This window comes from Necator americanus, chromosome III (assembly GCF_031761385.1).
Source record: "Necator americanus strain Aroian chromosome III, whole genome shotgun sequence".
NCBI lineage: Eukaryota > Metazoa > Nematoda > Chromadorea > Rhabditida > Ancylostomatidae > Necator > Necator americanus.
The window spans coordinates 11,421,232-11,482,179 of NC_087373.1; the positions used below are offsets into that span (position 1 = coordinate 11,421,232).

Below are 60,948 nucleotides of genomic sequence, written 5' to 3' on the forward strand. Positions count from 1 at the left end.
TTTCCTAGATATAACACAAACTAAATTGTTTTCAGTTTCAAAATATAATCCTCTTCATTTTGTAAAATGCTCTTTCATTTTTTTAGTTACTCATTGCAAATGACTCTCAAAATTTACTTTCTCGTGCCTCTTTCAAAATTCACATGTCTATGTTGGAAAATTCATGGGGGAAACTAGAAAAATTATTTATGGAATGACCCAACAATTTTGCATTGAACCTTACAAAATCTTTGAACGACGTTGGTGACGTTTAACAGATCTTGGATTCATGCGGAATACCGCATTTGCTCCTGCCCATTTGCGCCGAAAACACATCAAACGCATAGAACCCCTAGCTCCGAAGGTATCACCACCTATACAACGATAATTGGATTGACGATAGTCATATTTACCGTGTACGTTCCTCCTCACTACGAATAATAAATCAAATATTCCAATTTGCAATTACTCTCAAGATAAGAAAGGTACAAATCAATTCATAAATGCTGTGGTCCCCAGGAATTTCTGTCCACATCTTACTGTAAGTCGTTGAAGCACTGTGTGTCCTGTTTCAAAACATCATTACAACTTGCGATGTTTAATTAAGGTCTATTGGATTACGAGATATTCCAGAAAACAGGTGTTCGGACGAAAAACTCTTGCGACAAGATTTTCCCAGCCATTAAGCACCTTAAATATGAAAGTGAATACATCTTTCAATCTCTGGATGTCTCGGGAAAATGAGTTCTGCCTTCCAAAAAAAAATTATATAGCAATCAAAATCCACCTCCTCTCTAACTTCTCACAAGCAATACACGAAAATTATACCACGAAGATCAGGAAAAGTTGAAACTCGAAATGTGTAACGAAAAAGCTACAAACACAGAAAATTTGAAAGGGAAGCTAATTGAGAATTGGATGAAATTGGAAATGCTCATATAACTTATTGGTCTTTCGTATTAGGGAGTTGGGAGCAACAAAAAATGTGATGGTTTCAAGACCAAAACTCCACTGGCACAAGAACATAACAATGATATTTTTATTTTTTTTCTTATTCTTGGATAGAAGAAATGCCAGTAAATGTTCTCCGACAATTCTCTTTTTATTTGTTTTCAGGAATTTCTCTGTGTTTCCTGTCAATTTCTGAAACAGGAATTCTCTCCGCCTTTGACGGTAAACAGGAATAAAGGGACAGCCCAAAATTAGCTCTCCAACTCGCTGCCGGATTAAAAGTGGCCGCACACGGCCAACATAGCAGCCAGCAGTCATGGAATGGAAGGGGCACTTAAGGAAAAAGTGATGTTTTCCTGAATCAAGCATTTTTAGCATTTTTCTTAGTGTGTTGCGACGCCGATTCCGTAAAATTCTCGGAGTTCACAGGTTTCGATCTCTGTGAACTATGAGGATCATGTAAATGTACAAGAATGAGTGTCTTCAACCTTTGCTCTTTTGCATTGAGGCGGACTAATTTGTACATATATGCACAGAAAGAAAAGAACTTCGTTCGTGAAAGACGGAATGTTCCCATGGCACACAGTTTTTTCTCACATCAGTTAGTCGCATTCGTCGGCCACGAACATTGTGCCCGTGGTGAGAGAGGTTAGAGATACGAGAGTGTCGTAAATCTTTGCAATCTAACTTCGAATTGCAAAAGTACTGCGAGAAACGGCGTTCGGACATTGCAAAGTAACGTATTTATTTGCCTAGAATTGCATATACACGGCTAATTGCACCACCACCACCACCACCACCACACCAGCAGCACCAATTGTGTGCTGTTATCGGGTGAGAGTCGAATTCGGTCAACAGGTTAAACATAGCAATATGGCGACGATTTGCGCTGCATTATTCGGCTTAGTTTAGCGAAAGTGTCAAAGAACGACAAAAAAGCTATACCTAGCTGATTTGTATAGTAAATCCTCAACGGTTTATTCCTAGATCACCATTTTTTTTTTCAAAACTTCAACACAGTTATTTCCCACAAAGATTCATGTGAGAGAAAGTGAAAGTTTTCGGAAACGAGTTCAAAACACATGATTTCACTTACTAAAAACCATTTTATGGATCTATAAAATTATCTTCGCTAAGTCTTGATTTTCAATCTTAGACCTAGTTTTGAAAAAAAAAAACGATTTTCAGAAAAAAAATCTAGAATTTATTGCTGGAAACTTCCAAGAAACTACAAAACAACACTTCATTTAGTGTCAAGTAAACTGCAAAACCACTGTTATTTCGAATTTTAATCTCTAAAGGTTCTATCGAACCATAGAACGTGGAATAGATACAATTATATTCCTTCAACAAGTCTTTAAAATTCCTTATGATCGTTTTTTCTTCTTTTATTGCTGTCGTCCGAATTCTCTCATAACCGTAACATCATCCTTTGAGAATTCTAATAAGAGAAACTTAATAGAAGAGCGCGATCCTAGCGCGGTTCGTTGCGCCTGCTATCTGAACGAGTCACTGCTGAAGTCATAACGTAACGAGTCATAAATTTCGAGCGCCGAACCAAATTCTTCGCATCCAATGTTCGCGTTATTTCCAGAAAATCCTACTTTCGTATACCCATGAATACACATATATGTACTACACATTTTTGCTACACCATGTGAATTCCGCCATACGAGCGATATTCGATAATTAGAGATTGGCGTTTAGCTCATTTTCCCCGTTGGCGGATATGCGATCACTTCTTGAAGGGTTTAGCTGGAGCCGGACTCGACGCGAGCGAACGGGGGGCCTCACATGCCTCGCAGCGCCATCGATATCAGGGTCGTCCTTGTGGAAACGACGACTAAACCCACGGTGTGGTCGCCCCCCATACACACAGACACACACACTCACATTCGCAATCGATTGGGTTTGAATAGCCCCACTTGCCTGCCCCTCTGCCACGCTCGCCACGTCATGTGCGAACACCGCCCTGACTGTTTTGGCATACGCGCTTCAACAGGGTTTCTAGTGAGGGTAGTTAGCCAACGTGTCCTCCCTCACCCTCCGAAAAAAGTTGTTTTTCCCTCGACACTGCGTCGTACCACTCTGATTGAGGGAGCGCCACAAAGTGCTAGGTTATCCAAGGTTGTCAGCGAACACCTCTTCCAACCTCACACTCGTTGCACTTTGAATGCAGGCGCACGCGCGAAAATTGACGATTCGATATCGATCCGTGTTTTATGGGGACCTTGTGACCCCTGTGGGTTAGCGTGCCCAATGGGTCTGTCCGTGACTCTCGTCGGCCGCCGCCACCGCCCTATCCGCACAACAATCGACTGCTGTCCGCGTGCGGTCTGCTAACCATGTCTCTTCTGCTCGAATTAACATGTTTTGACCCGTGTTCACTTGAAAGAACCCGCCAGAAAATAGCTCGTGTCCAGATGGACTATGGACCTAGAGTTTTTTTTTTTTATTTTTCATCCTTATACTTCCTCTTCATCAGTCATTCCATCATCATTGTGTTCTTTTTTCTTTTCCCTAAAATGCTTTATCCTGAATAAAGCCTCTTTTGTGAATTTTATGATCCGCAAACATTTTTTTACGTTACAATGTCAGACACGATGGAAGTTTAAACGAGTAATATTAACATTAGTTGAATGGTTTCGGACTAGACTGCAAAGAAAGGGATTTGTCTTGATCATGAAAAATTTTTGAATTTTTCGAAAGTACTGAATATTTATTGCTGGAAAAGCTGTTCAGGAATGAAGAAATTCTGAATAAGATCTATTTCAGCTCAAAAGTCCTCCGATTCTCGTACATTTACTATTGCTCGACAATTCTTGAGAAGTATATTTTCTTAAACATATCTTATTATTTATATGTGAATTTTTTCCTCTTTATTTTTTCAGAAATTTTCAAAAAAAAATTGCATAACGAGGAGATTTGACAAGGACTCAAATTTGTCCCTGACAATAATAATATCTAATATTTTTGGATCTTCTATAGTTGTCTTCAGTTCATTTGCATTGTAACAAAAGTTATCCTTAAACTTTTTGATCAATTCATGTTCTGCTTCAATCAAGTGCGGCTATAAGATTGACTCATAAGATTGTGCATTCCAGCATGTTGCATGCGTATAAATAGGATACGTTTGAGAACCTAAACACCCCTCTGGATAGTGAATAAAATAGAAAAAGTAAAATAGGATTCGCAACCAACGCCGAACTGAGCAACATGTAAGAATTGTATCAGTAATTACGCCATTTTTAAATTCGCTACAATTTTCAACTTTAATACGCTTCAATCTTCTCTTTTACGATAGTAGGCATCGTATTGAGTTAAAAAGTGTTGTTCTTGCAGCCAGATATAAATGAAGGACCGTAAAAAAGCTCCTCCATTTCATGAATGTGAGTTGAGACTTTTGATGAAACTATACTGTGATTCCTATGAAGAATATCACGGACGAGGGAAAAACGGTGAATGTAAGCCTAATTTGCATGTATAGGCTTTACTTGAACGTTGATTAGGCTTCAAAATCACTTCATCGCTCATTTTAGCCGGAAGATGCGGTCCAAATGACAAGAAAAGCTTGTTGAGACGATTTGCGAAGGAAGTGTCTAATTTGGGATTCTACCAACGCACCGAAAAGCAAATTGAGGAGCGACTTCGTGCCGATTGCAAACGAGTTCGAAAACATGAGGTCAGCAGCACCAAATGTCTTCCGCCATCTTTAGGGTAGGGTGGCCAATCAATGACTATCGCATGCGAATAATTTCAGAGAGCACGAATTCATGAAGGACAGGAGGCGGTCATCAACAGTTTGCCGTCATATTTACATCAATTGTACGAATGCCGTAAAACCAAATCCTTAAACGGTTCTACTGCAATGAATCGTAAGTAGAGCCGACTAGAACTCAGTGATGGATGGATGATAATAGTAGTTCCCAGATGATGAAGAATATGAGGATCAACATCATGATGTTACAGAAGAATCGAATTTCGACATTTCACAGGCGTCAACATGGAATAAGGTAAGTTGGAGCAAAACTAATTTCTGTTTTCAATACTTACATCCACCCAGTCATATAAGATCCAGGTCGAGGTTATAACACCGCGTGAGGGAAGTCCAGTTGGAGAACCACAGTCCAGTGAGACCTTTATGGAGAATGAAGATGGTGCCGATGAAGCTGCACCAACATCTACAACCCCTAGTCAGAGGAGAATCCCTCGAAAATATGCTAAAGCGGTGTAAGTTCCTACAGCTCATATATTCATCCACTGATTCGATCAACAACAAGAAATATCTAAAATATTATGGATCTATCGTTAGAAGATTGTTAGCAGTGTCCAGTGTAGGAAACAATGCTAATTAATCATCAATCGATAGAACTTCATTGCGTCACGCCTTAGCTTCGGGTAGCGAGACAAAATCGTTGACAAATTTCCTCACAAACACAGAAAAAACTGTTAACGTTTCGCCAAAAGTAGCTGTTCACTTTAAAGAACGATTACTTGTTGACTGACGCAATGGTCGCATAAGTGAATTGATCCTAGCGGCATAAGTTCACCCGTTTGTTATCAATGCATTGTTTCAAAGACAGCATCACGATATAGTGCAGCGAGAGGGAGAGGAGAGTGAAATACAGATACTGACACCAGAAAATTAGTTGAAAGTAGAATTGAAAAACCTTCTACAGCAGTTCCAGCAACATTTCTAAAGACTAATAGATAGATGATATGGTGTTAGCAAGTCCCCTTCGAAAATGTTGCGGAAAGTTTGCAGTTGTGCACGAAAAAAAAATTAAAATTTAAAAATTTTAATCTTTTTCGTGTACAACTGCAAAAAAAAATAGATTTTAAAAACTGTGCATGAAAATTAACTACTAAAAGAATCTCGTTGGAATTTTAGGAGAGATATTTTTGTAAGAATTTCGACCTACTACCTATATTTTAAAATGTTGTTTGAAATGTTGTAGAAATTTCTTCCACTTTCTTCCTACTCATTTTCTCTTTGTAATAATATAAATATTAGTTAGCATTGTTAATATATTTTCACTTGTGAGGATCTCTTCCTAGCGTGGAGCTGTAATCTCTCGCCTTTCTTTTGCTGCCTGCGCCCTCTTCCACACTTTCACTCTCTCGCTAGGTGTTCGCGCGGACAGACGTGAGAGAGGCGGTTAGGAGAGCAAACGGTTAGGGAAAAGAATAACTGTTTCTTCGAGAAAATTACTACAGATTATTTAATTGGCTTTTTATGAGTTGAAAACATAAAATGAAGCGCTTGAAAAACTTTTGTTTTCTGTTCCTTTGCATGGTTAACTAAACTTAGTTTTGTGGAAAATCACAAATTTGCTAGAGCTGGAATGGAAATACTTAAATACAGCATCTCTACTAGACATTATACATTCAATAAATTCAATAAACTACATTTAGGAGGGCAGAATCCCCAAGCCCATCAATGGACCGTCGAGCACAATTATATGAGGAGGAGATAAAACTCTCTATGCTTCGACAGCAATTAGCGATAGAAGAGCTGAAACTGATTGTGATCAAGAACGATCTAGCTCGAGCACAACTAGAAAGGGAAACAATAGCTACTGAACGTGAACGTTTCGAGTTGGAAAGGGCTAAACAAGTAAGTAAGAACAACCGGTAAATCAATGAATTGAAACAAACGTTGCATTAAAAAAATCCAGAAACAAACCTAAACCATTCAGCCATAACCAACGGATAACGGCGATAAAATACAGATCTCAATCTGTCTAGACGATCTTCCAAAGAAGAAGTTGCATTCCAGTTAGTAAACCTCGAAAGAAAAAAAAAACAATGCTTATATGCCCTATATAGATATATTTGAAATGTTGCTTACCATTGCGCGTCTGCTAAAGGATCACCTTTTTCTTCGAAAAGTGGCTGCAACACTCCACGATAAGGTGTTAAATTCGGTACCCATTCCACAATACCTCCAGCCTCCTGTAATTATGCAGTAAATTTTCAGGAACAATATTCCGAACAACTGAAGTTATATCACATTAAACAAGATCTCGCTCGTGCTCAGTTGGAGCGAGAAATGATAGCGTTAGAACGCGAACGATTAAAGCTGGAAAGGGAGAAACAGGTGGGCAGATCTTGTGCACTTTTCTTAATGTTGTGAGTACTAAAGAACGGTTCCTCCGGATCTTTCCTTTCGGTCTCTTTTCATTGTTTCATTGTTCTAGGATACACGTTCTCTGGTCATGTTATAGTTCTAAAAAACTTAAGTAAAAAGTTCGCAGCAGCGGAATACTACAAAATTCTGCCTCGTGAGATCCACTATTCTCTTTTCCAAGTCTTTCAGAGCTACAGTTAGATAAACATAGATGCTTTAATGGGAATTCTAATAATAAAGGAGAGAAAATTGAATGAACTGGATGCATTTTGCTCGTGTTGGTGGGCCTGTAGCTAAGCCTGCGGTTAAATAATTTTTCTTTTTTTGTGAAAAACTGACACTTAAAAAATCCTAACTCCTTTTTTATCGAAGAAGAGCCGATTACCTAAAATCATGGTGGTTGAGCTACTCTGAAAGCATAGTCATAATATGCAAAACTCCTTAATTAAGTTTAATCGAAAACGAGATACTCATCCGACTTTCAATTTTGGCTTGGGAAAGACTTTCATGTACGGACAAGAGGAGCGCCGTTCAAGGTTTCGCCCAGTTCTTTTTTCTTATCGTCGTCGCTTTCTCATTAATCATAGAAATCCATTTTAAGTGCCCAAAATATCCATGACGTCGTTCGTTCTTGAAATTTCGTGTCATATTTCAGTTCTCTTTGCCAGCATTACTCTTCTCCAATTAAAACGTGTAATATTTAGCCCATTTATGGGCACTGGGAGAAATTTCTAGTCCATGTTTTCTCATCTTATTCTATTATTCTATCATTTTTTTCATTCCTACGTCATTTACTATTTCTTTCAGCAAAACAATGATCCCAATTCCCGAGTGACATCGCAAAGCGTTGATAATTCTTAATTAATGTAATACAAAGTCAGCATTAAGATCTTTCGGTAAATCCCGTTATAAGACCTATAGTACGTGTACATAAAATACTCGTCTTTTGCATATGGTTGTCTCTGCTTTCTGCTCTATTTATCTTTTACAAGGTAAAACGGTCCCTTATTGTTATTATATTAATTGTATTTTAAACTGATTTCATATTTCTGAAGAGAATCTCTTCAATGCAATGAAATATTGTTATTAAATATGCTAGAGTCTAAAAAAAAACGTCTCATCCTTCATATCGTCATGTGATTGTTAGTGAACTATGCTGGTAGTGAATATATAAACTTGTTAATGTTGTGTATATATTGGCTTTCCTGATAAAAATGAAAGAGAATGAACAATATCTCGACTCATTTGAGTTTTTTTTCTTGTTTTTTTTTTCGAATTTCTCGATATTTGATAAGCAGAAGAATAAAAAAGAAAAGACTTTGAAAAGTAGAAGTGAAATCTGTTTAGTGACATCAAAAAAAAACCTCGTTTCTGACGTGAAATTGAAGGATTTTTGCTGATCTAAGAAAATGAGAAATGCACGGGAAATTGTGTTACTAATATCGCCGAGTAGAACGTTTTCAAACGCTTTCGTAGTTTTTTATTTACAAATAATTGTTTAAATGAAGGAATAGTTTCGAAGTTCGGGACTGGTGCGCCTATCCATAGTTTGTTGGACTTCCACACAGTTAGTGTTGAGGGTGTTGGCATAAAATATTATTTGCAAGAAAAATTAAGAAGTAGAAAGAATCAAGAAAAATGAAGTTGTGCACTGCTTACTGAATTAATGGCACCAAACGAAAACAAAGCTAGTGCATTCGAAAAAAAAAAACAGCTTTTGCACACTTTTTGATGTCAAACTCTTCTTTAATACTTGAACAAAAACAGATATTTTCACATTTGAGGTCGTTCAGACCCGTTTTGACTACGAGAGATTTTTGGAAAAATTGTAGAAATAATTAAGATACATCCTTGCTGTTCAAGCCGTCAACAATTACGACGGTTTTGCTACTAGACAGATGTTATATTAAATGTCAAGCCGAACCACTGCCATGCACTCTGACATCCATAACCTCTAAAGGATAAAGTCACTGGCGTATCAATCCACTTAGGATGCGCCAACGAGTCTTAATGCAGTTCTTAATCGTTGAAGTGTTGACCTATACAATGAATTACGGGACCAGCCGATGATCAAGTCAGGGTTTTTGTCCTCCGAGACAAGACTGGTACCAATTTATCGACGCCGGAGGGATGAAAGGCTTGGTTGGCACTGGGACGGTTTCGAACCATCGACCGATCGGCCACGGGAGCGGATGTAGTGCAGTCGGTGAGAGGTGAGACTGTATTTGCACGATCGATCCATGGTTCGAATCCGTCCTAGTGCTCGCCAAGCCTTTCATCCCTCCAGAATCGATGAATTGGAACCAGACATCCCTCAGAGGACAAAACCACTGACTTGACAGCCCCACAAGTCACTGTATAGGTCAGCTACACGTTCGCAAACGTCAAAGTATTCTGAATTGAAGTGAAGAGGTTGGGACATCCCACATGGATTCATTAACGCCAGACACTTCATCCTTTATCCATTACCTCTAATGCTACTTTTTCCACTGATCTGATGCTTCTCAAACCTCCAAATATCCAAGGAAAAAAGGTGAGGAACTAGAATTCCATCAACCACCTCTTCCTATACTTCAGACAGTCAATTCACTTATTCGATATAGTTCTGCTAAGGTTACCTTAACTGGAAATGTAGATTCATCTGTTTGGTTAACCTATGATAGACTTGATGGACAATGAAACTAGAAAAATTAGATGTAGTTTCCCCAATATTCTCAAGAGGGTGACAACGATACTCTTGCGATCTTAGAAGGGCAGAGAAAAGAGGGAGTGTGTCCCGAAAGCAGGAAGCGTGCAACGCATGCTTCGAAGGTGCCAGACGCGAAGTGGTCTCCTGGTTGAAGACATCTGGCACCGACTGTATCCAATAATCTACATATATTGATCAAAACAAAACTTTTACGTGCCTGCAATGGAATTACGCTGAATGTGCGAACCGAAAGTTGTCGTCGACGAGCATCAGCATTTTGCCTCATCAGGCTATTCATCATCTAAATTAATGAATCAACACATTTTGCCGAAGATTTTCATAAGCCTTCTGGCACGATGGTAATGGATTCAAGGAAATTGTTCCAGAAAAGTTCTGAGGTGTGAAACATAAAACGAAGGTTTGCCCCACGTCAATTCGACCAAAGCTAACATCACGCAAGGATGACGTGGAGAAATGTTATGGAAATCCCATTAATTCGATCAGCGTCATCTCACTACAAGATCGAAACACCCTATCCGCTTGAAAACAGCGGGGAACTAGGTGATGGATGATCAGTAGATGAAGGAAGAGCGCTTACCCTGTTAACGTCCATAAAACGAGCGTCCTTGCGTAATTCGTCATTTGGTTTGCACATTATTAAATATCTCCTGCCGTCACCACCACGGAGAGCTATGCGTTTCGGCCTCACCATCGATTTAAGAACCTACAATTATCCCTATTCTCCTTGCATATTTTTGCTTGGAAACAGTAACATCTTGAACGTGATGAAAGAAACCAACCAGGTAATCAGGATCTACACTGGAGATAAACACTTCAGGCAATTCTGTTGGCGATTGAGTGGGTGTGGCTGCGTCCATTACAAATTGAGAGAACTGGCAGACCTAACAAAATTAAAAAGCCTGTCACTAACAGCGTTTGCCTATTTCTGTGTTTTAAAACTTGTTCATCTTTCACGAGATCACTAGACTTTTCCCAAGAAGAAAAATGAATCAGAACTTTTCACGGGGCTTTAAAAAAAAGAAAGTGAATTTGGACATGATTCTATCAGGCTATCATAAGTGCCGACGTCATCCCATCGCAAAAAAAAGAAAACATGACCTATTTGGGAACTTAATTTCGGTTTCAACAATTTTACTTACTTTCATCCTGTGCGCAGGAACCAATCAAGAACCGACCAGCACAACGTTAAACATGAAGGCAGGGTTTGTGTAAGTTTGCAATGCTTAGTCCTCGGCACAAGTAAAAGAAAAAGTTGGAAACTCAACAAGTATGTATCAGAGTGAAAATAATAGATATCTTGGACGAATTCAGAAATCAGATAGATCAGAAACCAGTTTATTCCCCTCTGACCAGTTTACCCGATGAAGAAATTCTACACTTTTAAAAGTGACGGAATGAAAGTCTATAAAGTTGATTTCACCTTTCGATTGGATGTAAAGGATTTTCTAGCCATTTGAAGTAATCACACTGATGATCTGGAGGATTCTAATTGCCGTATTTAAAGTGAATGTGATAACTGCGAACTGTGTACCAATCTATAACTGTAGAGAACACAACATTTCTCCCAACGTCCCCGCACAATTTTTGAATGAATGAGAAATGAAGATGGATATGTCCGCGCTCGAAAATTGCGGACGCTTTCCAGCAATTTTCGAGCGCGGACGTAAAAAATTCACAGAATTAGATTTCTGCATTATGAACTGCAGCACCTATAAGCAATATCCGCATCGTTTCACTTTTTTTCTCTTTTTCTGTTCAATCTAATTCGTTCGCTTCATTATAGCAATCCGCTTTAGAAACCCGGTTATTCCAGAGAAGGTTAAAAAAAACACTATGACTTTCAAAAAAGGATCCTCAAATTTGGGACCATGATACTGCAATGAAAGAATTCTAGTGTGATCGAAATGATGAGAAGTGTAATGTTCTATCAACGCAGTCTGTACTGATAGTAAGTTTAAGTAATGAGAAATAGAAGAAACTAGAATATAGTTTATGGCACGACTGGACACTGGATCATCATAAAGTTCAGAAGAATAGCTGTAATCATGATCATGTCTTATATTTTAGGTATTGCTGCTTAGTTAGGATTTATTGACAGAACCTTCTGACGGCGAGCATAAAATCTAGCTTGTAGAATAAGTGAACAACACTAGAAAAGCTAACCACCTTTAAAAAAGCAATATTCTTGTTTTAACGTTCCAGACGCTCAGGAGTTCAAAGAACGTCGAAGATAACACTTCTTCACCACGCTAGATAGTAATTTAAAATGGGATCCAACCTTGTCAGAGAAGTCTTTGGGCAATGCATGCTCAAGCATTTCCGTCAATGGGATCATAACCGAAGGTGTAACGATTCGCATTCCAGACAAGCCTCGTTCTTTCGCTCCCACTGCAAAAATCAGTGTCCCTGCATGTAAAATTTCTTTGAAATAAAAGACTCTTACTTAGTAAATCGCTGCATAGCTCTCCTTTCGTGAAAAATTTATGCAAACGAGGAGACACTTTGGGCAAATCAGAAAATGAACCACACGTTCTTATTTTTTTCTCTGCTAGCCTGAACGTTTACAACTAAATAGTGGAAAAATGTGGTGAGTGAAAACGATTCCCAAAAACCAACTCAATCAGGATTGTTGCTACATAGTCGTACTGATCGATCAATTGATCCATGTTGTGTCGTTTATTCTTGACAACTGCAAACACCTGTGAACACCTAAATAAAAACAAGAACACCTACGAAACAATTCGCTTTGATTTTGATAAGTGAAGCCCATTTGCACCTTTCTTGTCGAATGTTCTTTTGCCAAGGACCAGTGCGATAGACCGCAATGGATTGCCATAGACATTGATGGGGATATTTACAGATTAGATCAGCTAGGATTGCCTGAAGGACACAGTTAATTCTGGCAGTTACATCCAATGTATCCATAAAAATCCATTTGAGGCTTTTTCCATGCCTCCGCCTCAATCAAACTATGAACAATTTCTTTTCCTTTCTAAACAAGAAAAAATGTTTTGTTCCTAGGACGAATTTTTTTTTTGCCGCTCAAAACTAATTTTTTCATACACCTAAAAGAAGGACAAAAAAGTCGCACAACAATCCAAATCCGGCACAAGTGATCAACACACGGCTCCCGATTTGTCCACAAAATTTTCTTCTGTTTTGCACTTCGAACACTTCAAAGCAAAGGTGTCATCAAATGACCAATATTTGTTTCAAAATATAGACAAAATTATTGATCAATCAAAATTAAGAAAAAGTCGTGGACCGAGATGAGCAATTTCTTTCTCAAGGAAACTCTTACAATTTCTCCTTGGCGAAGCCGTTCCTCCCGAATGACCCCTATTTTTTATATTGTCCTTTTTTTCATTGTTCCTTTCTCTATGACGTGCATCAATACACTTCTTATCCGTCACTAACTGTGCAAAGTGTTGAAAAAAATTGTTCAATAGTCGCTCTAAGAGAGCAAGGTCCTAATTTTCATATCTGCTAGGAAACTGTTAAGGAACTATTTTTCAGACAAAATGTAAACAGAATAAACATCACCAGCTTTAGTATTTCTCTACATTCATTAAAAATGGGTACTTCACAATTACATTGCGCACCAGCTGCGAATGAGGAAGTTTCAAGACCATTAAACCTCAGAAGCAACTCTTCATAGGGGAATTATAGTGAACATTATCAGAGAAACTATAGTCAGGAGACTGTTTCTCGAGTGTTACAAAATTTTAAACTTTTCTCTGTTGTTGACAACCTAAGATGTGTCCAGCTGCCTTGGCCATTCACTAAAATTAAATTATAGTTTTTTTTTTATAACTTTGGGCAAGATCTCCATAGTTCTAGCTTCTTTTTGACCCCTCACCCGTTACTTAACAAACTTAGGACATGATTCTGATGTTAAATCATTTGTTCTCCCTCTTTTTCTTGATTTCACACTAAATGACTCGCTGGAACTAATAAGGGCTATGTTAAAGTTGATGAGTAATAAATAATACATCAAATTATGTTTTTTTGTAACTTTCGATCAAAAAATCCTAATCACTACTCCTAGCCTTCATTAATCCAATCATTAAACCCCTGATTCACACCACTCATGAAATACATTCCTTTGCAATGTGGAAGTCTACCAACACCTGCGCTCCGTTGTGCCGCGTAGCCTAGTGGCTAGCGAATTAGATTACTATGCGAGCGCTCTATAGATCGAATCTCGAAAACACTGCCCTATGACGAGACTTACACGACGGTCTTCTGAAGTGAACCTGTAGACGTTATACGTGTGCTGAGGCAAGTGTTCCTATTTTATTGTTAGTGCTCCACCATTTTTCTGTACTACCAAGTACTAACGAATTGTTCACCTTCAAAGTTGTGAAAACTGAGACATTCGGATGGACTATTCGAGAAATTAGTTGCGGGAAAGCGGTATAAAACGCATATGAATCCAATTGACGAGACGCTCGAGAAATTTCTGTGTTCATCTGAAAATAGAATTTTGATGAAATCAGTGGCGGTGGCTGGAAAACAAAAAAGTACTTGTGTGATATCATTGTTATCGCGATGATTCATTTCAATAGCTCGAGCATCAGAACCTCGGGTGCGCATCATCTCTGTCTGAGAGTATTGTGGATATAGTGTTTAGTGAGACGAACCAATAATCAACCAGTTTTTTTTCACCTTCTTCTGACTAACGTCCAACCAAATGGTCAACATTCTTGGCATTGCGTGGAACAAATGATTGCGGCCGAATCGAAGAGCATTTGCATAGGATTTTAGAATATTAGCGACTAGATCACTTCGGACCTTAACAAATGATACTAAACTACACTACGTGCAGGACTATAGTCCAATTTCTTTGAAAAACAATACGCGGAAAAACAGCCACGAAGAGAACAAAAAAAAAAGAATTTTTGTAACAGAAAAGCCGAATCTCACTTCAGCAAGCACTTTCAGTGTATTTTTTTCCAGGAAACACTACAGCAAACCTTGAATGCAACTAATAAACGTACTTTCTCCGTGTCGATACTGTACATACCATCACAGAAGACAGCTACACGATAATGTAGATCTTCCGATGGTACATCAAACTTCTGCAATGACAAGTAGATCTGATACAAATCAGTGGCCGCTACTGCTCCAGACTTCAACATGTACTCCGCACGAAGTAGCTGCACCTAGAATCAGGGAAATAGGGTTTCCCTGCGTGTTTCACAAAAGTTTTCGCCACCCACTTCAGCAAACGCAGCCCTCGACTCTTTACCGGTGTTTTTCACAAGAATGTCCGGAGAATCTGGGCTACTTTTAGCGCCAGCCTCATGCCATTGTACAAAGTTTGTGAATAATTTATTCATGTCGGAGAATTCTGTTGTGAGCAGTTTTGTCAACAATCCTATCGCTTGCGATTGGTTGCCCTGCAATGGAAAATTGGCTGACTTAGATTTCTGGGATCTAATTAGCTCTAATGGTATATCAGCAGATACATAACCGCAAAAATAAGAAGCACCTTAAAAAGTACACGTGAATTAGAAGTACAACGCCAAACAGTACCATCACTATTCCCGCTCTCCCTTTTTTCAGCGCCAAAAAATGTTTACTGTATTATTTTGATTGTGTTGAATAACAATCAGGAATAATATGGAAAGCGTGTGTGGACCGTAGATAACCGAAAGCAAATTACCCACAATTGGAGGAATTCTCATTTCTTTCAAATCTTGGATCAAATCATTTCTTTTTGTGATGATAGGATCAAAACATACTACGACTCAGAACAATTTTTAACTTTAGTGGTTGTAACTTTTGAGTATCTTCATACCTTCTGGAACTCAAACCTCGCTTCTTCCATTCCAACATCTTTGAGGTTGACGCCTAATGCTTTCGCTTCCACTAAAAACGTCCACGCGATTTGTAGGTGGCCCGATTGACGTGCTAGGCGACAACTCTATAAAAATATCAAATTAATGTTAAATTAATATTAGAGCAACGATATGAAATTTTATTGCAACTTTTGAAGGTAAGAATTAGAAGCGATGCCTGTCCCAGATGAGTTTAGAAATTTTTTTTCATTTTTTGAAATTTTTCGAACTACTAATAATGGTAATATGTTCGCGATTTCAGAAAAATCTTTGAAAACAATTAAAAATCAACCACCAAAAAAACTTAATACTGTTCCTCACCTGTACGAGCAGTTGTGTGAGTGCGTTGTCAACATCATGGCGATTTACAGCTCCTGCATCGGCCGATGCTCGTAGAAGTTCGCGACGGACTAGGAGGATCGGCTCCAAGATGTTCGAACATTGCACAACACATTCTGACCTAGCCTGAATTGTCAATTCGTTGATCTCTCACTTTGCAAAGCAGTACATTCTTTGAAGTCACTGAAATAATGTTAAAGGAGCTCAGAAAGAGCTATATTACTTTCCATTCCACTACTACATTGTATTTTTGATAGTAGCTGGTTCGCAAAGGAGAAAAGAATAAGAATAATTGAGAACCTGCCACTTGTCCAATATCGCACTCAGATTTACTGCTCTACGTGAAGATAGAAGAGAAAGCGTATCCTTAGACTCATCAATCTCCTCTAGGATGTGTAAACTGAAGAAAAGCTTAAGTTATGAGATTTATGCAATCAAAAGTGACCGCAGTTAAACTCACTCGACAATGTATTTGTATGCTTGAGTATAGGTGTTCGAATCCTCTATAGTTTTTGCCGTGATTCGCTCTACAAGTCGTTGACGTGCTGCCAATAGTCGCTCTGTCAATTTCAGCGGTTCTCGTCGTTTGATTGCGCAGAGAATGGATGCACATGCTGCTCCCCAGGAGGAGTCGTTTCGGTCAAGCAGGGGATCAGATCTCTAAAGTTCTGACCGCTTACCAAAAACTCGAAGAGATTAAAACACTTCAGAGAGACCTCATCTACAGACAAAATACAAATCCTGACAACTTCATAAACTAGATTAGGAATTTTGTTTGCGCAAACCATTTTGATTTGGTGTGAATATTCAATGAAAGCAGAAAAGAAAGTTCAGCGAGATAAAGTTCGCAAAGTCGAAGCTATAGCTAAGAATAACCACTCATACCCACCAGCACCATCTTCTCTAGTCTGCTCCAATCTCTCAAATGCCAAGTTGCTTCAAGCTGACTTGACGCCAAAGAGCTCACAAGTTGTGGCGATTTGTCCTCACTTTCTTTTTCATAGAAAGAAATCGCTGTATTAAGTGCCAGTTGAGGTTGATTCAATCGTAGAAGACATTTGATCAATTGCAGCTTAATAGCGTTACATTAACCTTATCTTTGAGCAACGTAATTATTGTTAAGGAAATAGTAACAGTAACTCTGTTTACCTCCTTGTTGTTCACTGATTGTGCATACAATGGAAGTGCTTCATTGTAATCTCCGTTAGCTTCAAGCGCTAGAATTCTTTCATCGGCTGTTGGAGACGTACACGCAGAAATACATTCGTAAGACCCCAGGACACCATCAACGTTTTGGAGCTGAGTGTAGATGCGCTGAAACACCATCAACGTTTTAATTCTATTTTCTTATAATTATCACTTGTAAGTTGTAAAAAAACAGTAGAATTCTGCCAAAACTTTAACGACATCTTATTTCAATTGATCTAAGGAACAAAAAATTCGGCGCTCTGAAAGAAAACTGTGGCGTGTAGGCTTTCTGTCAACTATGTGAGTTCGTCACAAAAAGAGAGGATAAGAGAGCAAGAACGAGAGAAGAAAAAATTGGTTCCATATAAAATTGAAACTGTACAACTGCGGTGCCTGATAAAATTCGCTTACCTCAAGTGTATAGAAGTGATTACGATCAAATATATTGCAACCGAGGTCATCCTGTTTGATTTCATGTTGTTCACACCTAGAAGTTTTTCTGTAGTTTTCGATGGTTTTCCTCACAGGACTCAGGAAGGTGTGACAGTGTTAGATTTTTTGTGTTTCCTCTTATATAACAAAGGGCAATAAAACCTTTTTTGATCTTCTTCAAGATCCACAGAATTCTCTCAAGTCTCCTATCGATGGCTTCTGGATCTCTAACCAATGTCCCTTCCCTTCAATTCTGTAAAAAAACAAGTCTCCATAAACCACTTACCAACGAAGTGCTCTATGCATGCATTGACACCTTTCTGCAGCCTGTACGACTAATAAAGACCCGTCAGGAGTCTTTTCCGAGAACACCCGAGATAGGAATGTTTGAGTTCTCTCCAGTTCCTTCAACATTCCTATGAATGCAAAGGAAGTGCTTCAGATGATCACCACATACTCTATCATTGGGCCTTTTCTTCGCCATTCTTCTGATGGCGAATTGCTCTAGCGTATCCAGAACGAAGAAAACAACGTGAGCTGCTAGCCGCATCCAGCCTGCTGCGTTTGTGACAACTCTGCGTAACACACTGGCCATCTCATCGCAGTACTGAAGAAAATATTTGTAAATTACAACTTCCAGACATGCAATGAAGCATCCCAGAAATGATAGTGAGCTAAGCAAGGAAAACTAGGAAAACCAAAAAGAACCGGAATAAGACAGAAAAAATTCTCTAACCTCATTGATCATGCCTTCGTTGTTCTCAAGAATGAGTCGAATAATCAACTGTGGGAGGATATGCCGTGTAAACACAGCGTCTCTTGCAAATACTATCCATTTTAGCGCTTTGAATACTTCTTTTTCAGGATGTTGACGAACCTGAAGGTTAGGTAACACTTCAGTTTAAATTAAATATTCATTAGCTTACTTTTGGAACCCCAATTATGAAACACTGAAGCAGCCATTCTTCATATCCAGAAGTGTGGTCAACGATTGGCCTAAACAAAAAGCAATGTCGTTCATAACATGATCTATATGAAACATGTAAGGTTTCGAAATCGATGTTCGCCTAAAATGAAATTTCTTGTACCAGAAACAGTGAGGGGAAAAGTAGGAACTTCACGCCGATTTGATCTTTTAAAAGAAATCTACCTTTCTTTTATTGGCCCTCTCCTATCATGCGTCTGTACCAAGCTGCTGCTACGAAACGGTTCAATATCTCGCCGACATTCCTCACTCAACCTGTTAGAGTAGCAAACATTAACTTTCCAGCAAGAACGATCTAACGATTATAGTAAAAAAAAAAACTAGTGTATAGTTGGATCAAAGTGAGATGGAGCATGGACGGTTCTGCAAGCGGTTGCATTCGAAGCGGTGCGGTGGAGAGAACGGTCGGGAGGTAGCGAGAATCCTCACGCGATCGCAACCGCTACGATCTACCACATTACTTGCAGCCCAGGCGCTTACGCAGGAATCCGTGTTTCATGTTCCTTGACCCGTCTATACCTCATTTGTAGAACCTACTGACAGCAGAAAGAGAAAAATATATAAAACAAATTCTTCTAAATAAAACTAGAGAACCAATAAGGATAAAATAGGTTACAATGAGTTGTATTTTTAAAAAATCACGGAAAAAAAGCAAAAATCACAGAAGAACCAGAGCTGCGCATTTTGCATACTGTGAGACAGCGAAGTCTATGGAACTGCGAAACAAGATCTTACCTCTCCATTATCCCCAGCTCGTCAGTTTTTCCAACTAATTCGGATAGCAGAGACTGTAGGGCATACTCCACTTGGTCTAGAACATCTGCATCGAGGATGTTCGAATACACGCGCCATGCACGTTCCAGGATGTCAATGTAGAACTAGAACTGACATAATTTAATACTGTAGAGAAATTTCTAGAGAGAAGAATGTAAACAACACTGAACAAAACAAATAAAAGATTTTGTAACTGAAGCTACCAAAGAAGTCAAACTTTGACGCATTTGAACACTGAGAACTTCATTGTCAAACTATTCCACAACATCCATAATCTCTTAGCTTTTTATGATCCGAAAAAAATGTTCCACTAAAAAAGCACACTGTTGAAAAACTAGCAAGGAATAGTGCGGAGATGGTAATGATAATTTACATAACTCTCTCTAACCTAACTTTTCTCCCAAAATCTGACTGGGTCGATGAGTGCCAGCTCACCTATGTCTGAATCGCACACGAAACTGATCCCTGCTCGCTGGATTCCTTTCGTCTGTCTATTTCTGTCATTTTACGGAATTTCTACTATATTTATTTATGTCTGTCCTTGCTATATTTTCTCCGATTTTTTTATAGCTATTGCTTTTAGCACGCCGTCGAACAAATTAAGTGAATAAATAGATGGCAACGTAATTTCCCATTCCTACTTCTTTAGCATCATCCACAAAAACTATTTTCTTCTGATCGCCACCCGGAGTGATACTGGATGAGCCAATCCTACCAGGATCCACAGCTCCAAGTCGCCCAAGACACTGAGCGGACAATACTCGAAGAAAGCTGTCACCGGAGCTGCGCATAGTGTGCAATAATGCAGGAATCTAAACAGAGTACCGTTTATGGCAGATATGAAAAAAAAGAAAAAGAGGAAAATCTATTACAAGAGCAGCAGCCAACGCATCTGGCAAAGGACTTCCATTCAGGACAGAAAGAAGCTTCTGTAAAACCACTATGCCGACGGTGTCGCATTCTTCAAGCAGCATTCGAACGCATCCTAGAGGCTTTCCTTGAGCTGAATACTAGAGCAGAATATAGGTGGAGATTACCTGTTATCATGCGTTCGATAGAATCGTCAGTGCATGTTCTTCTGAGATGGAAGTTAATACGTGATGAATCGCCGGCCTCACTGTTCAACAAAACCATTGCGGTTCTTTCGAATGCTTCACTGAAATTTTGCATTTAATCGCAATTTTACAGTGTCGATAGAATTTCAAACAAATAAACATGTGAGATAAAATTGTTACGATACCTTTGCTCAATCTCTAGAGGTTTCCTCCTATCAAAAATATTGTCAAGCAGATCATTGGTAGCAGGGAATTTCAATAATGGTTGGATTGCTATCAATATTTTAGGCAATAAGGTGGCAAGCATTCTAGAATGAAATGAAGTGTTTCGACGAATGATATGCACGCTATCGTGTTCAACTAACAAAATTGAAGCGAAAAATTGAAATTATCGGTTAAACAATCTTTCTGATAATAGATGGCTGACCCGTCGCTAAGTCTCCGCACAAACTCCGTCCAAACGGCTACCGAGCCCTCTCCGACAGATGTTGCGGCACGAAGCACAACCATTACCTTATTGCAAGTCTAAACAGTCTGATATGATCTGAATTCCTGTTCATGTTTAAAGAAATGAAAGATAACACCGACTTCTTCGAGGAATTTTTCATCGATTAACCGAATGATCGTTGCAAGACTTGATAATAAGACGGGCCGTTGCTCATAATGATCGTCGTCGAGCAAACTGCGGCGAAATGAAAGAAGAAATCCAAGGTATTCACAACTAAAATGTGAATATTTTAGAGATAATACAAGAGGAGTAGGCAAAAAACTAACTTGAATTTCATAACAGCAGTTAGGGAAAACGGTTCTCTCGAATACACTTGACCAACACGCATGCTTTGTAAAACTTCAAGGTATCCGTTCGTGTCCAGGGATATGCTCCGCAACGCGTAAACTGTACAAAGGAATCGTTTTGTATGGAAAAGATACCTCTGAAATTATTGATGCTAGTAAGATGCAACAAAATGCTTGTGTTCTGTAAAGAAACATACCAATTCAACTCCACAGTATTCCTTGATGAACGTCTTCAAGGATTTTCTTTTTGAGGAATTTAAAGGTCTCTCCAGTACTGCAGGAAAACACTGAATGAAAAAAACCCAATATAACGAGAGAATTCTACTATGTAAAAAAAAAAGAAATTGAATTCCGGGAGTCCGAAAAGGAAAGAGAGATTTGTCATGATTGATACAACAAAAAAAGTAGAAAATGAAGAGAAAAGACACACTTCTGAAATCAAATCTTGCTTGTGTTTTGAAAGATGACTTCGAATCCTCTCTAGAAATTTTACAGCAATCGCTCTATTTTCTTCATCCGACAGCAGTATCAAGGGAACAATGTAGACGGACGAACGTATGAAACTAAACTTAAAGATCCTAGATACAGAAATGAACATTTGAAAACCATCTTTCCAAACCTAGAAATGCTCTCGAATCCAAATGCTTCCTGTGCTACTTGAAGAATGTCATCCATCTCCTCGTTTATAACTTCATCAGATTCATCGTTTTCAATACGTAAGGCAAACACTACTTCATCGACTATGTCGGTGCAGAAGGCCTACAACGAGTCGAAAGTTTTTTTTAAAAGTATCCTTTGCTTTACAAGAAAAAGGTATGTATATCACTGGAATAAGCGAATTTAGAAAAAAATATTGAGAGAATGAGTGAGTGAAGAAAAATTAGAGATATAATAATAAAAGCAAAGATAAATCTTATTCTTAACTTTCATTTTTGCTATGATTAGGAACAAGTCTTGAAATATTAAACAATCACCACTATTAGTTTTGTAACTAAATTTACCAGTGTATCGCTGACTTAAACAAATAATGTTTCCCTCTTCATGCGCAACATCATCATAGCCTTATCTCGGTTAGTTGTACAACATAGGGCTGATCAAAGCTGACCCTCTTTCTTCGAGCAAAAAATCTTCGTGTGTCTGCTCCATCCGGAAACTCTTGCGCGGTTAAGTCTTGAATGGTACGCTTGCAATCGTCAAAAATTGCCTGAAAACTGGCACTAAGAGGAGAGTACAATTACTTCCCGTAAATATCTCCCTGACAGTGGATCCAACGAAGCGCAAAGCACGGATGAGCAGTTGATGCAAAGATTTGTCGGCAAGATCCGGAGAACTTGAATGCCTAAAAGTCTTTTTTCTAGCTATGAAAACGTGTTGGAAACAATGGGGGAATATTATGATTACTAATAACATATTGTGAACAACGCACTTTGCCGCCAATACCAAGAAGGGATTGGACGCCTCCATCATCGTCTGCTCGCATTCCGCTGGATAGATTGCACAAAAATGTTCAGTGAAGATAGTGTCGATCAGCTCGGAAGACAGCGATTGAGAAACTATCACTTTGAATGCAGACCTGAACCACAACTAGAGAAAGTCCAACGGAAACCAAAGTTTGAGAATGATAGATATTTGTTCAGAGTGATTATTGATCCTGTCAGTGTGATCAAGACATAATTGAATTTTTTCAACTCCCTGGAACTTGATAAGCCGTCCAGTTTATTTTTACTTCGATTCCGACTGAATTTTTATTTCAGCAAATTCAACTATCTTTCATTGTATCGCCACGATTGTGTATCAAAAGCGAATCGAAATTTTCGACGTGGGCAGTCTGTCATGAAGCCGAATAAGTATGTCCTAGTATTTGTTGAGATTGCACGATTGGAGCGAGAGATGCTAATTTATCCCGTCGCTTAAACTGTTTCTCGTGTCAATTGGCTGATAGTTTTGCGAGAGCATACGAAACAGAGGAGAACTTCGTCGCTAAATCAGAAAATTGTGTGAAAATATTTCATAGTTCCACTTCTCAAAATGAATCTGGACAAAATCATTCCTATTCATTTTTGGTCTGCACTCGTCGGCACACTTTGATATTGTATTTAAAAATTTTTAGCGTAATTTTTTGGTGCATGGGCAGAAAATGCTTGAGTGTACAAAGCATACTGAGTTAGCATTTAATAGATTCAATGAGAATCTATAAACAATTAAACGTGTCGATCGCAACACAGTACAAAGATTTCTTTTAAAAAAAAAGTCATATTACGTACTGATAAACACTGCGGACGTCCTCGTCTTCATCGTTGATGAAACCGAGGCTCGCTTTGGCCACCCTCAGATACACATCCGGGGGACAGTTCATGTGACATAAGGCGGTAAAAGTCAAGCCAGCAGCATCTGAATGAATTAAACGAAATAATTCATTTTTTCAGCCAACCAAATGTTATGAATAAAAAACTAACCAAGTCTGATATGTTTCTCTTTTTTGTATTTTTCGTTAGTCAACACTTTCACAAGCAATTCAAACAAGCCAGGTAGTTGTTCCATTCTCTCTTGCTCTGGCACAGATATTCCCGCCGATAACTTTTCACATGCTGAACAGGACACTCCATCAGCACCTTGCACACGACTGGCTGGATGGCTGGCACAAAGTGAATGAGACAGAGCGTTCAGTATACAAGCCATATCCACATTCAAATTCTAAGAGAATAAATTTCAAATGAACTAGAAACACATAGTAGAAGCAGAAGAAGGATGTACCGGGAAGTTTGGATTCGATGCGAACTCGACTGCAGGAGTTAGAAGACGGTGTAGAGATGGTGTGTCCAGGGTGGAAACAAACATTGCCAAGTGCGACAAAGAAGCCTAAAATTTCCATCTCAAAGTATAAGTCTAATATATTTCTTAAATTTGGTCCTCAAAGACGGTGCTAGCATCTGTCTACTGACAGATGAAGGTAGAGGAGTTACCGATTTACTGAGCGTGATAGCACTCAAATTCTCTTAATAGTGCAGAAAAAAAATGTTGAAGTAGCCTCTATTGCAACAGTGTCCCCTAAGATGCAGCTTGTTACGCAGCCGAATGTGGGTAACTCTGTCGTCGTCCAACCTCCCAGTCCAGTAAATACAAGTAAAATAAACAAAAAAGCTGCTCCACCTGCATAATCACAGATACGCCGTGGATTTCCGTTGCTCTACTACCCGAAATAAGATGTATCGCTGGGGCGGGGGTGGTCGTTAGGTACGCACAGCCGATTCTGTGAAGCCGAATAACTGCCTGCAGAAAAGGCTGACGGTAAGAAAGAGCAGGCATGTCCTATATCCCCTGTGATCATTAAGCTCCGTCCATCCCAGTAACGTCTCCTTTGGTGTTTGTTGTAATGATGTGGCAAAACTTGCACCTAAGAAAATAGTGAAAACGTAGACCTGAGGTAATAAATGTTCAAAAGTGGGATTGAGGGAAATGAAGGAGAAATGTCGGAATATTTCTAGAAGTATTAATTTAGAAATCAAAACAAAATTGAAGTATCCACTCAAGAGAACGGAGAGTGCGACATTATTCTTTGCCTTCATAAACAGTACCATTCACCATCTACAGTGAGAGTTCACGCTATGGCTTTTGAATTTTGAGAGAGTGACACTAAAAGTTTCCAGATGATGTCAGTGAAAGTGAGTTTGAGACACAGAGAAGTTTCTAGGCAAGACATTTTTTTTTAAATTCGTTCTGTATGAATACAGGACTGAGTACCCAAAACTTAACATTCAATTTTCATAAAGTCTTATTCTTTCCGTTATCTTCTATTTGTCACTTAGCGAGCAAAAACTTGATACATCTCCTTATTGAACAAGTCAATACACCCAATAACAGCCAGACAGTATAGCAATTGCAATTCATTGGAATCATGTCCCCAAGATACGCCTCCGGAGATTCTTTGCTCCTGCGAGATATTTTTTGCGCTTTAGTAGTCGATCAGTAACAAAGAGTCAATTGAACGAAAACAATGATTCATTAGTCTTAATATAATAGAAGTAAAATAAGAATTCAGACTTGAAAATAAGAATCTGAATAAATTAAGGAACGAACAAATATATCCAAGTCCTGAACCTTCAACCGTTGTTGTCCATCTACAGCTTAACACTTCTTTTTCATTCTTGTGAATTTGAGTATAAAATAATTAATCATTGGTGGATGTTTAAACTTCTTCACTTATACTGCTTTAGCGAGCAGCATCGTGAGATGGGCGTGGCCTAAGTGAACACAGCAGATTTAAAGGTTGATAGTTATGTCCTCTGAGGATAAGTTGTCGCGGAAGCTGTGGGTACCAAACTATACACACCCTGTATCGCTCAGGACATTGGCGTAAGTACTGCTGTTTCACATGCCTTTTCTGAATTGCAAGGGTGAATTGAGCGTGATTACGCCCATGTTCATGAACAACATCCCTACCCTTATTCATTTAAAGGTCCCAATATCGTCAATTTCGTGATATGTTGTCTTTGAGGTATAGTTCAAAAGTTAGGAAATAAAACGAAATAAGCTCACTTCGTTTGCTGAAACCAATTTTAAAAGAGAATCCCGAGATAGTTTAAAACAGAAAATTCATGTCGTAGACAGAACTGCCTAAGAAATTTCTCACTTGCACAATAACGGAACGGGATGATGACATAGCCGCTAACAGGATAGTTCTTCGCCAGTCGCAGAATCCATGAACGAAAGACAAAGCAGACAACGTGTATTCCAGAATCTTGTCATCTGAAGTCGGTTTCAGATACCTTCTATACAAACTAACATTATTGTACACTCACTTGTGTTGTTGGCGTTCATCCTTGCAAGACGATTCATTTCTTTCAAAAGAGGGAGGGAGGTCATATGTCGGCGAGATTGCAGTTGCAGTCCAGGATCCTAGAGAAAGTCAAAAGAATAGAGTCAAAATCGTTCGGACGAAAAATTCTTCAAACTAAAAATTTACCACCAGCCATGGTAAAGAAAGAAAAGCCACTGAGGTAGTGGTGGGAAATTCTGTATGATGCGAAACTAAATCCCCAACGATTTCGAACACTGCCAGCAAGATCGAGGAGGCAGCTGGTCCTAGAGTAGATGCTGCCTCGATGACCTAAACACTTAACAAAATGCTAATCCAGATTTCGGTCCTGGAAGGGAGGGAAGCTACCTCTATAAGTTGGTTTTCTGTCGGAAGAACTTTTGTAAATACTACAGATGCATTTTCTCCTTCACATAATGCTAAAGCGGCCGTTGCAATCCTTCTAATTCTCATAGCATCTCCGTGTTTCCCTGTTCGCATTAAAGTTTGCCAACGAGATTCACAATAGGTTGCTATCCACTGACCGCGAACGCTAAGCAAACAATCCGTTTTCGTTAAAAAAAAAACGAATATCAAAACTACAGCGAGTAGCTGAATTTCAATGTCGGAAATCCCGAGGCATTTATCAGGTGTGTGAACAATAATAAATATATGATGGTAAAATCAGTATAAAGAGGTAGAAAAACTGCTTACGTCTGAAATAAAAGGGCATCGACGTTAAGCAAAAATGAACAATATGATCGAAGATGCTCTGCAATAGTTCCGCTGTTGCTAGGGTCCAGGTCAAGAAGGCGTTCTACCAGCTTCTAAATACAAGGGTTTGGGTAAACATGAAAGTGAAACCATGACCTTCAAAATCAACTTTGGAAGTTCTCCCTTTAAAAAGATGTGAAGGATACTGAAAACTACAATGAAATCATTATGAATTTTAGGCTTAAAATGGACATGTAGAGAAAAAACAGTTTGCGTTATCCACAACATATGTCAGTGAAAACATCCAAAACTTCGAAAAGAACTATTTCGATTTTCTCACCTGGGTGAGATCAGCCAACTTATTAATCAACTCCACATGTTTTGGTTGAAGGTCACCATGTAAACGGCTAAGCAAACGTGTAACGGTAGTAGTAACCAGTTCAAAACGGATCGCTAGAAATTTAGTAATTTTATGAGCACTGAAACTAAAAATAGTTGCATATCTTCACATATGAGTTCTACTCACGTATTACAGGGAAAACGAATGCTAGTTCTGCCGCACGAACTCCCCAAGACAGAATAACGGAAACATCAATATTATCGAATGATTTCTTATGTTGTATATCATCAAGGAGTTCCATTAGCACCTAAAAGCTGACCACTAATAAAAAAGAATGTCGATTATAAAGTTGCAACTTTCAGAAAACAAAGATGAAAAATAGCCCAGGAATCCTCCCAAAATACGTGGGCAATAACTCAGAAAAGTGTTATCTAAAATGATACTACTAGGATGGATTCACTAGGATGTCATTTTTATTTACGTGACAAATATATCCGCACCTTCAAGCAACTTTCGTGAGCCTGAACTAATGTCTCCAGACCTTCAGCTGAATTCTCCTCCCTCTGGATAAACTCCTCAGTAGCCATTATGACATCAAAAACTAGTCGGCAAACGATTTCGTTACCAAGATCCAATGAAAGGAGTCTTTGGAACAAAAGGACACATGTCTGCAATCAAAAAGTTTAGAAAACAACAAAATGTCGTCAGAACACATACCGCTTTTAAGCGAGGATGCCCCTCAGCGCAAATCTTCACTAGTGAAATCCACAGGATCTGCAGCGATCTGCATGAGAGTGACTCATAATTGAACTTCACATGTCTGATTACATCTCTGAATGTTATCAATGTATCCTAATATTTAATATGTATACAGGAAAAAGTATGGTTACAGTAGTGATAGATATATGGTGCTGCGGCCGTCAGGAATATCGAAGAGAACTATATGAGAGTCATATTTGCCAGTTGCTTCACCCAGAGAGAACGAATTACCGCCATTCACGAGATCTAAATCAAGAAAAGTTAAGTGCATGAAACCATTTTAAAATGCGTGATACAATTCAAATGTTAGCTATCCTTAGTGCTATTTTAAAATTCGGAGACATGGCGAGAAACTCGAAAATTTTGACACTTTCCAAACCTATGAGAATCTCCGTTTTTTCATCAAATAATAATAATAATAATAATAATAATAATAATAATAATAATAATAAATAATAATAATTAATAATAATAATAATAATAATAATAATAATAATGATAATGATAATAATAATAATAATAATAATAAAAAAAAAAAAAAAAAAAAAAAAAAAAAAAAAAAAAAAAAAAAAAAAAAAAAAAAAAAAAAAAAAAAAAAAAAAAAAAAAAAAAAAAAAAAAAAAAAAAAAAAAAAAAAAAAAAAAAAAAAAAAATAAAAAATAAAATAATAATAATAATAATAATAATTGCCAACTAAGGAGTTCTCGTTCCACTAAAATCACTAGACTAGTTATCGCCCATGCAGCGACATTCAAAATTAGACTTCCTCAGATGGAAGGATAAGATGACAAACCTGAAAATGTGGAAATGGTAACTTTATTTCGGGTTTTGTCCGCGTCGGTTCATTTCATTGGAATTAGGGAGTATGAAACGCTTATGAATGAAAAAGGCAGCTGATCAACTGTAAAACGAACGCCAGAATTGATATCATTTTAAAGTATGGTTTGAAGCGAATCCAAGCTAGAGTTAGGAGCCCACACTTGGTCAGTGAAAGTTGATACGGTCGAGATGAGAAAACTGACAAATTCTCGTTTCCGCCGAATTTGTACAGTTGGGTTGCTGTAAAGCGCGATTTTCATCTGCTAGATGCATACGCTTCTTTCTCTCGAACCCACCCCAATCGAAGGAGCTCCCACTAACCATACGTTCATCGCCGACTATAAATTGGTGAAGACGAAAGGTGTACGACCAGATGCAGACAGATAGTTTACGCCTTATAAAAACCGAGCACTCAATACACTACTAATTCATACACCGCTGCAGTTCCCTGAGGTGTTAACTGGTGCCCACCAAATTAAGAAAGCCATGATGACCAAAAACAAAATGATTACTATCCAACAGATTCAAAAAGGGAGGCTGTAATGATGTTACCAGAAAATAAAACAAAGCAATTCCTAAGACGGAAATGAAGAAAACTAGCACCACAAAAAGCTGTACAAGAATAGCGAAGCACGTTTAGCGCAGGACGGAGAAGGAGTGGACTTACTTGCTAGCTGTATGACTATGTGGTTAAGGAATTTGATTTTGTCCTTGATCAGGCCAGCAAGATGCAAAATTTTTTCTTGTAGAAAACCTCCGAATCTCGCATTAACAACTATGCTGGTACAAGATCGAATGAATCGACATATGATCCATTTTACAAAATCTGCAAAGAAAAAATGTTTCAGGGAAGAACAACTAGAACAAGAAACCAGGCCTGCATTACCCACCATCAGAGAGTTCTTCAAACTGATGACAATGATCCAAACATGTGAAAACAAACAACAACTGCTGCCTATGATCATCAAAGGTGGAAGAGCTTAGTAGTGCATCTGCACGGATCATCTTGTCATATTTGAGATCAATCATTTCATAGATGATGTCCAGTATTTGATGTAAAAGTCTGAACATAAAGTAACTATTTGAAGAGCAAACTTCAAGTTGATTCTCACCTGCGACGTAACTCCGGATCTTTTGTGTGATAGAAACGTTCTCCAGCTTTCAAAAGCCTCTCTGTACAAGCAATGTCTCTGTGCATATCTGCATCCAAGCCATTACAAGCGGAAATTCGCTGCTCTTCTAGCCCAACAGTCTAGCAAGACAAGTCTTAGCGGTCAGCTTCAAAAATAACCGAAATATTTGAAATTATGACATACCTTTAGCGACATTGTCCTTCCAGAAAAGCATCTAGCCCAAAAATGCGAAAGATGAATAATAGAATGATCACAACGGAAAAATTAAAGCTTCGTTACACGACAAAAAAATCTTAAGCAATATAAAATTAGGATGGTATAAAATTGAGCGCACATTATCATCGCGGAAATGAGCCAATATTATACTAGATATCGAATAGAAAAGAAATCAGTTAAAAAAAAAACCATTCCTTCCCATTATAGTCAAAGTATAATTCAATATGTATTTATTTTTACAGATAGATTTTAAAAAGATTAGATTACATTCATCGACTATCCAAGCTGACAACTGAGTTCTACTTCAACCCTTCACGTTCTACTGACTATCAAATGAGTTCCACTTCAACCGAGCAAAAAAATTTGAAATTTCAGAAAAATTCGAGTTTAAAATTTTGAGAACAGTGAATTTTTCAATTAGTGACAGTTAATTCTCATCATTACGGCGGTGTGCATTAAGTTTGTATGAACAGCCGCCACGCGTTCGTCCGGAACAAGATATAGAACAGATAGGAGAGTGTGTATGAAAAAAAAAAACGTGTATATTTAGGCGGAAGAGTTTTAGTCTTCAGTACAAGCGTAGACACAGTCGAGTAAAACTAAGCAAGCAAAGAAAGAAAATAATACTGCTATTAGGACAACGGTAAGAAACACAGAACAAGAGAAGTGAAAACAACAATTTTGTCGACGATGTTAACGGAAAAGGCTTTTGAGACGAATACGCCTATGAAATGGTGGTGACCACGCATAATTACAGGAAAGAAATATCAGGACTGTCCAAAAACAAGGAAAAGGAGAACTCCAAAGAGCTCGTCGGTGTGGTCCTATTGATCGCCGTTGAGTCAGCAAGAGAGGCGGAATAATGCTTGTCTCCTCCTCGAACGTAACCCGCCTTGCCGACACAACGAGTTCGACCGCGACTGTAATCGACGGTAACCGACTCAGGCAAAGAATCATATTAAATATTTATAAAATTACAAGAATTACAGTTGAGATATTTGGTATACGAGTGATCGTAGAAAGAATCGACTAGAAAGTGGTTGAACTTAGTTGTAGAACTCGATGTAAAATAGTAAGAATAAATAAAATCAATATGTACGAATATGCTGTATTTTCCGAAAAAGAAACATTTTTCTCAGGTACACTAGCAAATTGAGGAGCAACAGACGCAAAACAGCTCAGAAATGCCGTATTTTTCCACCAAGCTTACGGTACCTAGTTCTCGCCAGCAATTTTCGCAATTTCTTTGCTTTCCTCTAATAAATAAGTCATCCTCTCGGAAATAAGAGAATGGCCAAAATTATAATAAGTAATTTTTTATTATTGTCTTTTTTCTTGGAAAATGATCATTGAGAAATTTAACGAAGAAAGTTATTAGATGCTTACATCCTTACTAGACTGTACAAATTTAGGAGAAAATGAACTTGAGGTGAGGGTGGGGATAGGGGCTTGAAGTAAATAACAAATAATCAACACGAATTAGTCTATGGACTATGACATGAAAAGGAAAAAAATAAAAAAACAATTTTAAAATGTGTATAATAGGAGCAAAACGACATGAAGCACGGTGCAATTGCGCACGCGGCTTCTCTCGAGGCGGTGCGGTGGAGCGTAGCGGTTAGGGGCGTGCTGGAACCTTTGCTGTCACCATTCATCGCTGCAGTTTGCGACGGTCCCACCTCGGTCCCAACTGCCCAACGCTTGGAACGACGCGGTAAAACTACGTGAAAACGACGACGTCAAGCATGCTGCAATTGCGTAACGGAGTGTGCTCGACGCGATGCGGTGGACCGTAACGGTTAGGGCCAACGCATGGTCTTATCTCGATTCTAATAACTAAATTAATTGCGCCGCTACGAGCAACATGATGGAATTAGTTGGCTATGAGCAGCTTGTTGCTATACTAGTGTCATATTCGTAAGTCTACAGTCGTTACCATAGAGAAATAAACGACTAAGCCGCGCGGCTCTGAACTCTGCGGGCATCCTGACTGCGCCGAGCTTTATGTCGTTTTGTCCCTACTGTAACGATTGTAGACGCACAGAACTATGACACTCGTGTGGCAACAAGCTGCTCGAGTCAATACACGATAGCTATGGGAGTAGAGCGATTAAATCACTTTCTCGTTGGCAATCACATTAATCGCTCAACCAGTTTTCAAACGTCACATAAAGAAGAACAGTTTCTCTTCGTTTTAAGCAAGATATGGCAAGGAAACATCGACAATGTTCAAGGAAAAATGCGCTGTAAGCTGCACATGTCCAAAGTGAAGTCTGCGCAATGCACTACGTTTGCAAAGAAAGTGAGTAACGTTTGAAATGTGCTGAGTCTAATGGACATTTGAGTCCAAAAACATAGTTGAAAGCAGAATAAACGGCAAAAATAAGGATGGAAGACGAGCGAAATTCGCGCCAAACACTCGCAAATTATAATTAGGTCGAAGTTCTTGGATTGGGGCAGGGGAACCGTGTTACTTTGTTCTTTTCTGTTTTATTTATTTGATTGGTTGCTTGTGGGTTTTCTTTTGTGTTTCATATTTGTGAGGAGTATAACAGTACAGAACTTTCCCACTGAACTTATTTCTGTAGAAACCGTATTGAATTCGTCGAAATGACGATGTCTTTCATAAACGTACGGACACTCGCTCTACGCAGTCATTGCCTTCTAGATTCCTCTTGCATTGAAATTGAATGGATCACTTTTTAAGATGACCGTTGAAGATGTTGAAGAGATCGTAATAGATTCGGATGAAGAGTCAACAAGTAGATGTCAGTCAGAAAAAAGTTCTGAACGACTGAAAAACGGTGAAAACCGAAATAACTCTTCAAATTGTGATCAGAACAAAACAGCTTCTAAGAAGAAATGGGACTTCTTAATGGTGATGTAGAGATGACGTTTTTTAGTTGACCCTCCTTCTTTGTTTCTAAACTTGGTATTTGTTTAGAAGCCGTCCACGAGTAAATCACAGAACAATTCAACTAAGATTTCGTCAAAAGAAAGCAAAGAACAAATCTCTTCGGTGCTGATTTCGCCAAGCGAATCAGAGGACGGCAATGGTTCTAAGAAAAAAGCTTCAGGTTTGCTGCAATTGCTCATTTGCTTGTGTTTTGGCAGCGAAATACATGATTCTTCCTTTCAGTTGCACCAAATGATGGTGTGAAGATCATGAAGATAGCGGATTTGGAGAAAGAGCGTGATCGGGTTCTGAAGGAGATATTTGGACATTCCAAATTCAAAAGTTCTCTTCAAAAGAAAGCAACTAATTGTATTCTGCTGAGTGAGTTTTTGCCTCGATTTGTTCATCCTCGATTCATTCTTTGTAACTGGCATGAGTGGAGGCTTTATCGATATGCTAGAGAACTCTAGCAATTCAGGGAAATCCGATGTGTATGTCTCGTTACCTACTGGAGCTGGAAAATCTCTGTGCTATCAGGTATGTATGTCAGCTTTATTCACTTTCGTTCACCCTACTTTTCATCATTTCTTGTCTAAGCTCCCAGCAGTTGTCCATATGGGTGTCGCTGTTGTTGTTTCTCCACTCATAGCGCTAATAACAGACCAAATAGCAGCTCTGCGAGTAAGTGCTGTTTATTTCTTATTGAATGTTGTTCGAATATATAGCGAGATTTCTAGGCAAAAGGCATCCCTTGCGAATCGCTGAATTCTAAACTGAACACGTCGGAGAGAACTCGTATTATCGAGGTTTTTTAGTAGTAGGCGTGTTTTTAAGAGGTCTGAAAGTGTTACTTTATAGGATCTACGTAGTAAGGTGCCTACTATGAAATTGCTCTACATAACCCCTGAAGCCGCAGCAACGGACAACATGCGAAGGTACAACGTCAGATTTATACTCAAACTTCATTCACTTTCTTTTTTTCCCATACTTTGTCACTCTTAGACACTTTTCTTGTTTACTATACTGTGTTACACTCTGTATAGAGTACACTTTAATACAAAGTGAACTACTTGCACAGAATTCCTCTCATTTGGAACTAGACAACCAGAAAGAATGTTTGAGAAAAACCTAGCTGCTATTTTTCTGAGTCTGTATTACCGCGATGATCAAAACGTCGAATGTAATTAAGTTTCTTTCAGAATATTGGCATCTCTCAAGAAAAGAAACATATTGAGCTATTTCATTGTCGATGAGGCACATTGCGTCACACATTGGGGTCACGATTTTCGTCCTGATTATTTAAAGCTCAGTGCGTTGAGAGATGTCTGCCCAGACGTATGTAATTTGTGTACTCTTTTTTGGTTTCAATACTTCTATTAGTTATGTTAGAGAAAAAATTGCAGGTACCATGGGTTGCACTTACTGCTACAGCCAATGCAAAAGCTCAAGACGATATAATCGAACAGCTCAAACTGAAGCATGTTAGTTCAGTTTCCTTGCAAATAACCGTATAACAGTAGAGTATTCTCTTTAGTTTTCACTGGATAATCTGAAGTAGGCCAAAATTGTCAGTGGTCATCAGTTATAGTTAATATTCCATTTTCGCTTCCACTGGAGCATGAAAGTGGAAGACACCAAGGAAGTCTTTCAAGAAAAATCCGAAATCCTGAAGATATTTCTGTGTGCGAATGCGATGCCTTAGTGTTTAACCATATTAAAGAAGCACTAGGGACAGTTCTTGACATAGATTAGGTTCGCCAGGCTCTGAAGAGGCCAAAGGTGCCCAAAATTGAATACGACTAAAAACTAGCAGCACTACTGGATTACAACGCATTCATCTTTCCGAAGTCTACTATGTACATGCCTAGAATCAAGGACAATTGAGCATTTTCATTTTATTTTCACTTTCGGTTTTTGTTTCCTTTCTTTTTTTAAACATATGCATGCATAGTTGTAATGGTCGGAACTGGTTCTCCCACCCCTTCACTTTTGGACGGTTTTCGAGGGGATCCAGCCACTTTTCGACGGTTGGCAAAGGGGACCCCTCCACTTTGGACGGTTGGCGAGGGGATCCTCATCATGTGGGCTCTCATGCACTCCATGTGCTAGACCCCCTTCACTTGAGGAAGACCCGGCTTCTCCCTATCGCACCCATGTATGCATGTAACATGCTGTCTTCATTCGTTTATGTTGAAATATATCACAGAAAACAGGTAATCACAGTTTCTCTCAGTAGTGACTTAACCCCAACAATCCATAAAGTTTTTGATTACTACAACCATATTCTGGTTATCTACTTATCGAATTGCAGTTAGTCTTTACATGAATTATGTTCGGCCACATTTCTTCAGGTCGAAAGCTTCAAAGCCTCTACATTTCGCGGCAACTTGTACTACGATGTGTATATGAAGGACCATCTGAACGTCCCACCGGAGGTTGTTTTCAAAGAACATACTAGCATTTCCTTTTTGGTTTCGATTGTTATTTTACAGAATATTTTTGTATTTTGGTTTATTAATCATTTGTTTAAGCCTTTTTTCAGCGTCATTTGGCTGAGTTCATTCAACGTTGTCTAAAAGTACCTAAGGAAAAGGTAGGAAAGTTGATGAAACCCGAAAAATCTACCCAAGAAAGAGTGAGTTTCTCCTTCAGATTTGAGCATTAAAATGTTTTATTTGTCCTCATTTTCGGGTTTACCAAGGAAGTGGCATAATCTATTGTCGGACGAGAGATGAATGCGACCAAGTTGCCCAAATGTTGAGTGTTGCGCACATTCGATGCCTTTCCTATCACGCTGGTTTGTCGAATAAGGTCGCTTATTGCTATTTCTTGCTGAGTTTTGGTTGGATCTTTTCTTGAGTTCCTCTCAAGTTTTTTTTTCTTTTACGGAACTTTAATTTTTTCGATATTTTAGCAGCCTTCACGTGATTTCAGTTGCGTGATAGCGTCCAGAATCAGTGGATGAAAAATGAGGTCCCGGTTATTGCAGCTACAATTGCTTTTGGGATGGGTATAGATAAGCCGGACGTTAGGTGAACATATCCTTGTTTATATAATAGTTGTATCAAATTTAAATCCCATCCTCTTTTGCTTGCTACCTCTTTTTTCTTCACAGGTATCATTTATTTGTTTCATGCTTAGTTACCGTTAAAGGCAGTATACCACGAACCTGGGGTAGTACGGATTTCAGGTGGAGTATCCGTATACGGGGTCGTAGATTATGGAGACCGGGGTGGTTCCGCGCATCTCTCCCTGAATCACTGCAAGCAGCCGGCCCCTGAATACTGTTTTTTACGATACCTTCTATTACAGCGCTCCACGCTTGCACGCGCAGTGTCGTGTCGGGACAGTCGGAATTGATTTTCGACGAATCGCAGGTCGGAGGCGGCGCAAGGGGTGGAGCGTTGCAATAGATGGCGTCGTACAAAACAACATTCTGGAGGCGGTTGTTTCCAGTGATGCAGGGAGAGATGAGCGGAACTACCCCCGTCTCCATAATCTACGACCCTGTATACGGATGCTCCACCTGAAATCCGCACCACCTCAGATTCGTGGTATGCTGCCTTTAAACTGCTAGGTTCTTCATCCTGAATACAATCGTCTATTTAATTCACTAAGTGTCTGTTTAGATTTGTTGTACACTGGACATGTCCACAGAACCTTGCCGCTTACTATCAAGAATCCGGTAGAGCTGGTCGTGATGGTCAGCGCAGTTACTGCAGAATATACTATAGTCAGTCGGACAAGGAATTTCTGCATTTTTTGGTCAGAAGAGATTTGGCACTATTAAAGGTATTTGTGTTTTTGCTGTATATGTTACGGAACTGTTCTGGTTATGGTATTTGCAGCACAATCCTTGAGTAACAAGTAAAACAAGTTGGAGTTTAAGTTTGGGATTTAGAAATGGTGAAATAGCGGTGAAACTGGGTTCCATTCAATCAAGACACATTTGTTCCTTAATTTAGATACTGAGGATCCTAGTGCAGCTGAGCGCTTCGGTTTTTCTTTCAGATTGATACATGCTTTTGGTACATTTCAGCTTACTTTTCCTTCATTTTCCGTTAATGGTTCAAATAAGTCTTATTCGAAGGTCTTTTTTTTGGAAAAGGAAACGGTAACATTTAAGGGAAAAAAGATCAGCGAAGCGTCGAAGAAGCTACAAGCAACCGCTATGCAACACGGGCTAGAAAAAATGGTTGATTATGCCGAAGTGGCCCAGTTAGTTCTTTCTTTTTTTTCGCTTTGATAGCAACAATAACTGTGATATTTAGTTGCCGCCATGTGTGCTTCGCGAAATATTTCGGGGAAAATGATCTCCCACCATGTCGGCAGCACTGCGATTTCTGTAAAGATCCTACTGGTACCATGAGACGAGCGTCGCAATTCCAGGTAGTATGATTGCGTTTTTGATACTGTCAAGTGGAAGTGGAGAAATCGCTTTATATTCAGGTAGCCTGTTCATCCACGAAAATAGCAAAAGCGTCGAAAGCAACTCCAAATGACGGTGAGCTGTATGGAGGAGGAAAACGGTGGGCTGTTACCTCCAAAAGTCTGATTTAGTAAAAAGGCGACTCTTTTTTGCAGCTCTCGAGCAGAAGAAGAAGATTATTTCTGTAGTGGTACAGATGCCAGAGAAAGAATGGAAAGAGAAGAAGCCGTGAGGTTACGAGAAGTCGTGGCGGATGAATTTGCAAAACGTAGGAAGGTAATGTGGGAAAGTTATACAAAAGATGCTATACATAATATAATTCTTGATTTATAGCTGGAACCAAAAGAACCGGTATTTAATGATGTGTACATTCCCAGCAGTGAATATCCCATCAAAGAACCAAAAGCGAAATTGATACCTAATCTAAAACCACAGGTATTCGTGAAAACTTCTCTCTTAAAGTCATTGAATATGATGATATCTGGACAGACTGAATTGTATTGCTTAATGGAATACATGTTAGAAGTGGAGAAAGTTGTGCATTGAGTGTACATTTATGCGTTAATTGTGCTAGTACGAAAAAACAGGGAAAAAGTGTTTCGAAAAAGGCAAAAGAGGAACTTCTATGGTTGCGTTGTGTAACTCAGATCGTCCTAGCCGCTCAACCAAAAGGCACTATTAGTTTGAATTCAAAATTTTATTTGTTGTGATTCCTGCTCCTCTTCTAATTTTTGCACTCATCGTTGTAAGATGATATCTTCAGCGTCGTGAAGCAGTTGTACGACTTATAAGCTTAGCGCTGGATACAAACTGGCTACACTTTGAGCGACCATGCTCCACAGTTGAGGCCGGAACAGCGTTAGAATGGTCCACATATCGAAACTCGAAATCGGTGACCGTGTATGAGCACAAGAGTGCTGCGAAGGTGCTGATTCATTTCTTCCTCTCTACTTCAACAACGAAGTTTCTGTCGAACAATTTCAGGTAACGGAGATTAAGAAATTGACAAAAGAAGGGAATCAGTTCGAGTTCGTTCCCGAAACGAGTGGGAACACTGGATTTGTGTCAGCTGTCAGCATGATAGATTTGTGATGTATTCAACACTTGTACATTGTTATTTATGGATACAAAAGTTACCGTTCTGATTGTTCGTCCTTTAAATATTCATCGAGACAGGTACTGTTATGTAGGCTTTAAAATGAATATAGTAACACTGTTAATGTAACATTGTTAATATATATGTGGCGGGGAGGGAAGCTATGTTTGACAATTGTTTTTGGTCATTGGTAGACAAGCACAAAGTTGATGATGTATTCAGATCAGAGATCAGAATCAGAATCAGTCGGATTAAAGTTAGTTGGATGGGTGTAGCGCAGTCGGTAAGAGTTCCCGCTGGGTGCACGATCGGAGGTTCGAATCCGCCCTAGTGCTGACCAAGCCTTTCATCTTTCTGGGGTCGATAAATTGGTGCCAAACTTGTCTGGGAGGATAAAAACACTGACGTGACCCATTAGCTAGCCTCCGCAAGTCATTGCATGGGCCAGTTACACGTTCGTTAACCTCAAACGACTCTTAATCGAAGTGAAGATGGTGGCGCATACCAAGCGGATTGATTAACACCAGACAATTCATCTTTTAACGTCGGATTAGTTTACTGCGGAGGTGAGAATATGAGGGTAAGAGTTGCTGATAAAGATAAGGATGAAGGATAAAGTTTCGAAGCTCCGATCTATCGTGCAGGAAGCGGAACCTCTAACCGCTTCACTACACTCGCCCCCTTGGTGATAGTATCCGAGAAAAAACCTTGTTAAAATTTGTACAACACTGAAAAAAGACACATAGCAAGGTTTTGTGTTGAACACAACATTCATGGCATGGCATTGGTGAGACCATGGAAATATTTCTTCAGTACTTCTGCTCCTTTGCTCTATATACATGGGTGGACCTAGGACTTATCAAGTGCAATGAGGATACTGTAAAGACGCCCCTGCAATAATAAGTTTGCAGAGTTGCCGTGGGCTTTTTCCCTATTTCTTCCGTTATGCAACCATGCAGACCGACCAATGCTGTGAAACGGATATGGCCAAACGCCATTTGGATCGTGTCCAACATCGTCCATCGTGTAGAGTATTCGCGCTCTAGACGATAATGATGGGAGTGGTTTTTTTTTCGAGAACTACATCTAAGCTGTTTCTTGGATAACTGTCAAAAGACTAATCTGTAGCTGCCTCTACTGATGCAGAATATGCGAGAAACAAAAATCGAGTTCGTCAGAAGACGAACTTACTTTTAGAAATTTTAGAAAATACTGGTTTTTAGAAATAGCAGTGAACGGAGAACAAAAATAACCAGAGACAATATCGAGGAATATTTATTGCGTGGGAGAGACTAGCCTAGAACTATCGGCGAATCCCGTTTAAGTGAACATGTCCAGCAATTCTTCTGGACAAAACCCGTTAAAAGCGTGAAAAATATACAAGACGTGGAAGAAAACACAGTATGATTGTGATTAAATTGATGGGAATTCTGTCATGAGAATGACTAGTTAGAAATGCAGTCGTCGACTCCACGGGTGGATTGCATGCACGTTCAACTGCTGTGCTTTCGTTCCACATTTGATCGTAATTACGAATTGACGAGTCTCGACACGATCGAGGAGGCTGTAAAGGACCGATTACGGTGCCGTTACGTATTGCTGTTTTCACGGACATTTGGCACTAAGAAGACAAGAGTGAGAACGAGGGACATTCGTAAGAATGCCAGCTAGGTATCGATAGATCAGATCAAAGTTACAAGAAATCCAGAATCATGAGGAAGAGAGGGAGGGGGGTTTTTTAAAAAAAAAAAAAAAAAAAAAAATTAAATTTTTATTTTTTTTTTTTTAAAAAGTGTCTACTTCCTCCCCCCAAAAAAAAAACAAAAAATCGCATGCCTACGTTGTCACGGCAGGGAAATTCACGAATTAAATGTTTCCCAACATTTAAACAACCATACGCTTTGCGAACCATTAATAACTTAAAGCTCCTTCCTTTTTTTTTTTCTATTTTTGTAATTTTTCAGACCAAGATCCTGGGATTTGCTACGCTTTCGATTTAGAACACTTGAAAAAGAGGACAACTCACTAATATTGTATACACAAATTGAACAGTAACAGGGAAAACATATTTTACTGGTGCATAAATCTACTTAGCTTTCTTCTAGAAAGTTTGTTGCGATTGATTTTGTAGCTGAGATGTTTTTTAGAAAAGTAAGTTAGTAGAAGGAATTGTAGCACTCTGCGTAAAACGTCACAGTCACTCGGTCGAAGAATTCGGACGCTGACTGCAGGCAGTGCTTTTTTTGCCGTTTCTCGCAATTCAAAGGAATAAAGCTGCAGAATCTCTATTATCTTCGCTTTTCGTTCGAGAAACTTTCGTGCGGCAAATATCCTATGAACATATTGTTCGTCAAGGCTATGCTTACGGTATACTCTCGGCAGTTGTCGTCACAAACGTGACATAATGTGATGTGACAGGAGACGAGCAGCTCGTCGACACCTGCCTGCCGGATTGACAGCCATCCTATCGAAGCAGCGCGGAGGAAAGAAGCATACGAAGGCGAGTGGAGTAGAGCGGATTCTGCTGTACATCTGAACACAGAGACAACGTTTTCCTGATTCGTACATGACAACTGACACAAGGGTGAAATAACGCCTATTTATTTGTGAAGATATAGTCGGGTCAAAACGAGGTGAAGCCTGACTCAATTGCTAGGTGGCTTCGTTCGAAGTGCCGCAATCAGGTGGCTAGCGGTCGCCATCGAGGCGGGACCCTCCATTGCGGCAGACGAACCGCAAAGATGAGTTAGCGTCCCATCTTGATTGCACCCACTCACGCAATTGCACCAAGCTTCAGATCGCTTTGAGTCGACTATAACTCGGTTTTCAACCTCTGCAATACTGTAGAGGGAATATTTTCAAGAAGGATAGCAGCTTTTTTAAAATGTGTACGTAGAAAATAATCCAACAATTCAAATTGAAAAGAAAAACAAAGAAAAATGAGAGGTCTTACCCATTGGACTTCACCAAATAAACAGGACTTTTTCTGGTGCCAACCCAGCAATTCTCAACTCGCATCGCGTGAAGTGCTATAAAGAAATGATAGTCACTTTTAGTTCAGCGAGTTAGTTTAGTGTTCAGTTTCTTTTATGCCCCGTCAGCTAATCAGTGCAAATATCCTGGTTTTTTCATCCAGCGGTCACTAGTAGTTACCGGAATTTCTTTTCATGCACGCTTGCTACATGTAACATGGAGGTGTTTTTCAATCCTACATACATATAACAAGTGGTTCAAAAACCGGGAAAACCCAAGGATATCGATCACAAAATACCTACGGTCAGGTCAGAACGACGTGACTTATGGTGCAATTGCGTAAGTGGTTGAACTCACGGTGGGACCCTCACTAGCTCAAATCGACTGCATCGCCAAGGCAGGGTGCCACGAGTACAATCGCCTACGCAATTGCACCACAATTCAAGTCGTTTTGACCCCAAATTGAGTTGTGAAACAAGAGTTGTAAAAAAATTCAAAAAATACTTGAATTATGAGTCAGTATTTCAAATTCCCAACAGAGTTGGGAAAAGCATATTGGGAGTAGAAGTCACCGAAAATTAATGAAATTTTACTGAACCATTCGGTGAGAACAAAGAAATTTTTTCTCTCTCAGCCTCGAAAAATGTTTGAAGGATTCTTAAGAAAGATCGAACAATTCATGAAATCAGACAAATTCACTAATCATAATATTCTTTCGAACCTACGAAGCTCTACATCCAGTTCCACTTTCCGGAGTTTCCGAGAAAAACTGTAGTAGGATTTCATAGTTTAAATGATTGCATAAATCACAGCATCACGAGTAATTTCACGAAATGATGTGATCAAGACACAGGATATAACAATTTCCAAGGATTTTTGGTTGTGTTTTCATTTTTTCTCATGAATATTCATTTCTCGCCGCGTCATCTCCATCTTTCCTTCTCTTTCTACCTCTATCTACGATAAATATCAAATACGGACGTAAAGGCGACCCACACCACCCAGTTCGTGAGGTGATTAGAATTTCAAAGCTATAAATATGTGCTTACGAGCATTGCATTTCCAGTTAAAACAGATCCTCGTATGCCAAGAGATCGTTTCGTTCGTAGTCAACGGTGGATTTTTGCAGGATGTCCTGAAAAGATGTATTCAGTCATATGCTTCATGTTTTAAATGCGAAAAAGAAGGAAATGTGGAGTTTCTTGGTTGGAAGTTTTGGACCTATAATAGGTTTCGGATGTGTTCACCAAGATTACTGTAATGCACATTCGATTAGGGCAGTGCAGAGGGAAGAGAGTGTACGTTAAAAGCAGCGTATCACGATTTTGCATAGTGCCAAACCGGCAGCGAAGACTTAGAGTTTGAGCAGCAGGTAGCGGAACTCAGCATGGTTCTGCTCATCGTTTCCTAATCGTCGTAAAAAAAACAGCGTGATAACCGCCTTAGTTCCGGTAAGGCACATTAGAACACGTTTATAGGCATCACTCCACGAATCTGAGGTGGTACGGATTTCAGGTGGAGTATTCGTATACGGGATCGTAGCTTATGGAGAGGGGGAAGATTCCGTCCATTTCTTCCTTATTGCCGCAAAAAACGGTCCGGAAGATGCGGCGCGGGCGCAAGCCTGGCGCGCTCCAATCGAACTCGTTGCAGAAAGTAGCGAGCCGGAACGCTCGAAGCCGTATCTTCCGGACCGTTTTTGGCGGCAATAAGGAAGAAATGGACGGAATCACCCCCTTCTCCATAATCTACGATCCCGTATACGAATACTCCATCTGAAATCCGTACCACCTCAGATTTGTGGGGTGATGCCTTTATATGCACACAGGGACGCTGTGCCGCAGTCCGATAGAGGGCCGTTTTAGCAACACGATCGATGGTTCGGAACCGCCTAGTGCAAACCAAACCTTCCATCCTTCCGGGGTCGATAAATCCGTACCAGAGCTGTCTGTGCGAATAAAAACATTGACTTGATGATCGACTAGCCCCCGCAAGTAGGCCAACACGCGTTCCAAAATCTCAACGATTACGAATTGTAGCAAATGCGTCGGCGGATCCCAAGTGGATTGATACACCAGTGACTTTATCCTTTTTATACGCACCCTTTCCGGTCCCATCAGCAGCCCATTCATTGGTTTCATTTGAATTCTCTGGTGAAGAGACATCATTGACTTTTGACCGCTCGCACCTGGATGCGGTGCGTGCGCAAGCGTTGCGATCTGCAGCAGAAATCAGAAAAAGATGAACAGAAGCAAGCTGGGCTCCGCAATCTACTACCCGAACTCTACGTTTTCGCTATGGGTTCCACATCACGTCAAAATCAGAACGCTCCCTCTAAGTAGAGGGTGAAGGAAGCAAGGCAGCACAGTTTCTGCTGGACTCGTTCCGTTCTTTTAGTTGAATAAATTTAGCATCAACTACACGAACCTTCTAGTATCGTTTTTTATTCACATTTCTTAAATTCAATAGGATGGAGTACAACATATTCGAATTGTTTTACTTTTTTACATGGAATTACTTTATAAGTTTCTATGTCTCAAATTATTGCGCCACCCTATAAATAATGTGATATTTCATTATAATAAGTTGAAGTCTGGTTTCGAATGAGGGAAGAGAACATCTACCCCAATTATGGGAGAGGATTGTGAAAAAAAAGAAGGAGTATATTTTAAACTTTAGGAATCTTGTTTGTTTTAGTTCTTAAAAGGGAAATATAGAATAATGATATAAAACTTCTGCTCATCATCTAAAGTTATCTACCATCAGCATCAATACATAGGACTATTACTGAAGCGGACATAAAAACACTGACCCGAGGGAAATCCAGCGTGTAATGGAGTAATGACAAGAGAGTAGAAATTGATGAAAAAGAAAACGAGCATCAGGTACAAATGCAAGTTTTGATGAGATAAAAAATAACATCTGTTCTATCTGGTTGGTAGTCTGTTCAGTATGCGTTACATGGTCCGCCATCAATTTGTATACAGTTTGTATTTGGCTACTATTCACTGGTCGTACACGGGGTGACTATACGGATACAAAGTTTTCCTTCAGTGGTAAGAATTATAATTTTGCAAAACTAGATCTGTTGCCTTAAAGGCATCACTCACATCATAAATCCGAGATGGTACGCATTTCAGATGGAGTATTCGGGGGACAGGATCGTAGATTATGGAGAGAAGGGTGATCCCGTCCATTTCTTCTCAACTGCCGTAAAAAAGGGTCCGAAAGATACGGCTTCGAGCGTTCCGGCGCGCTACTTTCTACGGCGAGTTCGATTGGAGCGCGCCAGCCTTGTGCACGCGCCGCATCTTCCGGGCCGTTTTTTACGGCAATTAGGAAGAAATGGACGGAATCACCCCCTCTACATAATCTACGATCCCGTATACGAATACTCCATCTGAAATCCGTACCACCTCAAATTCGTGGGCTGATGTCTTTAACTGGAAAAGGGCTTCTTTTTGCCTTGAAGTAGATGGATAGGAAGTTATGGTTATGGTACACTGTTCCCATACAGATTCCTAGCTTCTTTTCTCTCCTTTCTCTTCTCAAGCTTGAACAGTTCAGTATAAGTCAGGTCAGATTCACATACCTTCCTTTACAAAATAGGGAAGTGCACCTGAACTAATCGCCATGTTTATGAACAAAAAAACTGATCTTGGAATGAAATAAATCCGATCCGAAGGGTCTCGCAGAATTCCTATCTTATCTAATAATCTTATCTACTAACAAAATACACACGTCTAAGAAAAAACAGACTTAAGAAATAAACAAATAGAAAAATTGCAAACAGAAAACAAAAAAACCGAGATAAGAACAATATGGAAAGGAGGACCATGGAAATGAATATTTAACAATTTCGGCAAAATCGGTAAAAATTTTGCCGAATTTATTGACTTCAACTTTTCCGAAGCTTTTTTTCCTTGAATAAAAACGAAAAAATGAATCTCTAAAGAAGAGCGAACGTCGAATGCGCGATTTTGAGATAAGGACTTTGCTCGTGTGTACCCGACGAGAAAAATTCCACGATTTCTTTACCAGTTTCATATCAGAAACTACGAAGCACGGAGAAACCTGAGACTCGTATTCGTTCCTCCTTCATATTTCTTCCCTGGAACACGGAAGTTCTGAGAAAAAAGTGCTTTCTCTCATTTGTGCTACAAGCCGAGTGCTAATAAATGAGGGAGGCTTCTATAGCGGGAAACACTACCATTTCTCTTTTTGGATTCGCTCCAAAGCCGCTTAATTTGTCAACGCGAAGCCGGGTGGTGGAGCTATACGGGAGAGAGGGTCGAGAGGAAAACAACACTAAACATAGCATGTGAGTTATACGGCAAGTGAAAACAAAATCAGAGTGCCAGAATTGTTATCATCATCATAAATTGTTGTATGGCAGAGTCGTGTCGAAAATCTCAGAATTATAGTGCAACAGGGGCGGGTGTGGGGTAGCGGTAAGAGGTTCCGCTTCCTGCAAGATCGATTGGAGGTTCGAATCCGCCCTAGTGCTCACCAAGCCTTTCATCCCTCCGGGGTCGATAAATTGGTACCAGACTTGTCTGGGAGGATAAAAGCACTGACTTGACACACCGGCTAGCCAGCCACCACAAGTCATTGTATAGGCCAGATACACGTTCGTAAACCTCAAACGATTCTGAATTGAAGTGAACGTGGGGGCGCAGCCCAAGCGGATTGATTAACGCCAGAAACTTTATCTAACTTTAACTTTATAGTGCAACTGCAATACCACTTCCAGCGCATGCGGTCCTACCATTGAAATCCATCGGAATCGATTGGAAACAACCACACCTTGGGCATTAGATAGTCTTGCTACCATAAAGTGGTCTTTTATTTATGTTTTCTCATGGTTATTCAGTCATATTAATTTTATTTATTTATTTTATTCATATTCATACATATTTATTTATTCATTTATTTATTATTTATTTAGTTTTATTCATATTTTCACTGAAATCTGCAGTATCTGTGAACTATTATAAAGAGCACTCACCGATGTAATGTAAAAGTGCAGGAAGCGTCAATTAGCTCCGTTGAATTCACTGTAATATTCAGCGGAAGTACTCGTGCGGTGACGTCACTACGCATGAGGTCCGCATACTCGTCGGCAACAGAAGATGAGAGCTGAAAAAGGTAGCTGGAAAATGGGAGCGAGAGACATCTACACCTACGAAGCTGAACAGTATGATGGTGTCTTCTTCGCACTCTCCTGGCGTACAGAAGTATAGTTGGGTCAAAACGACATGAATTACGAGTGTAGTTGCGGTGCATTTGCGTACGCGCTCGAAATGGTGCGGTGGAGACAGCAGTTGGAACCGAGGTGGGACCGTCGCACACTGCGGCGATGGATGGTGCCAGCAAGGGTTTCGCCACGCTCCTAGCCGCTACGCTTCACCGAAGCGCCTCGAGAGAAGCCGTGTACGCAGTTGCGTACGTGCTTCATGTCGTTTTGATACTACTGTAACCCTTTAAATGTTCATCGGTAAGAACGCGGTGGTTCAGGCCCGCTAGTCGGTGAGACTGATCAATTTGTTTTCTTCTTAGGAGTTTTTATGTAGTGTACTTAGAACGATGTCGAGGAGAGAGGAGAAGTTTGATGGGATATGCATAGCATCGAAGACCTCGAACCATTTTCAAGCTTTTGATAGGGACGAAGTTGTCCAAACGTCAGGCCAATAATAAAATTTCACCAAAACATCGTTGGCATAACAAGGTAACATAAGTACAGTTCCCAATGCCGAGGTTTCAAGAAGAAAGGACTTGAAGATTGTTAACCGCTTTATATTTACTGGTACCCATAGGAACGTTGGCCCCGCTTATATTCAACGAACTCTTTGCCACACTTTCCCGGATCTTGTGAAACTATTTCGGATATGGAGGGTGAGATTCAGAAATGATCTACTGGTTCATCTTATAAATACATCGGTACTCTATACTTCCTTTATTTTTCAAAACTGACGGTAAGGGATTGTATTTTAAGGATGAAATATTTTCAGTATTTTTGGGATGATTCAACAGCTGTTTAATGGAATTGCAATAGGAAGCTATACAATAGGGCGGGTGTAGCGCAGTCGGCAGGAGGTTCCACTATGATTGCACGATCGACGGTTCAAAATTGCGCCAGTGCCTGAACCTCAAATGATTCTGAACTGAAGTCGAACGCGTTGGGCGAAAGCAGATAGCAAATTGCAAAGTAGAAACCGCGTATTTTTCGCCTGCTTAGGTCGAGGTTGAGTGAAATGGACAATCCTCCTATTCTCAAATTCACTCGACTTATAAAACCGCACTAAAAAAAATAGATAGAGGATAAAATTGAAAGGATGGATCTTTTCGCCTCCACCTAGGCGATCCACTTTAGATTAGCCTCCTTTGAACTGCAGAATGGTGTGAATGAACACCGTCTTGCTGGTAAGAATAAGTGTCTCAAGTGAGGACAAGTATGAACGTTCAGATACGATATAAACAGTTCTACAAAGGAATTTGACCGTGTTGAACAAAAGACAGCGTATGAGAGCAGAGCATGGGAGAAAAAATGATGTTCCTCATACGTAGGTGTATATAATAGAACAGTACCTCCTACGCCAAACCGACTAGGGAATCTAGAATCTTGGACTTGTCACATGAAATAGATTTTTTAGATTTTTCAGCCTCATTGTGGGGAATCTGTGCATCTACAGTCGACGCTAAATAAGGTTGCAACACGACAACGCGACACGTGCTCGGTGAAAGGGTGCTCTGAGCTCTGTCTATAGTAGGGTTATGAAGCACGGTGCAGTTGCGCAAGCGGCTGCGGTCGAAGAGGTGCGGTGGAGAGAGCGGTTGGAATTGAGGTGAGACCATCGCGAACTGCATCAGTATACAGTAGCAGCAAGGGTCCTCGCTCGATCGCAACCGTTACGCTCCACCGCGTCGTTTTAAGCGCAGCCGCCTGCGCAACTGCAACGTGTTTCATGCCGTTTTGACCTTACTATACGCCCTGAGTTCTGTGTACGCTCTGAGCTACGGTATACAAAAAACTTCAAGGACCTCTTCTTTTTTTTTCTTTTTCAAGTTTTTCAATTACTCCGTGTTGATAGTGCAGCATTAAGATAGTCTTAGTGAAGCCTCTTTTTTTCATTTACATACATACATACATAGTTTATTTGTAAGGCCCCAATTTGTAAGGATCTAATTTCTGTAACATTTTTTGCTCAATTCCTTACGTTGTGGTCACACAAAAAGAACCGAGGTCTTCAAGAGTTTTGTAGTTTATCCTGATTCAGAGAATCTCTTCAAAAACTTCACTTTGCAGGGATTGAATTTCCGTCTCACTTTTTGTGTAACTACGCACAGTCAGCCTTCTTTCATGACGTTATTTTTGGAATTTCGCTATAATTCGTAACATAAGAAATCAAAAAAAGCACAATCCGAGAAAAAAAAAACTATATTGAATCGCTATGAAGTGGATCATCCTTGGAGCAAAGCAAACGGTACAACTAATTGAAAAAGATAATGTTGGTAAAACGTAAATCGATTCTGTTGTATTATATGAAAAATAGTGAAGAACTGTAGGCAGCAAAAAGAAGGGGTCCGGAGAGTTTCCGGCATACTGTAGCGAGAACTCCGTGTATGTGTTCACCGAGGACGCGTCACATCATCATGTAACGATATGTTTTACGCCGATGCAAAAGTTGGTGCCACACCAACAATCAAACGCTCTAGGTAGTATGTTCGCGAATTTTTGCTTCAATTACTTCAGTTACATTCGATCTCCGGGCGCCTCTGAAAGTTGTGGTGATCCGTTCAATCCCAGCCAAATTCTAGCCCAATTCCAGCGTATTTGCGCAGTTAGAACCAGGGACCAAATTATTCTACGCTCAGACAGGTCAGAAACGTTTTGTTTGAGTACGTGAGGTCTGTATACTAATCAGGTAGGGGCCATGGCTCTGGCGCACTACGCTTCTGATCCAAGCTTCTGATCCTAACCGTCCAATCCTAACCTTTAGAAGAAGATGTAGGAATGAGGTGTTTCATAATACAGTGGAAAATCTTTTTATAATTTTTCTAAAACTCACCAAAGTTAAAAATGCAATTAGCATTTCTAGATCAGGACATGGAAATGGAATCTGGAATATAACCTGATCGTAACAAAAAGTTAAAAAAACAGCGATTCTCTAGAGATGGTTTTGTAGATGAAAAGGTGCTAGAGGTTGGGAATTTGAGAGAAATTTCAAAGATGTTGCTGATGTCTTGGGGCAAAATAGCAGAACAACAAGAATGACGACCGAAATCGATGTAGCGCAGCTGAAGGATCGTTCCGCAGTCATACATATATCAAACGGACAGCCTGAAATCTCTGGAGGAATGGCACTCGCATCAAGTCAAACAGCCGCTGCCGAGCGACGAGCGTGGTTTCACCGCATCAGCACGAACACCGTTTCGTCGTGGTTTTTGCTAAAGGATTGAGAGAGTTTGTTGGTCTTCGGGAAGAAAAATTACGAACAACGCGGACGAATGCTGGGGATTAGTGAACGACCCGTTAGGGTGATAATAATGACCGTTTCTAATTATGGAGAGTTGCGCCTGAGGCTATAAAATTTAGAAGCATCGCCTAGTCACCGCGCATACGTGCATCAAGAAAATTACTCCTACGCTATGGAAACCTCAAGAGGGATAAACGGGAAGAAACGATGAGTTGGCAGGAAAAAAAATGAAAATGTGCATGTAACTTTTTAAGCAAAAATTATGCAAGGAATTAGACGTTTTACATAGTTTACATGGTTTTTTTTCTAATTATATAATTCATGCACAGTGATAGTGAAACGATAATCCACCTAAGAAAAATTGAAATTTTGGAAATTACGGTGCGTATAAATGCAAATAATTGCAAGAAAATTTGTCTTCAATGGGTGTCTAACTTTAAGTATTGCTGAGGATTAAAAGAAATTAATTAAGTAGGTTTAAGTATTATTGAAAACTAAAAGAAAATTATTTAAGTTCATTGAAGAGTCAATGAACTTAAATAATATTCTTTTAATTCACAAAAGATGCAGCTATTTGCCTGGGACCACTCAAAAACTGACAGTTTTCACAGGTGAAGGAGAAGGGTGGAGGGAGCTGATGGAGGGAAAAACTTTCTAAAAGTAATAAAAATAAGTTGAAATCTTGTGTTGCCAATTACTTTCTATCCATTACTTCTTATTTTCATAAAATATAACAAAATAGAGCAGAAATACAGAAATCAAAATCTATCTCTCAGAAATGGAACAAGTTGATAACGAAGAACAAAATTTCTGGGTTCATTAGAGATTTCCTTATCTCATCTGCCAAGAAATGTTCATCTTTGAATTAACAACACCTCTTCCAAAAGTATTTTACATTACAAAGATTTTAATATTTGTTTGTAATATTTTATTTTTACTCTTGATATTTCACACTTATTTACAAGTCTCCAACTAGATCCCTCTCTCCCTCTGAGGTCCACTGCAAAAAGGGCACTTCATTTGACAAACTGATCCCATGAGAGTCATATAACTCGTTAGATAACTGGCACAGGGCCAACTCCATAAAATGAATGACATGAATGCTTGGCTGCTCAGCTTTATTCCAACGTATACCGCATAACATGGATTTTGACCTAGAATTTTATAATTCTCAGCCATCAATGATTTTTTGATTCTAAATGCTTGCGGCAATGGAAGTTAGGGTAACGTAAAATAATAATTTCACCAAAGAAAAAGTCTGGCTCTTGGTAAAATGATTGAAATTTCACATAGTCGCTTCCTTACGATGATAACATTTCAACGCTGGGTCGAATAAACGAAAAAAAAAACCAACATGTACCGTAGGTGAACTAATATACTGGTATTTTTCCCCAGTAATTCGTAAAAAAAAAGAAAAAAAAAGTGGAAGTACTTAAAGTACTATAGTAATTTAGAAGTTTTTTTCTTAATTTGCTGTTTATTTTTCGGCGAATGTACTAGCTGCATATTTATGGAAACTATTTATAACGAATTAAATGTTTTTTATTTGCATGATGGCTTGAAAATTTGACATAAAATAAAAACCAAAGTGGGAAATTCAGTTCGATTCAGCATTTTAATTCTTTTCCGTTCTTGTATTATTTCACCATGTTTGCTACAGACGCTGATAAGCAGATGTGATCAATTAATTTCAAGCAATTGTTTTCAAAGCGAAAAAAAAGAATAACTATCGGTTTCATGATTAGTTGAAATAAGGCTCGTAGGGACGTGTCCTTACTGCATATACAGGAAGGTACTAGAAGTACAGTCAGGTCAGAACGAACGAACGACACGCGACTGTGCAGTTGCGTAAGCGGCTGCGCTCGAAGCGGTGCGGTGGAGCGGTAGCGGTAAGGATCGGCCTGGGACCCTTGCTGCCACCGTTTATTGCTACTGCAGTTCGCGATGGTCCCACGACGATGCCAACCGTTAGCACCACCGCTTCGCTGTGCCCTGTTTCATGTCGTGTTGTTCCAGCTATACGTAGGATAAAGTATATAGTGTAACTGAAACCGAATGGCACAATTATTCGGTCCGGCAGCAAAATCGTTCGATAGTAAAACCATCGAAATTCTTGGGATTCAAAAATGCTGCTTTTCCAGTACACTTGAAAAGTCTGGAATTGGGAATGTGGGATATATAACTTTGAATATTTTATTTGGATGAGAACATTCAAGGAAAGTTTTAACAGTAGTATTAATTGTATTGATAAAATAGTATTGATAAATCTGAGTATTGGCAACCATAAACATTCACTTCTGAATTCGAAGAGAAATCTTAGTATGGCTCGATTTTTAACCTCATTGGCAGCGTGTCAAGAAACCGAAGACGTTGGGATCCGTCCACGAATTGATAGGGGGGTAGGTTATGACTGTCAGCGTGATCGCCTACAATTTTCCCAATTATACAGAAAAAGAGTGTAAAACGGCCTTGTGTGACCCGTCTCAACAACGATGCAACTTATTACGGGTAGTAGAACCAAAGCAGTTTGTACAGGTTATTTGAGGTACGTTAGTTGAATTGCGGACGTTGAACGACGACGATGCCGCTTGTGTTCTGTCGTATAAAAAGTTGCAACGTAGGGGAGACGTGATCAAACAGGGTTCTTTCACACGCCTTTTTCCTGATTACTGGGTAGAATTGGGCTTGTCACAGTTACAGTAAGCTACGCCCCGACCACGTTGATAAAGAGTTCGTTTTGAACTTCTACCCATTTGTGGAGAAATCCGAACACCGCCAGTTCCGCGAAAACCTTTAACTGATTGGGCCTGAACGACTGACGACAAAGGATAGAGGATGAAGTGTCTTGCGTTATTCAACTCGTGTGGGATGCGCCCCCACGTTCACTTCAATTCAGAATCGTTTGAGGTTTACGGACGTGTAACTGACCTATACAATGACTTTCGGGGGCTAGCCGATGTGTCAAGTCAGTGTTTTTTATCCTCCCAGACAAGTCTGGTCTGGTTATCGACCCCGAAGGGATGAAAGGCTTGGTGAGCACTGGGGCGGATTCGAGCCATTTGATCGATCGTGCGGTCACAGCGGAACCTCTTACCGACTGCACTACACCTTGCCATTGGGTGTTAAGCTCTCATAGCAAATCCACCCTTCCAGCACCACAACATAGTTCCACTATCAGCGGCCAATCTGGATAAAATATCTGCTCATCTAAATTGAAAGGAAAAAAACTTGAAGATTAGAATGTGTTTAGCACTACTATCCAGTTCACAACCAATCTTTTCTCGGGAAAACCACTGTGATTATTCCCGGTTAGCAGCAAAAAAGAAGTTACGGAAGTGATCGGCTATAGAAGAGTTCCGTTTAGAAAAAAAGACGGAACTAACGTGTAGAAAGTGGAAATAGCTCCTTTTCCACAAACTACTTCAACGTTTCAGTAGTTTCTTTGACAGCTAGAGCCCGTTCCCTTTGGTTCTAGGTTTTCTTAAACATTCGATTCTTCTTTTTTCTTGGCTCTTAATGATGAAGTACAAATTCTTCAACATCCTTGTAATGAAAAGCTTCGCTATAGCTATCGAGTAGCCATAAACTGCCCAGAAGCTGCGTCTTAAGTAGGTAGGATCGATCCGTTCACTTACTATTTTCGGGAGGCATAGCGGTGAGACAAGAGCTAGTCAATTTAGACTAGTGATATGTTTTACATGAGAAGTGAATAATGATGGTTATTATCTTGTTGGTGTGGCGCAGTCGGTTAGAGGTCCGTTGTAGCCACACGTCAGCCACGGTCGAGGGTTCGGAATCGCCCCAGTGCTCACCAAGCCTTTCATCCCTCTTTCATTGGTACCAGACTTGTCAGGGAGGATAAAAACACTGACTTGATAATCGGCTGTCCCCCGCAAGTCATTGTATAGGCCAACGCGCGTTCCAAAACCTCAACGATTACGAATTCCAGTAAAACACGTTGACACATCCCAAGTGGATTGATACGCCAGTGACTTTATCTTTTATCTTTTTCTAATTGTAGTAGTTTATTTATTTATTGAACGATATCACAAAGTGGTTACAAAGTGTCGTTGCATGCTTCGTCTCCATCTGGTCACATCACTTGTAACATTGTGATATCGTTCAATAAATAAATAAATAAATTGTAGTAGTAGCAATTGTTTGAGAAAAGTGTGAAATTTGGCGCAAGACTCTCGGATCAATCTAATATGTTGATATTTGAGAGAAACGGAACTAGTTGAGTAGGTAGGCAGTCGGTTAATTTCGAATCCAGCTACGATTCTTCCTCCTGACTAACGTAATGGCGTCGTTCCATGCGCAATCCATGAGCTAATTCATTTTTTTGTCACCTCTTTTTGTTTGAAATGTATTGTCGTTCGTTCGGGTTTTGTAGCCGTACAAGCTCGTTCAGTCCGACATTCAAGCACATATTCTCACCTTAGGCTAATACGCATGCACCTAATGGCGCCGCTAATGAGATATTACCTGCACAACGTGTCTATGCTGGTTTTTCACTGAAGCTGAACATAAAATCAAATGCTGGATGGTACTTTGCCAGTAAATTTGTAGTGCTGATCAAATGCGCCTCGAAAAGAATTAGATGTATCGATGAAAACCAGAGATTTCTCTGTTGAGAACTCATCTAAAAGGTGATCCTCTACGCCATTTACCGACCAGTTCACTTCAACCAATGGTGGTCAGCAATAAAAGTTTATTGGCGAAATGTAGATGAGTGAGGAGGGTTTGTGGCTGGTTTAAACCACTTCAGTGGTAGTGCTGGACATGTCTAGCACTCAGCTGATCGTCGCCGATGTCGCTCTTCCGATCGTTCCTACTTGGCTTGGATTCATCTGTTTGCCTTTTTTTTTAAATCCACCTCTAAGGACTCTCACTCCAGGGGCTTCTATCTCTTGTTGTCGTTGCTCTCAGTCACGATAAGCTTTGTGGATACTATCGTTCCATGTAGAATTCTCGACCTATCCTAGCTCAAAAACGTCATGGAAATTGCCTGCTTCGTCTTGGATGTCTCACCAAATTTCCACTTTTCCTACTATTTAAGCATTATCAGAAGAAAATTACCAATCTAGAAACAAGCTCGTTTCTCATTTCAGCTGGAAGCTGAAATTCGAACTAAAATTTCGAAAATTTGTTGTATCCAGTACTTAGGAAATTTCACCACAATTTCACTATAATATTCTTCTTTTGGCTAGCACTACGCTAGCACAATGTTTGAAAGCAATGAATAATAAATGAATAAAAAAAGATAAATAATAACGCTGTAAACTTTTAAACTGATGTTTACCACTTCTTAATTGAGTTTTTTTCAGTTTCTTTCTTGTACTGTTCAATTTTAAAAATTAAAACTAATAGCACTTATAAAACAAGATGTATATTTGGAAATTTTTCGAGATCTTCTTAGAAGTTGATGTTTTCACTGAACGCTAGAAAATTGTCCTTTCAGAAAATTTTACAGTAGTATGGTGGAAAATTAAACTGTACTCGCACGTCCACAGCAACTCACGGGGTTTTCTCTGTCTTCTTTGCTCTCTTGCTGTAATTACATACGCGCAGCGGTCAATGGCGCAAACATAAGGAGCGGGACTTTTAGGTTGGCGACTGAAATAAAGCAATTTGAACTTATAACTATTTGCCCACCCCGATAAATGATGCTTTTTTTCAATAGCCTCCGTAGGAGCATGTTATCATCATAGATAAGTGAATTTTAGAAGGGAGTCATTGAAGGTCTACCAGAAATATGGAAGACGATTGTAGAAAATGAAGGAGAGTATTTTTTCTTTCAGATTGAGATGATGATAGTCTTAATTTTCAAAAAGTAGAAAAATATATAGGAAATACCACCTACACACGAGATGACCTAGTCTATACGAAATTTTTGTTACTAGAAAAAAAGGAAACACAAGGGAGTTGTGTGCTTCAACGACAGTCAACAAATAATTCCCGTTCTCAACAAAATTTAATGTAACGAAATCTCTAATTCCTTTAGTACAGAGCACATGAGGTTACCGTAACTTAAAATATTTGTTATCATTGAAACTCCCAATGCAGAGTTAATTTTCTTCGTATCAGACAGAAATGCATAGAATGTCGGTACTTTCCATGTCGTTAAAACGTCCCTATTTCCATAGTTTTTCAGGAAAAAAACTCTGATTAACAGTAATCTCTTCAACTCTACAATAAAGATATTTCTAGTTAATAAATAAAGAATAATTAATTTTATAAATAAATAGCAACAGCAACATGTTTCTGTTCAATAAATATTTAATAAATAGTCCAGGAAAGACGAACAATGGCAGTGCGTGAAATAGAATAACATCGAGAATTATCAGCAGTTGCAAGTTTTCCCCTCACATTCTCATGTTTAGTTGTAAACAGATTCCGTCAATCTTTCATCGGGGATAATAGCGACAATGTAGAATTAGTTTATCAGTTTTAAGGTGGCGACCGTATCCATTCCTATAGAAAAAAAGCGGAAAAAAGAGACGGAGAGAGAGGAAAAATGTTTTTGAGCAGTGGACAAAATAGCAGCAATTTTATGCAAAAACATTCACTTATCTTATTACCGACTTTCAGGAAGTAAAAAGTAATCATCGAGAGCGAAATCCATTACGATCCCCAAAAAAATTCACTTCTACAATCCTTTTCTTCAGAAATTTATTTATTTATTTTTTAGTGTTTTCATTGTTTACTCCCTTTTTTGTTATTAGTTTCCCACGCAAACATACTATTCTCAAGAAATCCGCTGTTCCTATACAAAATTATGCCATTTCCAGGCACTTCCATTCGTTCCTTCCAGCTCGTGTTTTTGATTGGTTCGCTATTGGGTCTCACAAGGAAAATGCGTGACACCACTTCCAGTGCGGCAGAAGTGAAAAGTGACAATCATGTCACTTTTCACTTCTGCTGCACTGGAAGTGGTTTTCTTGAGAAACCATGACGGTGAATAGGAAAACATATCAATTCTCTTCTTTGGAAAGGAGTTCTTTTTTGTAGAACTGTCAGAAGGTTGATGGCTAGCGATGTCATGACAGAGAAGCTAGCAATCAATTTCCTGATGCCCTTTTTTAAACGCGTTTTCTTTGCGATTGTTTAGAATGTTTCCACGTTCGGAACCTCAAAGATGTCTCCTTTTTTGCTTACAGATTTGTATTCTTATATTACAACAATGTTTTTCGTCTATGTGTACAGTAACAATACCAGATTGATGGTGTTCTTCATCCCAGACGAACTACGCTATTGAACAAGTTTTTCATTGGTCCAAATCCATGAAATGGAAACTAGAGAGTAACTTTCTTGAATATCTCTTATTTCGACTCCTATCTATTTTCATTTTCTGCAACGGATATAAAATTTTGTTTTTAAAAAATTAGTTTTTGAGTATTTTTTTATTTAGTATTTTTTGAAGTATCCACAATAAGACTTTGAGTATATACAGTTAAATTCAAATCCCTACAATATAGTTAATTAAGTGATAAACCGCCATAAACTTTCAAAGTTTGAAGGCACTTAATTATAGCGCCAAATTAAATAAACAAGTACAAAATTCAAGGATTTTGTGTGACCTTCCACAGCATGTCCTTGAAATAAAACTCGTCATTGAATATTTTGTAGCCTCGATAGCCTCAGTATACGGCTGTTTTCTTCCGAAAACAGGAAGCTACTAAGGCTGTAACATGTCCTAAAGGTCGTTCAGCCCGCTAAGGTCCATTAATCTCGTATTTGACGATGGCAGCCGAATTCGAAAGGAAACTAGCTGTGTGGTTCATTCGTAAGCAATATGTTCGATGCAACCATCGGATCCGAGAGCGACTATACCAGACTATACTTATATTTCTGCTCTGCACTCTCCCAGATCCTTAAACTCTCTATGCCGGTCCCAGCCACCAACACACTCACACACACACACAGCCGCTCTGTTCAGCTTCTCGTTTCTTCGCGCAGCACATCTGATCCGGATCGCCACGAAAAAACCACATCATCGATCGCTTTTTCCAATTAGGATATGTTCCGCCCATCTGACCTTGAAGTGTTATTCAATCATATCTGATTCGTTTATTGAGCATAGATAGGTTTTCATCATTGCTGCTCTATCGATCGACTTATTTGATCTCCTAATTCTGCCCAAGATTCGTTCCACTGAAGCCGATCATGTCCTGAATTTCCTGTTAATTGCAGCTAAAGCGGCTTAAGATCTGGTCGTAGATGGTCTGATGCTTGATCTCATCGTTTTTCGTTCCAATTGCTTCCACAATTTAGCCAGGATTTCACTTGATCGTTAGCTGTCGGACTTAAGCTGGTCGACCCAGCAGCCGCCTAGCACCTTTTTTCCGGTGATTTTTCGTTGCTTCCCTGGACTGCGATTATGTTTCATGCTTGCCTACTTGCGCATAGAATTCAGCTCAAGGAGGCTATGGTAAGGGACCTGTTTTCGCTACCATAATTATTTCAAGCTCAAGTTCTCTTCAGTTCATGTTTTTATTTGCATTTCTAGATCTACTAACCACAAGTTCCTAAATAGCTGAGCTCTGCAGCATTCTGCAGAGCTTTCTCAGCGTTTCTCGAATGTTGCTCGCCTTTGCTGCCCTCTCGTTAACTTTCGTTAGTGCTCGCTCTCTCGTGACCGTCACCCTCCTAGGAACCAGCTTTGAAGCTGGATTTATGGACTCTCTTACCAGTGTTGGTCTCTGCAGTAGTATTGATCGTTGCAATCACTAAGGATTATTCGCTGTGGATCAGCATCAGCGATGTTTCAGCTAATGAAAAGCCTTTAGCTGAGAAACCGGTTGAACATCACTCAGATATGTACACACAGACACTCGGACAACGAATAAGTGTGACTCTGCTGGGAATAGAAAAATCTGTACATGTAAGGATATCAGGAAAATCCTTCCCGGAACCTCATAGAATCCTCGCTAGTAGTCGTGAAAGTACTGTATGTACTTTCTTGGAGAAAATTACTTTTTGCGGAAGAAATTTACTGACAACACTGATGCTTTTTCCATTGTTAGCAGCACTCCATTCTGAAAGTTTCACAAATTTTTCTAATTCTTAACGTTTCTGCAAAGCATTATATCCATAAAATAATCCATTCCTAAAAGCAATACTGTAGTTCTCTTAATTTGTTCTTTTTTCTATTTTGCAATCAAGAACCTCCATGGAAATCCGTTTTTTTTTTTCATTATTAGATGCCTCTATTTCTACTTTTTTTGGGGACGCACGTCAAATTCTCAGCGGAATGGTGAAAAAGTTAGTCGAATCTGCGAAAAAATGTGGGATTAACACAGTTTCAAAACCCATTCCGGTCTCGTATGGTGCCTTTGCAACCACATCAAATTTTACGAGTTCTTCTCACGTCGTTCTGAAACTCTTGCACTCGAGAACTTTTTCTATAATGTACTCAACAAAATTTTCTTCAACCAATGGCTAGACTAATCTTAGCCGATGCGGCCATCAATGACCCTCCTTCATTAGCTTGGAGCTGCTGAGTGGATTTTTTTTTCTTCGGTCTAGAATTCTTGTGTTTGTTAAAACGGAATGTTTAATCGTGGTGTCTGCTGCCTGCTCAGCTTCTTTTTTTTTTCTGAAATCAAAAGAAATCCTTCCAAAAATTCCAAAAATAGATTTCGACCTGTGTACCGTATCATAGCGTCTGAGTACTGTACGTCATAATTCCACGATTTCTACAATACGATACATTTTTTTTTGGTGCCTCAACGAATTTTTTTGGTGCCTCAACGACCTCAAACAAAGCTCATGTCATCCCCGATGACGCTCCAGACGACCCATAACCATTTTTTTTTGTGATGTTTCGAGAAATGCAGAGAATCAGATGTGCACGTACGAGAATATTTTCAAGAAAATCTTAAATTTTCTTGCATTCAAGGGCATTTGAATAATAGAACCTGGAAAACCAGTATTCAAACGTCGTTACCTCAAAATTTCCAACCATTCGAACGTGTTTGCACTTCTACAAAAATCGAAATTGTTTTGATCGCTCCGTCTGCTTTGTGTGGTGCATGCATTACTGAAAGCGAAACATTCACGCAACTCTCACCAGATCCAGTAGCGTGGATAATTGCGCTCGATCCGAAACCAGCTGAATGCCGCCCCATTTATTTTTCATTTTTTGATTAAATTGACCATATTTTATCGGATTTGCGGTGAAAATCTTCTTTACTTATTTTGTTTCTTCTCAGAAAACTTTGTGAAAGTTCTCTTTCAACGGGAAAATAATAAAATTTCCATTTTAAGTGAAAAACAATACATAATGAAGTAAAAAAAAAGATAATTAAAAATGTATTAGTAAATGACAGATGATTAGAAGGCAGAAATACAACGAAATAAAATAAAATAGTAATAATAATAAAAGCAAATGACAATACAAATAAACAAATAATAATAATAAAAGTTAAGACAAATTTAGCAGGTACACGTTTGATAAATGTTTGGTCACCTTATCAAAGACCCCAGCGTGGGAGTTCACGTTTTCACATAGGAATTTATGTACTTTGATTATTTAAAACTTCAAATTTTTAAGAGAACAACAATAATTTTTCTCTGTGAACTACCATCACCACCAGATAACCACTTAACATTAATGTAAATCAAAGAAATTGAACTGACATTCACTAAAAAACATTCATGAACTTAATTATTACCAAGTTGATTATCAATTATCATTAATTTTCATAGAGATGAAAACATGTCTCATTCCTCGAAAAGTTGAGTTATTGGGTTTCTGTTGTCCATTCCATATGACAACATTTTAGAGGTTTCATTAGGAGAAATTCAGCGGTTTTTGGTAAGGAATCTGAAGAGAGATTGTTAAAAAAAATTCAATTACATGTATTCCAACTATATGTTTCGGAGGAGTAATGTGTATTTAAGAATTTTAAGTCCTTTTCTAGCCAGAACACTTATCTTAAGACTAAATAATAAGGAAAAGAACAAAAATGATGAAGAATATGTGGTTCAAGGTTTCTGATGTGCGAATAATACTTTCCGGGAAAATGTCGATCTAAACCAAATTAGTGTCATTTGCTATCGAAAGCTATTTCGATATTGTTCATTGCAAAAAAAGCAGAAACATTTGAACTTACATA

General features: G+C 39.2%; 4 protein-coding genes across 8 annotated transcripts; 2 read left to right on the forward strand and 2 right to left on the reverse strand.

Annotated features, from left to right (window-relative positions):
- Nucleotides 1-4,282: 4,282 nt before the first annotated feature.
- Nucleotides 4,283-7,921, forward strand: RB195_009268 (uncharacterized protein; the record flags this gene model as incomplete). Of its 2 annotated transcripts, none has more annotated exons than XM_013441836.2 (8): nt 4,283-4,394; nt 4,470-4,612; nt 4,691-4,805; nt 4,861-4,943; nt 5,009-5,160; nt 6,346-6,547; nt 6,911-7,030; nt 7,868-7,921. In XM_013441836.2, 8 exons carry the CDS (start codon nt 4,283-4,285, stop codon nt 7,919-7,921), a joined length of 981 nt encoding a protein of 326 aa, XP_013297290.1. The 2 variants fall into 2 exon arrangements, with proteins under 2 accessions (XP_013297290.1, XP_064047326.1); XM_064189743.1 differs by having other exon boundaries at nt 4,283-4,388.
- On the reverse strand, nt 6,595-29,936 carry RB195_009269 (uncharacterized protein; the record flags this gene model as incomplete). Of its 2 annotated transcripts, XM_064189745.1 has the most annotated exons (57): nt 6,595-6,718; nt 6,782-6,885; nt 9,967-10,050; nt 10,348-10,473; nt 10,550-10,651; nt 12,049-12,158; nt 12,214-12,323; nt 12,387-12,479; nt 12,547-12,650; nt 14,123-14,242; nt 14,298-14,375; nt 14,439-14,564; nt 14,771-14,935; nt 14,993-15,172; nt 15,574-15,699; nt 15,935-16,078; nt 16,253-16,352; nt 16,413-16,612; nt 16,842-17,024; nt 17,102-17,266; nt 17,552-17,627; nt 17,859-17,977; nt 18,030-18,179; nt 18,309-18,449; nt 18,499-18,568; nt 18,723-18,812; nt 19,293-19,435; nt 19,973-20,143; nt 20,204-20,316; nt 20,369-20,487; nt 20,572-20,694; nt 20,814-20,911; nt 20,975-21,107; nt 21,161-21,318; nt 21,379-21,468; nt 21,612-21,744; nt 21,801-21,940; nt 22,287-22,385; nt 22,442-22,520; nt 22,608-22,754; nt 23,446-23,572; nt 23,638-23,875; nt 23,936-24,040; nt 25,812-25,927; nt 25,981-26,077; nt 26,145-26,288; nt 26,346-26,529; nt 26,691-26,803; nt 27,031-27,143; nt 27,217-27,337; nt 27,531-27,698; nt 27,748-27,862; nt 27,921-28,035; nt 29,276-29,434; nt 29,499-29,671; nt 29,721-29,860; nt 29,925-29,936. In XM_064189745.1, 57 exons carry the CDS (start codon nt 29,934-29,936, stop codon nt 6,595-6,597), a joined length of 7,176 nt encoding a protein of 2,391 aa, XP_064047327.1. The 2 variants fall into 2 exon arrangements, with proteins under 2 accessions (XP_064047327.1, XP_064047328.1); XM_064189744.1 differs by lacking the exons at nt 6,595-6,718; nt 6,782-6,885 and having other exon boundaries at nt 9,775-10,050.
- A 1,885-nt stretch (nt 29,937-31,821) lies between these two features.
- RB195_009270 (uncharacterized protein) lies at nt 31,822-38,374 on the forward strand (the record flags this gene model as incomplete). 2 transcript variants are annotated; one of them, XM_064189746.1, is made up of 22 exons in its annotated part: nt 31,822-31,874; nt 32,157-32,259; nt 32,665-32,835; nt 32,902-33,034; nt 33,097-33,234; nt 33,332-33,390; nt 33,451-33,534; nt 33,591-33,659; nt 33,712-33,788; nt 34,053-34,188; nt 34,257-34,334; nt 35,205-35,288; nt 35,396-35,488; nt 35,788-35,885; nt 36,483-36,645; nt 36,980-37,071; nt 37,125-37,242; nt 37,303-37,382; nt 37,438-37,558; nt 37,616-37,717; nt 38,046-38,207; nt 38,267-38,374. In XM_064189746.1, the coding sequence occupies 22 exons, from the start codon at nt 31,822-31,824 to the stop codon at nt 38,372-38,374; spliced, it is 2,322 nt and encodes a 773-aa protein (XP_064047329.1). The 2 variants fall into 2 exon arrangements, with proteins under 2 accessions (XP_064047329.1, XP_064047330.1); XM_064189747.1 differs by lacking the exon at nt 31,822-31,874 and adding an exon at nt 35,555-35,664 and having other exon boundaries at nt 32,215-32,259; nt 35,396-35,492.
- Nucleotides 38,375-39,227: 853 nt separating this feature from the next.
- On the reverse strand, nt 39,228-59,795 carry RB195_009271 (uncharacterized protein; the record flags this gene model as incomplete). 2 transcript variants are annotated; one of them, XM_064189749.1, is made up of 8 exons in its annotated part: nt 39,228-39,269; nt 39,344-39,420; nt 39,825-39,942; nt 40,745-40,910; nt 41,332-41,407; nt 42,401-42,486; nt 46,360-46,490; nt 59,778-59,795. In XM_064189749.1, the coding sequence occupies 8 exons, from the start codon at nt 59,793-59,795 to the stop codon at nt 39,228-39,230; spliced, it is 714 nt and encodes a 237-aa protein (XP_064047331.1). The 2 variants fall into 2 exon arrangements, with proteins under 2 accessions (XP_064047331.1, XP_064047332.1); XM_064189748.1 differs by lacking the exons at nt 39,228-39,269; nt 39,344-39,420; nt 42,401-42,486; nt 46,360-46,490; nt 59,778-59,795 and having other exon boundaries at nt 39,739-39,942; nt 41,332-41,396.
- Nucleotides 59,796-60,948: the final 1,153 nt, after the last annotated feature.